The following is a 72,089-nucleotide window of genomic DNA, read 5'->3' as shown; positions in this document are numbered from 1 at the left end:
GCTTACTACAGTCGCTTTGTACGCCGCTTATCCGCCTCACGAAGGCGTCTGTCCCATTCCAATGGTCTAGTGAAGAACATCTTGCATTTGACCATCTAAAACGACTCCTGCAGGCTTCGCTTGTCCGAGGCCATTTTGATCAGTACGCCGCGACAGAGGTACACACTGATGCTACTAACACGGGCCTCGGAGCCGTCTTGATCCAGCATCAGAACGGCATCGAACGTTTCATCGCATACGCCAGTCGTGTTTTGCCGAAGGCGGAAACCAATTACTCGACCACTGAAAAAGAATGCCTCGCAGTAATTTGGGCGATTACAAAGTTCAGGCCCTATCTGTATAGACGCCCATTCAAGGTGGTAACAGACCACCACTCCCTGTGCTGGCTGACCAATCTAAGGGACCCTGCAGGCCGACTTGCGCGGTGGGCTCTCCGGCTGTACGAATACGACTGTACGATCATCTATAACTCTGGTCGCAGACACACTGATGCTGACTGCCTTTCCTGCGCTCCGGTTGAATCCGCGCCTGCTGATACGGACGACGACTTTGACATTCTCTTAGGAGCTCCAAGTGGCGACGATATGGCGGCGCGGCAGCGACTCGACCCCGACCTTCGTGACGTGATCTCACATTTGTAAGGTCAAGGAGGCGTAGTTCCTCGTCCTTTTGTACGCGTAGTACGTAATTTATGCCTTCGAGACAACGTACTTTAGAAGAACTTTGCCCTGAGCCCGAGGTCATGGCTTTTAGTTTTTCCCACTGATCTACGCCATGCAATTATAGAAGGATCTCATGATGACCCCTCCTCGGGACATTTGGGGTTCAGTCGAACGCTCGCGCGAGTACGTTCCAAGTACTATTGGCCACAACTTGACAAGACCGTCCGCCATTACACCAGGACCTGTCGCGAGGGTCAACGGCGCAAGACTCCACCCGTGAAGCCTGCGGGACACCTTCAACCATCTTTCTCCCGCTCAGTCCGTTCCAGAAGATCGGTATGGACCTACTCGGACCTTTTCAAAAGTCGCAATCGGGCAACCGATGGATCGTTGTTGCGACGGACTACCTCATGCGGTAAACCGAATCACGCGCTCTGCCCTCATCAACGGCTTGGGATGTGGCAAAGTTTTTCGTCCAGTCCGTCGTTCTTCGACACGGTGTCCACGAGGTCCTCATCACTGATCATGATGCCGCATTTATGTCAGAACGTATCTCACAGATACTGAGTTTAAGCCACACCACCCACCGCAAAACTACCGCATACCACCCGCAGACAAACGGGGTGACCGAGCGCCTTAACAAGGCCTTGGCTGACATGCTCTCAATGTATGTCGACATCGAGCATTGAACCTGGAACGAAGTGTTACCGTACGTAACTTTTGCGTACAACACTGCAGTTCAAGAAACCACCGGATATTCGCCATTTCGCCTGGTGCATGGCCGGCAAGTCGTTACCATGCTCGACACTATGCTGCCCCACCAGCCAGACGTCTACGCTTACGCCGATGCTCAACTCGTCGCTCAACTTGCGGAAAAAGCCCGACAGTTGACCCGCCTTCGCATTCAAGCCCACCAGCAAGTCAATGCTCGCCGATACAATCAAGGCCACCGTGATATTAAGTTCAATCCTGGTGATCGCGTGTGGGTGTGGACTCCGATTCGACGCCGTGGTCTTAACGAGAAGCTTCTGAAACGATACTTTGGCCCGTACGAAGTGATTCGCCGTATAGGCGAGTTAAATTATGAAGTGCTACCGATCGTAACGCTGGCGTCCCGCCGCCCGCCTGCCTCCCTCCGAAGTTGTCCACGTAGCTCTCCTGAAAGCGTACTGTGACCGCTCGGAGCACGTGGCCTAACTCTTAGCGCTCTACACATATTTTTCAACCTCAATTTTCCCTCTCTGCGCATTGGGACGATGCGCCTTTCGGGAGGGGAGCAGTGTCGTGTGTGGTATAATTATTCCCTCATTTTTCACTTAACGCGAATAGGTAGAAAATCGGCAGAACTCGCTCGTGAGCCGGCCGCGACCGCTTGGCCTGTCTCTGGCGCCTGCTACTGTGGTCCTGGTCCCCCATCGAGCCTTCGACCCGCGTCGTCGAACGACCCGTGACAACATGAGATATTGTTGCTCAAAATCATGTTTATTTACTGTAACGAGACTCTTAACATACACTGCTAGTTCTTGTAACTTTGCTGTATGGTTAACAAGGTATACCTGGAAAAAGGATCGGATGTGCGTTTAGAGAAGGGTAGGTTTGCTATGGCATGAACGGCTCGCCTCTGCAAAGTGAAAATTTTTTTTCAGGTTTGTGGTGGTCGTTGTACCCCATAGAAGTAAACCATAGTACATGTACGAATGAAAAAGGGAATAATAATTTTGTAATTTGACATTCTCTTTAAACACGTTTTTAAGTTTGTTTAGTACGCCTACAGATTGGGTTATCATTGGGCGAATATATTCCATGCCAATTGCCCAAAGAAGTAACTCTTCAAACATGACACCTAAGAATTTTATTATTGTTTCTTAAGTAAGACGACTGTCTTCAATTGTGACGAAGTTGCTATCTACTTTCATGTTTTTTGCTCTAAATAGGATGTACTTTGTTTTAGCCACGTTTAACGTTAGATCGTTTGATTTTAGCCAGAAAGACAGTTCATTTAAACAAGCGTTCGCCGTTCCCTTTATGACCAGCAAGTTCTGCCCAGCAAAGAATATATCAGTGTCGTCTGCATAAATTATGATGTTTTTAGTATGAGGTAAGATAACTAAATCATTTATGTAGATCAGGAACAGAACTGGTCCCAGAATAGATCCTTAGGGTGCACCAGTGGCTACAAGGCCCATGCACGATCTTGCATTGTTGACTTTATTGAAGTGACGCTGGTCGCTTAGGTAGCCTTGGAAAGTTCTAGTGCAATTCCTCTTATCCCGTAGCAATTCAATTTCCTAAGTAAGATATTGTGATCGACAGAGTCGAAGGCTTTACGCAGATCTAGAAATATTCCTAGTGTTATAAGCTTATTTTCAAAGTTCTCAATTATTCTTTCTTTTTTTTCCAATAGTGTAGACTCTGTTATTCGCTTTTTCTGGAAACCATATTTTTGTTTTACAATTATTTCATTTCTACTGAGGTAATCAAGCAAACGGCTATTTATTATATTTTCAGCCACTTTTAAGAATACTGTGATGATGGAAATCGGTCTGTAGTTGGTGAGTTCATTAACATCACTCCCTTTATGCACAGCGGTAACACGAGAAATTTTCATTTTGTCAGGGAAACAGCCTGTAGTAAACATTCAGTTACATATATGAGCTAATGGTTTAGCTATAATGCCATCTATCGATTTAATTGGTATTGTTAGGACATTGCCTATGCAAGGGGCACTACCATAAGGCAGAGAGGGGATTATGTTAATTACCTCGCTCTCGCTACAAGGGGAAAAAAAATGGAATCTGCGAATGCGCTGCCTATGTAGGTGGTCAGGTCCCTGTGATTATCTCCTGTATGTGAAGGTTTACCAGAAGCAACAAAGTAGTTACTAAATTTAATTGCTAAATCTATGCGGCTATATACATTGTTTCCAATGTGAAGTTGAGGCGGCACGTTGTTTTTCTTACGCTCAAGTAAATTATTTATGAAATGCCACGTATCTTTTGAGCTGTAACACTCAGTAAACATGTTTATGTAGTACTGCGCAAGCGTCTTTTTGATATCAGAACCAAGTTTAATTCTAACTTTCTTAACTTCACGGAATAGCTCAGCAAACTTTTGTCTTTACAAAGACCGCAAACATCCTATTTTTTGTTTCTTTGATTCTCTTATGCAAGGCACTTCTAATCCATGGTTTTCTACTTCTTTTGCTTTTCCAGAAAGAGCGTTCAGGAAACGCTTGTATATAGAGTCTGTTTATAACATCCATAAATACGTAAACGATTTATTCGTGTCTGCCTCTTTCATTATGTCATCCCAATACGTACTGATGGCATGATAGCGGAAGTGGGCTAAATTTTAATCATCAATTCTCCTGTACGTGATCGGTCCATCTTCAGAATAAGGCCGCTTATTGTTTTGGCGGAATCACGTAAAAATTGGCATGTGGTCACTTAATCCAAGTATCAATTCAAGTGTTAATTCCAAGTGTGAATGGTAATTCATGGCGCATACTGCATCATATACTGCCAATATGTATAAACATATGTTGTCAACAGCCGCCGCGGTGGCTGAGTGGTTATGGCGCTCGGCTGCTGGTCCGACAGGCGCGGGTTCGATCCCGGCCGCGGTGGTCGAAGTTCGATGGAGTTGAATTTCTAGGCTCCTGTGTACTGTGCGATGCCAGTGCACGTTAAAGAACCCCAGTTGGTCGAAATTGGCGGAGCCCTTCACTACAGCTTCCCTCATAGCCTGTGTCGCTTTGGGAAGCTAAACCCCCATAAACTAAACCAAACCATATGTTGTCAACACTGACGCTGTACGGCTTTCCCTTTATGTTGAAATAGAAGACTTTGAATAGTGCCACATATTATCATGACTCACTAAGAGCTGTCGTGAATGTCATCTCCCCAAAATGCACATTGAATGCTCCTTACAAGCCGACCGCGGCGGCTGCGTTTTTATGGAGGAAAAACGCTAAGGCGCCCGTGTGCTGTGCGATGTCAGTGCACGTTAAAGATCCCCAGGTGGTCGAAATTATTCCGGAGCCCTCCACTACGGCACCTTTTCTTCCTTTCTTCTTTCACTCCCTCCTTTATCCCTTCCCTTACGGCGCGGTTCAGGTGTCCAACGATATATGAGACAGACACTGCGCCATTTCCTTTCCCTAAAAAACCAATTATGCTCCTTACACAGAGATCACAGCAGAAGAACATTTCCGCATTTCTTAATGTACCCGCTATTAAAAAAGCGCTTCAAAATACTCTGCTTGAAGGCCGGTACGTACGCCGATACTCACACGGGCACGAGCCATGCGAAACCTAGCAGGCAGACGCGAACCAGGTCAGCATAGATATTAGCCCCTATCTTGAAGCACAAATAGGGAATAGCATTGTCATGTTCTGTGCGCACTCTTAGAAACAAGTGGATTGCACCACTTCCGTGCCGAATGCATTATTCTGAAAAACCCGAGCAGCCCTTAGTGACTGCAGCTGCGCCGTTCCAAAAGCAGGCCTGAGGTTGAAACAACAGACGCATTACTGTCAATACCGTCTGAAAGTCACTTAATTTTTCCGTCAAGTGCATTCTGAACAGCGCAGTAAAGAGGTGGTTCTTACATGCACGTACCCTGACCTAGGCTGCTAGAAATTTTAGACACCAACGAACGTACTCCGAATAAGAGCTATTTCAATGAAACAGTTAACGACTTCAACCAGAGGCGCAGCCATAGCACAGCGCGCGCTGTACTGCATTCGTTTGCGCAAATAAGCTCAGTTACATTGGCGGTTCGTGATGAAGCAGTCTGAGAACAGAAACGCATACTGTGCCTGTCGTGGAGATGCTGTTAGAGAAATATGTCCACGCTTAAGCGGGGTTCACGAACTAGCCTCTCGGAACGAAATGTAAGCCATCTCTCGTCAATTGCGACTTTTACTCAGCTTTCAAAATGAAAGTGCAGGCCAGTGGCGGAGGACAGCGGCTTGGATAACAGGGATGGACAAACTTATGCGTATCAACGTAAGGGGAGACAAGATGCAGTTTGCAGATTTTTCGCGGTGTTTGTACTGTCGGCCGCAACAGTTAGCGGGATCTGCGATGCGTGGCGGAGCGAAGCAATACTAGGGTGCCTCGATGCGCGCGCCCTCTCCGCCGCTCCGTGCAGGGTGGAGCCATCCTTTGACAGGGTCAGTGCCGCCGCCGCGGAAGAGGGCAGCCATATTTGAGCCCACTCCTCGCTTCCCCACGGGCCGGTTGCACGTGCGTGGTCGCGCGTCCGCCCGGTCGCAGTTTTCTTCGGTTTCAAAACTCGCAAGATGCCTGGCTGTTGCGTGCCACTGTGCTCAAACCACTCCAGAAATGGCTGGAGAATGTTTTCATTCCCAAGAGACCCTAAAAGAAGGCTCCTCTGGACGGTGAAGATAAAGCGGGACAAATGGCAGCCTGCAAACTCTTCGCGCATATGCAATGTAAGTACAGTGATTATTTGGACGGTTGCGATTTTTTGTAGTTATGTCTGTCGCTGCAGGTTTACATTTAATATGTGCGCTGGAAGTTGCGTTAGTGTTCCTGGAAAGGCTGTAACTACGCACGCTACGTGACTACATCTTTTATGAAACATATATAAGGAGGAATTATACAGCAGATGAGTGGCGGAAAATCATTTTCATAACTCGCAGGTGTGGACATGGATTTTGTATTTCTGTGCACAGGCTAATAAACACAACTAACGGTAATATTAGTTATATACAGTGAAGCGTTGCAGAAGCACTCGGCATTTATGCAATAACAGACTGCTTGCTTGTAGTCGGTTAGCTTAGAGCCGACAGGTTCTTGATTAATTTTTCAAATGGCCCTAAAAGCAAACGCATCAAGAGACATGCGTCAGAAGCGTCAGAAACTTTGACAATAGTTTTGTAGAGTTTTTATTTGTTCCAAGGCTGTTTGACGAAGCCAGGAATTAGTTACTTTTGGTAAAACTCCCGTGAATGTGAGCTTTCGTATATAGTAGCTTCGCTAAGAACTTGTTGCTTCTATCTGGCATTTCTAACGTTGGCGCAGTTATTGTGCAGTGCCGGCTATTTCCCTTGTGCGCAGCCATTATTAGTCTGACTTTTAGGATTTGATAAATGCAGCTGCCGAGTGTGCGCGACTCCTTAACATCGCTGGAGCAGTGCCAGAACTTGTGTATCTTTCAAAAGGGGCATTTCTTTCTGTTTGTACTACATACTGGACGCCTGAATTAATTTTCTTATGCAGGCCCATTTCGAAGACAACTGCTACGAGAATCTCCGCGCGGATGGAAGGAAGCTGCTAAAGTCAAACGCTGTTCCAACCATTTTTTCGTTCAGACGTAAGTTGCACTATATTTTATTATTGATGGCAAATATGATGTGCATCACTGTTGTGACTCATGAGTTAGAATAATAGCGCTTAAAATCTGGCCTTCTAAATGCAGTACCAATTGCATTACCAATTGCAATTTTAAAACTTTGTCATTGAAATTGTGCCTGTTGCCAAATGTTTGGGAGTGCTCTTTGAACAGCACACGTCTTGGGATCTGCAAGTAGATACAATCATTAGGAAAATATCCAGAGTATCCGGAGTACTTTCTAAATTGAGACATTGCCTCCCTACATGTGTAAAACGCTTTATATATAACTCTTTTTATGTCAATAATAAACTACTGTTATTTAGTCTGGGGGACAACCACTTTATCAAACATTAATCAGTTACATATAATACAAAAGAAGGCTGTTCGAGCGATCATGAATGTCCCATACCTTGGTCATTCCGAACCACTATTCAGGGAGTTAAAATTAGTGCCGCTTCCTGAACTTTATCACCATACTCTCAGAAAGCGTTATCAAACAGGTATCAGAAAGAAAAACAAAACTCTTGAAATTATACCGAGTCTTACACTAAACAGAAATGTTCGGGACACTCGCTATCACGAGACTTGGGAGGTTCCGTGTAACCGCACAAAATATGGTGACCAGATGCTGCGATTTCAACTGCCGAAATTACTTAACTGATTACGCACACATATATATATATATATATATTTTTTTTCAAGTTACAACGCGTTCGCCTCTGTGTTTTTTGCACTTATTTATTGACTGTTTGTTCAGATGTGTGGTGATATTGTTACTTTCCTATCATTATTTTTTGTATGCAAAGTGTTACCTGCCTAGTTTTTTTGCACAAGTTCTTTTCATTGATTTCATGTCTTGCTCATATCTAATGTATATTTGCACTGCTGTGTCGCTGTCAAGAAGACGGTCAGTGGGCGCTGCCAAGCCCTATTTTTGTGGCTTTTTGCCCACTGTCCGTGACATCAGTGTCTGTGGGTATTGATGTTGAAATAAATTGGAATTGGAATTGAATTGGAATTGGAACTTTTCAAGCTTAAAATTTTCGCTTTTAGGTTATGGTTCGCGCAGCTATGAAATAACTGCCGACACTGAGCAATTCTGACGAACTTCACTCATTTCTGCTCTTGCATTTCCTTTTGTTTGTGCAGCTATGGTCCACCACCAAAGAAAGGCTCCTAAGGAGAGAGGCACACCCGCTCTACCAACTACATCAAACTCAACAGTGCAGGAACAAGGACCTGGCGTTTTTGCGGATTGCGATGAGCCTGGGGGAACGAACTTAAGTGAAGAGGTTGTCTATCAGCCTAGCGATGGACAAACAGAGCAAAATGAAGGCTGCGATGCACATTCATCCAGTAGTTGTTGCGCTCAACTGAGAAAACAACTGGAAGATGTGAGAAAGAACCACAGACAACTTCAAGAAGTGCATAAAAAAGCCAACTTGACTATTACCTCTCTTAGAAAGAAGGTGCGAAAGCTAAAAAGCGCCGTAGAGCACTTTAAAAAAAGGATAAAATTTTTAAATAAAGATCAAGTTCGTGCACTTTCCCGAAAAAGCAACAAGGGAAGCATCTGGTCGCCGCAGACTATTAAACAGGGGCTTCAACTGAAGTTTTCTTGTGGGAAATCTGGTTACAGAACTCTCAGACAGCTCGGCTATCCACTTCCGGCAGAAAGAACTCTATCTCGTCGCCTCCACTGGCTCAAGTTCTCACCAGGAATTCTTACAGACGGTGTAGAACTTCTCCAAGCGAAGGCACAAGGCATGGAAGATGTAGAAAAAGACTGCGTCCTCTTTATCGATGAGATGGAGATTGCCAGAGGGTTTCAGCTTGACCGCGCTGAAGACATTGTGTATGGGGGAGTGACATTGCCACAAAAGCCAGATGAGCCTGCTAATCACGCTCTGGTGTTTATGGTTGGAGGTCTCAACCAGCGATGGAAGCAGGTGATAGCTTATCATTTCACTGGAAGCCATGTAGATGGCCGCACGCTCAAGGACATTGTTCTGCAAGTTGTCCAACTCTGCGCCGATATTTCCCTCAGAGTTCGGGTTGTAACGTCCGACATGGGCGCCTCAAATCGAGCGATGTGGCGTGAGCTGGGATTTTCTAGCCACCGAAATTCGAAGACAACCTGCTCAATACCACACCCTTCGCTCAATGATATGGAGTTGTTCTTCAACGCAGACGCTGCTCATGTTTTGAAGAATATTAAAGGTCAGTTGATAACATCTCATGCATTTACATTAAGTGAAGCAACAGCCAGCCAGTGCGATCTTCCCTCACGTGAAGTGAAACTGGATCATGTGCATGCTGTGCTGGAGTTTGACAAGGAAAGGGAGCTAAAGCTCGCACCGAAGCTCTCTGAAGCCCATGTCTCATCTGGACATTTTACGAAAATGAAAGTCGGACTTGCCGTGCAATTTTTCAGAGAAGCTCCCAGTGCAATCCGATACCTCATCAAGGAAAAAGTGCTGGACATAGAGGCAGAAACAACAGCTTGGTTTTTAGAGCTGGTATCAAGATGGTACGCATTAATGTCGTCGCGTCATCCATCTGTTGCCCTAAGTCTGCACGATGTGGCGAAGCATCATAGAGCTCTGGAAACTCTAAACCTGGCTCTAAACACCTTTCAAGGGATGAGCATGGGCAGCACGTCTCAGTGGAAGCCATCGCAGGCGGGCCTCCTGATCTCCACAACGGTCGTGCTTCGCCTGCAAGACATTCTTTTGAACTCGGAGGGCTACAGCTTCTTACTCACCAGCAGGCTGCTACAAGATTGCCTTGAGAATCTTTTCTCTGTGGTTCGTCTCAGGAAGCCTGTCCCAGACGCCTATGATATGAAATGCGCACTGAAACTTGTGTGCATAAGCCAATTTTTGCACACGCCGTCTACCACCAGCTACAGTGTTGACGATTCTGAGTACCTGGTTGACCTTCTGTCAAACGGGAAACGTGAACTCGCTGAAGCCGAGGTAAAGGAAATCGATGATTCGGAGGTTCTTTTCATTGAAGCGCTAACATCGACTGAATGCAGCATTCTGTTCCATATTGCCGGATTCCTCGTTAAAGGTATTCTGAAAGCCATAAATAATTGCGAGCAGTGCAAAGCTACTCTGCTCGGTTCTAGTGACGCTGAAAATGCATATCTCACAAGGCTGAAGGAGTACCTCGAAAATGGCGACAACCTGCATTACCCCAGTCCTGAAGTGATGAAAGTGCTGAAGTCGTGCGAGGAGCATTTTAAGGGCATCACAGAATGGGCGGAAAGCCTTCTAACTATGAAATCTCCAGTGCAGGCTGTGATAACATACCTAAGACAAATGGTTCCGTTTAATGTTGAAACATGCCAGGTTCACAACGAAATCATTCAGAAGTTGTTATACTCGACCTACGCTCGAACGAGGCTGCGAATTCACCTGCGACAACTGGAAGAAAAAAAAGTCAATGGACATGCAAGCAAAACGTGTGCTGGCGTCAGCTTGCCGTGAAGAGATTTGTAAATATTGTGTATAAATGTCAAATTCACCATAGTTCGCTTGTCTCCTATTTTTTGACAGTAGCTTTAATAATTTACAACATAAATAAACTGCATTATTACAACTCCTAAGTAAGTGAAATTTATGCACTTACGTTTCTCATTAACTCTTCACACTATATAAGAAAAACTTCCTCAGTCGATGAGACACGCGCATTTTCCCAATGTAGGCTCTGTTGATAGATGTTATTTTTTTGCCTTTTCATGAGAGTATTTTTCACAGTCAAGTTTGCGTTCACTTAATGTTTTCGGTGAAGGTATGAAGGCGCCGAAATTATCCCATGCTTTGTTAAAGTGGTTACTTTACATGAAAAAAAGCTGCACGAATTATGCAGCTGCATTGTATATTACAGCTACAGTGCAAACTCCTGTACCACAGCATTGTTTCTTTTTTTTACCTGCACAAATTAACAAACAAAAACAAGCGATGCCAAGGATCAAACGACTACGAATGTCCAAGGGCCTACAGATTGCGTCCATTTGATTCTGAGGGGGTAAAATGTTTCATTAATAAGCCTTATCATTCTCAGCATTTAATATTGACTAATACGTTGCGGCGAACGAGATAAACTCTGTTTTTGCGAGTCAGCGCACTGAGTCCCAGACAATTTACAAAACTCCGTAAGTCAGCTTTTCTGCATAAAAAAAAAACACCTTTACGATTGCGACGCGAACTGTCCGAGGGAGAAGAGTTGGGTGCAGCGCAAACGACTTTTATTCCTTTATGTTATGGTGTGCACGGCCAGGCGAGCACCTTGGCACAGCTGCGTTTCAAATTTCCTTCAGGAATGCAGCCCGGGGAGGGTGCATTGTAACCGCAGCAATGGCTTGGGAGAGCGGCCCCTAATCTCTTTATTGTGAAAGCAACACAGGGCAGAAGCCTGTAGGAAAGGGTTCGGCAACAATAGATGTCCCCAGCGATGCACCCTATTTCTGCCTCCAAAACCTGTTTCGCCGCGATGGTGAAGGGGCCTTCGCTGCGCAGAGAAGCTTACCTCCAGTGTTCTGAAACGAGTGGGCTCAAATATGGCGGACACTGCAGCAGACGACGCGGTTGTCCCCACCCTGCACGGAGCGGCGGAGAGGGCGCGCGCATCGAGGCACCCTAAAGCAATACTGCATTGCTGCGCCATCTGCCGTCACAGAGCGCGGTTTCGAGGCTCAGGGCACTCCTGTTGCGGCAGTACTGTCAGTGAGCCTCGACACCATGCTGTCTGACGGCAGATGGCGCAGAATTGCTGTTTTTGCTTAAAGCCTCTTGATATTAAAGTAGCGAAACTCTCATCCACTCCCGCGTTTTTCTCCTCGATTATCCTTCCCGCCTGCTGCGCGCTGCGCATGGCATGCTCGCCTGCCCGACGTGTTCGCTGGCACAGGTGAGCGCGCCTAAACTCGTGCTTTTTTCACGTTCTATTATTATACACAACCACTATAAAGTAATGTGACATGCATGATCTACCACGACTCACATTTATCATCTTCAAACAAAGGAAACTTCGTCTCCCTCAACGTGGCAGCGTTTTTGTAATCCTAAGGATTTGCGTTACTGTTGTATATTCTTCAATATTTTTGGCACACTGACGCTCCCTGAATGTAGATTTGACCTAGCGGTGTATTTTCACGGAAATACTGTTTGTGACGATTTTCTTTTGCATTAGAACGAGGTAAAAATTGCGGTGATTTAGGTAAACCCGTCGTTTCCCGACTGAAGATTCTAAAGGACGCGAAAGACGGAGGAACTGCTCGGATATTTTCTTTAATGTGTATTATGCAATTTTTTAGCAAATTTCACACCGAAAGTTTTGAGCTCGGCTCCTCGGAGTGGTGCACACGCCGCGGCTTTATTGCGACCGGTCATAACAAATTTTAAGGCTGCTTGATAGAGAAGTTTATTTTCTGTTTTTTTTTCGTTAATTTCATTGGCTACTGGAGAAGCGAGCCTGGCCAAGGGTTTGGCTTAAGATTTTGGGCTGATTGCTGGTGCCAACAAAAGACTTGATTCAGTGCCGGAAAGATGATATTCTCTGGGTGACTCATCTGCGCTAATCCTTTGAATGCATTTAGGGAGTGCTTCAGATGCCCGTGCTGAATCAATTTTCAGCACTGTATATCGCGATAAGATAGGATGTATTCATTTTGTCACTGGATGAGCCTCACAGAAACTATTCGTACTGTTTTACAAACCAAGGAATTAAAGAATCTTATGTTATTTTGAAAACGTATTCAATGGAGTATATCATAACAATTTCACCTGCGGCACGACAGAGCTCGCTCTTACAGGCACTTTTGATTGACTCACTCTTCAGGTTGCATTAGATATCGAAATTGCGGTAAAGTTGCGCACACTCGCGATGGTTGAACGAACGCCTCAATCGCTCTAAAGATTAACATAACCTGTCATCCCCCGTGAAAAGTATACAGCCAAAGGGGGTTTGCTTCTGAGGCCCTCAGCGTGCCTTGGCTATACATACATAGTGACCGCAATCTCTTGAATGACCAAATGACTTCCTGAATCAACTCCCCAGTCCTCCTAAGGGCTGAATTGCTAGATGATTTATGGAACCCCGCTAAGCAGCTTGGAAGTGAACCCCTTGGGATCTGTACTTTTGGCAGGCACTGTACATTGTCATTGCGGTCTGTAGTCCTTTCAGCAGGAAGGCCTTTCTTAGCAACTGCACCATTAACGCGAAATGTAAGTAATAAAGCAAATTAGAAAGAAGAGCTAGAAATGTGTTAGCAAGCAGAGTGAAATGGTGTGCAAATGCTTGCATACAACAAATGTAGCAGTGGCCTATGCGCAATATCTACAGCACCTAGATGTGCAGTGTGTTACACACTGAAATCGTGTAACAGGAGGTCTCCCTTTATGAAGTGACCTGTTTCGCCCACTATTTGGTTTTACACATCAGGCAAAACATGCATATGCGGCGCAGCAGTGAAGCGCCTACTTTACTAAGTTTTATTTCAATAACTACTGCCATCAAAACAAAAAGAAAAATCAATAAGCTGTATCAAGTAGATAATCTACAAACAGTGTGTATTCACACTATGGCCCTCTGTTGAAAATTGAAAACAGCTTGAAAGGCTCTTTGTTTATAATTTTGCTTTACCTATGAAAGGTTTACTCAAAAACACGTCTCTCGAATGTGCCTCAACACATCGAGACATCTGTTGGCGAAGATGCGTCTGCAAGCACGAGCGAACATACTTCTCCAAAAGCAACTCTTCAACTTTTTATTTGTGAGAACTACACATTCCTTCACGAGTAACCTCCACGTTTCAGGCAAGAACCTTGATATGGTTCTAAACGGAGGCTTCATGTCCAAGAAGGTATCAGCCGTGACAAATGCTTTGAAATATTCCTTAAAGTAAGCCAGGACACCGATCACAACATTTTGGGCTTGATTAGGTTGTCAGCCCCCTTTAGAGTCTCCTTTAAATTGATTAGTGTGTTGTAGCTTTCATTTTCTCCGCGTAATACTGGCGTGCATGACTCACAATTCCTGTTGCTTTCAATAAAGCCCTCAGAATGAACCCTTCAAACCAAGCGAGAAAGTCGCGTTCGGATGAAGACACTTCCTCAGTAACAAGGTCGTCTACGAGCTCCTCGTCATCCTCAAACTCCACAATCTGCTTATGAAGAGTTGAACCAAGAAGGTCGGCGAGATTCAGGCGGTCATCAATCTCGAAACTTGGCTTTGGTGTGTGCAGAAACTGCCCTACACAAACGAATTTTAAAGCACATTCGACACCGTATGTAGTTGATGTGAGATTTTTCATCCGCACATATTGAGATGTTTTACAGCCAGCCTTGGCTTAATCGACTGGTCAGGACACACAGGTACCCACGGCGGCATAGAACTTCTGCGAAGCTAAGTACAAATGATGTGGAGATCAGAAGGCCTACCTCAAAAGGCTTCCAGTGCGCCGTTCCCATCTTCACATGCCGCAGCGTATGTTGCGCGAGGTGAAGCGTTGCCGTCACCTCTTCATACTTGGCAACATCAACCTTGTTTACAACAATCACAGGACGACGGGATGACATTAAATTATACCATCTCCAAAGTAGCTCAAAAAACCAAGCCGTGGCCTCGGCGTCTGCTGGCAGCTTTTTTTTCTGAATTAGGTAGCGAATTCCAGCGGGGTACTTCATAAAAGAGCTCTACAGCAATGCTTGTAAAATTTACAGCGCTCAAGTGTAGAGCAGACTAGCCGTTTGCTATCTTAAGGTCATTATCAGAGTTGTGCTTGTGTACTTCCTACACATTCTTGATGTCGACCTTGTTGTCAGGAAGACTGTGCTGGTTCACTGTCTCAGTGCTGATTTACAATTAGCTTACCCGGAGAAGCTGAACCCCAAAGTTTTTATAACATGCGCTGGGTCTGCCTTAAAATGCCTCACTCTCACCGTCACGGTGAGGGACACAGCTAATTGTTGAAGAGCTTCGGTGGATAGAAAAGCCTAGCAACCGCCAAACAGCCCTGATAGCTGACACCATATCACTGGTTACGATAAGAACGCTTAGCGATATTCCATGAAGCATTTCGATGAGACTGAAAACGATGTCTTTCCGCAGTCGTCTATCAACAGATCTGCCAGTAAAAAGGTGTGCAATCACTTGTTTATAGCGTTTGTTTTGGCGTGGTTTGCCACACTGTCTCGCATGTCGGGCACGGTCGTGCTGCCAGAAATGTAGTCCAGTGAGGGGTCATGCCCCTCAGCAAATTCCATCTCATCCATGAATAGTACACAATCAATTTCAGTATCATTCATTGCTTCCACTCAAGATTTCAGTGCATCGAAGACTTTATGAAGGACGCCCGGAAGGATGTGGATGTTTTGTAACCTCCTGATCAGGGTTCTGTTTGAGGGCAGGGGATACGATAATGATCGCAGCAGTTCATAACCACTTGCACCGCATGCATGCTTGATTGGCAGCGATGTTTGATTTCATTCGACCTTTATTCAACATGCAGGTGATATTGGGTGCACAGGCAAAAACCCAGAAAGGCTTGACTAGGTAAGTGCACCCATTCTTTTACAGCAAGGGTGGCAATTATTACGCTGCATAACATAAATACATACATCGATAAAAATACAGAGAGGGCAATGGAAGATTACACAGCATATATAAGCCACAATATTTACAATAAAAAACACTTACCGTCGTATTTCCAAAAAAGATACAGAACAAGCATGACTAGTGAATAAAATTATTACAAGTGGGAAACACATGAGTTATCTAAGTAAAGATATCGCGCAACTTTTTCATGGACAATATCGTAATACCTATGTCATTCTTTAGTAGATGATTTATGGTAGTTGGTAAAGTTAACTTAAGCAGCTGTTTTCTATTATTCGTAGGACATTTTTTCTACATTCCAGAATTCAGGATGATGTATGGGGTATAAAAATATGTTTATATTTATTTTGGCTAAATCAGCCAGGGTTCGGATATTGTTTATGACGTTTGACTTGGAACATTTGCATAACCTAAAGCCATACATAGAGTCCACGCGAGTAACGTTTAGTTTTTTAATAGGTCAGCTGTAGGATATTGGTATGGCACTTTACTTATAATTCCAATGGCACGTGTTTGCAGGACTACCAACTTGTGCATGTTTTCTGTAGTTGTAATAGCCCACACTAGGATGCCATAGTTAATCAAACATATATAGAGCGATTTAAAAAGGACGGTATTCAAGGATGTGGGGAAAGTCGGGCAGTAGCGACGTATAAGGCCGATAGTGCTAGATAATTTACCGGACAAATGTTCAATGTGTATATCTCTTGGCATGTTTTCAGTGAATTAAACTCCTAAAGTTTTATAACAGGGTGCAACTTCCAATACATTTTCGTTGAGCAGTAGGCGAGGCAGTACAATATTCGTGTTTCGTGTATGAAATATAACTGCTTTATTCTAAGTGGTATATAACTTTAAATAGTTGTTACATGCCCAGTTCTGAGGGGTTGCTACATGCATGTTCTGATTGTTTTTCATGGCCCAGCCTTCAGTATGCCTGCATGTCCCTGGCATAATCCAGAAATCTGTGATGCCGCTTAGCAGACTGAAGCAACTTGCTCTTGCCTACACTTTGTCAGAATACCGAAACTGTGTGCACGTATACACGGATGGATCTGCGTCACCAAAGGCATCAACAGCAGCTTTTGCAATCCCCGCTCAGCAGACGACCCGCAGGTTCAGTTTAGGACACAAGTCTACTTCAACCGCTGCAAAGCTTTTGGACCTTCGGGAAGCGATCCGTCACATCTGTGAAGAACCGCCTCAGCAGTTGTGCATTTTAACTGACTGTAAGCCTGCGCTACAAATTTTGGGATGCTTCCTACACCACACCACCTACCAAGCTCTGGCTCTTGATATCATTAGTCTCCTTTCATTTGCTCAGGAAAAAGGCCACCGTATACTGTTTCAGCGGATCCCTTGACACTGCAGCCTCGATGGAAATGAGACAGCCGACGCTGAAGCAAGGAGCGCCTTCAGCAGTGGCCTGCGTACAGCTGGGCCGTTCTCTGCATTGGACGCCCCTTGTCTCCTTTCGGAATCAATGAGTGCGACGGCTAGGTATTGGGCCCAACCAGGCAGTCGACACGTGCGCCTTAAACGAATAGATCCGGCGATGACTTTTCTGTTCCTCGCGGAATACCACGCCCTATTGCATGTGTAATCGATAGATGACGTTTAAACGTCGCCTTCAAGCGCAAATATTTGCACTTAATAGGACAAACGGACTCCCCGGACTTTACCACACGTGGCGTGCAAGAGACCAGAACAATTTTTAGTGGTGTGTCCAACATATACACGTGAAAAACTTCTGCTTGCATCTATTTTGAGGTCTATGGACACAAGTCCCCTTTCGGAGGATTTGATCCTCGGCGCTTGGCCAGATTGTTTGAAAACTTTACAGGCAACGCGAGCACTCTCACGCTTTTTAAGTGACACGGACATTGCCTCGCGTTTGTGATGTTAAAAAGAGTGCATTTTTTGTGTATTTTTTCATCTAGCTCCGCCCATCATCATCACTCCCCCCCCCCCCCCCCCATCGTTACCCTCTTTTTATCCTCTTCCCGTTCCTCAGTGCAGATTAGCAGGCCAGATGTCTTTCAGGTCAACCTATATGCATTTCAAGTCAATAAACCCTCTCTCTGATTGTTTTTCAGACGAAACGCGTTCTTTGCTTGTTTTTCAGGTCATTACTTTTTTCGGTCTTGATTTAGGAATTTCATCCACGACAGGGAGTGAAGTTTTTGGCGCAAAGACTTGACTTGTCGTTCGAGACTTCGAATGGAGGCCTTCTCCTGGTTGTGCAACGATTGTAGCCTCTTTTACTTCCATGTTAGGTCACTGTACTTTTTTAAAGCACTGCAGTGCTACTGAATGTAGAATAAGGCTTGTTGCTGTCGTTTCCAGAGAACGTGATTAAGACCGGATTGGAAGTTTCGTGATTACCACAGTGCTCGGCTACTTCTTCTGGCGGCAGTTCCGACACCATTGTGCCAATGGGCTTTGAATCGATCTCTGTCAGCTGTGGTGAAGAGAGCATGATCAGAGAAATGTTACCACTGAGGTTACTGAAAGTGTTGCTAGTGGCTCTGTGGATACAGGCGAAAGGAATAAGGTACTCTACTTATTTCCGTTGTCGAGACTACTAGCAACAGAAATTTCTAAAATGATTGCACTGGAAGCATAAATGGCGCTTTACTGAAACACGCTACATGTAGCAGCAGTCCTTTTTGAAGGCATGTCGTCCTCATCGATGTTCACAGTGCAGCAGAAAACTAAACACCTGGGTAGGCGAGTGTTTGCCTCATACGGTAACAAAGTTGGTGAACGCTAATCTGTAAACCATTGCAGAGCTAATTGTTCTAGAGCTGCCTGGAGTATGACACATTGTCAAGATGTGTTCCCGCGGTGAGTGGGTAGCAATACTTTCACAATTCTCGGAAAGCTAATCTTCGTCATCTATAGTTGCCATCACGTCAAGGCGCAGGCTGTATGGTACGCTACCAGGGCGGCTTAAAGATTCATCATTAGCTGTCTGTCGTCCAATTGGCAACGTGTCAGCAGAGGCTGCTTCTTGGAAGAGACGATTTCTTGGCTTGCGGCGTTTTGCACAGCTGGAAAAAAAAATTGATCGCAAGTAAGAATTTTAACTTGTGAGTTTACTGGCATGGGAAGATTACCGGGGGCACTTAAAGAACTCATCCGCGAATAACGCTACGGCGTTTCAAATCTATACCAGTTCCGTTCCCAATCCATTATCCCTCTGATCAAATTAAATTTTATTTCTGTCCCCTTTCTGTTCTAATGGTGTCCTATTTCTTCCCAACTGATGCCGTTGTAGCCAATATTACTGATCATCACTGGCTAACAGTTATCGCATTCCCACTGTTCGAAAACATCACATAATGTAAATTAGTTGCGAGCTCTGAAACAGCAATTCCTGGTCCCGCCAGGGATTCGTGCCAGTGAGGTAACTAATGATCTGGGATTACTATACATTATTCTTTTTATTTTTAGACGGGTGGCTTCGGTTATTTTTTCTTATGTGTGAGTAAGTGTGTTGTTTTTCCAAGCGTGTGCAAGGAGGCCTCAGTGAAAGCATATCTCTGTTCTAAAAATAATTACAATAGACTGAAACACAAGGCAACTGGGATAAGCTGCGAACCTCCATTATACAAGACATGCGACGAAAGCTCAGTTATGCTTTCTGCTAAGCCACTTGCTTCTTTGTGATGTTCGAACGCATATAGAGGGATAGAAAAGATGGCGGACAGCAGAGGAAAGAAAGAAATGCCAGAAAACGAAAACAACAGGAACCGTCATTCATGAAGTCACAAGATTACTATTTCCTACGCTCGTCGTGCGCTCCGGTTTTAGATAGGCGCCGTTTTAACGAATCTCGTAGTAGGAGCTCAGTACAGGTTTCAGAAAGTCGAAAGAAGCTGGAAAATTACATGCTCCCGCTTTCTCGCGCAAAAAAATAACTGAAATATAGTAATTAAGAAGCTAATCGCAAAAACATGACAGTTACCTAGAGAGTATTAAAAAACTTGATTTGCAACTGAGTATTCGCCTTCGCATCGAACACAGGCACGAAGGAGTAGCCTGTAAGCATTCAACTCTTTTTAAAAACTTTATAAACAGCGTTTACGTTGTAGCACAAGGCAAACATTTTTAAAAAGAAAGTCTACTCACCACGGCAGAATAATGTGAAGGGCAGGTAGGAACAAAACAAAAACCTGCCTATGAACCAGCGTATTGAATGCTTAGGGGCTTCTATTATTTATTTCATTGTCACTGTAGCAAAACAGGGAGTAAAACAGATACTTCATTAATTACGTTAGTCCGAAAGCAGTACATGCATTGCTGCAGCCTTTATCGCGCTGCCTTATAAAAGCGGGGAAAATCACTATTGTGCACGCAGAAATCCGTTCTGATTAGTCGGGTGCTGATTTATAACATTTCCAGCTGCAATATATGTAATGCCATGGCGCGTGTGGGTCCAGGGTCTAGGAACAATTTGCGACGTATACTGATGATGAGGTATGTTCTTCTGAATAGAAAGAGCGTGCATTGGCGCTTCCTAGACCTCTGAAGTTAGCGCTTCAATATGGAAAGGCAGACATCACGCGAGGTCATAAACAAGATGGCGGTTGTAATATGAACCTGATTAGTGACGTTTAAAAATCCAGCAAATGCTAGAGCTGAAAGCGTAGGAAAGAAGAGAACCGAGAGCATTGACATCACGTGTAATTCATAATACTAGGCTAATGCTGGAACCACAAGCTGTAAAGGGATTCAAGATAACATTTCTATTTCGTCTGTGACTTGCAAAATACACCTGAACTGTGTTTAAGTAAAGAGGGCATACGTTACCCTTCACGACGCTTTCAGTCCAACCGTGCAAAGACCGAACGGATTTCCACGCAGTAATTACATAAGACGAACTGCGAATGAGAAAATGATGACAACACGTACCATTGCGCACAGAACGGTTGCATAATTTTTTTTTGCAGCCTATCATCATTGCTGCAAAGTACAGGTCTTGAAAAACAACCACCTCATGCATCACTATGGCCAACAATTCTTTTATCTTTCATGGTATGACGGCAGTGATATTTTGAGATGAGTGCTCACTAAAACGCTAAGTAAAACATGAACTGCTGCCTGTAACACTGGTTGCACTGTGTATTTCTCGACGGGTAGGACAAGCGCATAGCTCCAGAGACAATTGCTACGCACATACGCCTATTTGACACATCCGAACATTGCAGAATAGCAGTGCGAGCAGCAAGAGTCCTGCTGCGAGCTGCATTCAGAAGAGCGCGTGACAGCCACTGCTGTGGCTCATTGTTTAGAGCGCTTGGCTGTTGGGCCAAAAGATGCGCGCTCGATCCCTGTAGCGGCAGTCAAATTTGGATGGAGGCGAAATTCTATAGGCTCGTGTATTGCGCGATATCAGTGGACGTTAAAGAACCCCAGCTGGTCAAAATTTCCGGATCCCTTCACTACGGCGTTCCGGATAGCCTGAGTCGCTTTGAGAAGTTAAGCTCCCTTAACCAGAGCGCGTAACAGAAAGCAGTCCCCTTCTACCAGCAGGCCGTCGCGTTCATGACCGAGCGCAAGGTTAAAAATTGGCAGCGAAAATATTTCTTTTGCAGCGACTTTTCATTTGCAGCTGGTACACGAAATGTGTGGTGGTATTCTATAGCATAACTAAAAAGCTCCAGTTCTTTACCACTACAGATAATAAACATTGGTGCTTAAAAGACGACCCTGCAGAGCCGTATGGGTGGTAATATAGGTGCCATATTTGTGAAAACTCCACGTTAGCTTGTGCGAGCAGCGTTTTCACACAAATATTTTCTGTAGCGATAGTAACATTTCGCTAGCATTTCGAGCCTTCAGCGTGGCACCCCTTGAGCACCGTGGCGGCGCCGTGGCTGGTTTTGCCAGAGCTGAACCACAGCCAATTTTTTGGGGGTATTTTATTTGCCCTACCATTTGGTGCGGGAGATCCAGGGTTGGCATCTCTGGTTGTTTCAGAAGCCAAGTCTTTTGCTGTACAGCAGTACCTAATTTCTTCCGCTGCGAGGCGAGCAGTTCTGCCAGGCGGCGGTAACTAGATCGGCATAAGTGACGCTATTCCGCCTTTTTCGCTCATCTCTGCAGTCTTCCGAAATTAGAGTGAAACACAATGCGCCTTCTGTAAAGAGGGGAAAAATTCGAATATGCTTCCACAGTTTCGCGCTTTGGAAGAGATTTCAAAGTGTCACAGTACGAACTTTCGCAGTTGTCATCATGTTATAAAGAAAGGAAGAACTAATGCACCGTTCGTCCAGAGAGGAATCCTAAGCGACGTAGCGACTTCAGGAAAGGAGTCTCGCTCAGTTGTGTATTGCGGGCAATTTTCCCTCTATTGAATTTTATTAGAGAGTATAAAATGATGTTTCCTTGATTTGGGAACATGAGCTATAATTTGCCACGGCACGTTGCGCACACCTTCTTTTCCGGTTTTTCTCTTGTTGCTATAAATCTTTTGGTTGGATTGTGCCGGAGAATCTTTTGATCTTTGCACTTAGTAGCTTGGTTGCAGTATGAGATTACAAGCTGCCCGTTAGTAAGAGGCGCATAGGTTTTTAAAAATAAAAAACAGGTCTTCGGCACGCGTTGAGCAGCGCCAACGAGTACACGTCACTCCAAAGGGTACATATGAAGCCACCTCCTTTCTCCGGTCGGGGTTAAAACCGTGGCCAGTTGCGGGCACTGTAGCGCAGAGTGCATACAGTAGTTCAAACCGCATGTTCAGTAGGAAGTGAAGTGTATCTGTGATAAAGTTGAATGGCGCAAATTAAAAAAAAAACACAGGAAGACACAGAGACAGAAAGAGCGCCTAAAGATGCGCTCTTTCTGTCTCTGTGCTTCCTGTGTTTGTTCCTTTGCGCCATTCAAGTTTATGATGAACTAACTCACCCAACAGCAAGTACTTCTCTATCTGTGGGAACAAGTTCTAAAAACTAAACAAGCGCCAAAAATGTTGGCTTTTCTAAAGGTTCGAGCGGTGGTGAAGAATTGTTGAGCCAAACCCCCGAGGATAATCGCTTCTGAAATCAGAAAAAAACAACATGCCTATCATTAACGGAGAGATAAATATCTGTAATAGGGTCAGTACAACGCGTAATTATTTAGCGACCAAATTATTTACGACTCTACTGACTAACAGGTAACATCTGTTTTCTGATCTTCGTCAACTCTCGTATATCTGTCCCTATTAAAGATAGCTTTGCACACCATTTCAAATTTTTAGCATGAACGCACGAGCGTTGACCGCGCGGCGCTGCTACGCCGGAAAGAGAGGAGATTGCGTGCGAGGCAAGGGCATGCCCACACTTCGTGCTGCTGGAGTAAGCGTCGTCTGCTAGGCTGTTCTCAATAGTGCGAAGCAACCACTGCCCATCATTGGCTGTTATGCATCGGAGCCCCAAGAATCTGCGAGCAATTGTTTTCGTCTCGTGCATATAGCATGGGTTGTTCTTAAAAGAACGTACTATCAGCGTCAAATAAAATGCGAACAGCGGAGCGCATAGCCAAAGGTCCATTTTACGCCGGCTGCCTGTCCTCATCAGAGATATGCGTTCTCACACGGTTTGCGATATCTTTGGTTTTGTTTTCTTTGACATCCGTTTTCCCGCGTTGCCACTGGGCGCACTCCGTACATTCTTTCCACCGACCTCAAGTTTCGCAGCGCAGTATCGCTGGCCGCCACAGCCGTGGGCCGCTTGCGTGAAGAGAGTGCTCTTAGCTCCTTGTAGTGCAGGGTTTTGGTTTAGCTCCAATCCTAGGCGTGTTATCAATGTCTGGTTGCGCTGTGAATAGATAAAGTCGACTGGTTGCGTGAATTATGAAAACAACAAAGGCCGCTTGTGTTCAATATGATGGTTAGAGCAATCTTACTTCGAATATGGCACGTCGAAATGCACATACGGAGGAAAGGCACACCTGGTGTCGGCTGTCCAGATTCGCTGACGCTGGCCCCAGTGAGCTGAGATCGTTGACTCGTTACAGAACGTCACGCAGTGCCACTCCTTCGTAGTCTATGACACATGGTCTCGTGAAAACGCAAGCCTTGCTTTTCTATTTACTTTGCTGCTGAGACAGCTGCGTTGTGCGACGGTACAAGGTTTCACTGAACAGCCTCGTGCACAGGACTGCAAATGGTTGACCTGCTGGCACACAGGTGAAAAATATCCTTTAATTAGCGAGCCGTAATGATGGGTTGTCGGTTGCAGCGGCCGCAATTATTGGCTCTTATTCCTTGCCGGTAACACGCTGCCTGTGACGGCGGGACAAGGGTCAGGCCTTCCTTCACCACAGAATGCCTGAAAAATTCTACCAAATGTAGACGGTGGACGACCTGTTCCCGTTGCAATGACGCGGTGCCGTAGCGCTGCTACACACCCTGACGGCAACGAGAAACGATTCGCGCTCCTTTGAGGCTTCACGCTGGCGCTTGCATGTTCGATTCAAGGGCATTTGAGCGTTCCTAGTGGCGATAAACTTCTGCTCACTACTGAAAGCAAGTGATTCGGGAACGGTCTCGTTAGTCACCGACCGCAACCCGATAGGCCTTTTGCTGTGCTCGCATCGCAACCGGACGCTGATAACATGATGATGGTGGAAGCGAAGTCAAAGCGCTGCAGGCCAGGAAATTAAGACCACTCTCTTTCACTACGTGGGCAACAGCGGGTGGTGCCAGCCAACCCGCCCTGACCAAATTGTGCCCGCCTTAACCGAATTGCGATAAGTGGAAAGCTTGAATGTGGCGCTCCAGTGGCAAAGCGAGTAATGAACGTCAAAGAAAACAGAAGCAGAACTACTGCAAAACCGGAAGAGCGCGCCTGTCGCTTATGGCGACAGGCAGGCATTTTAAAGTGGACCTCTCGTCCCGCGCTCCGCTGTTCGCAATTGATTTGACGCTGATTGTACACTGATAGTACATCGGGGAATAAATAGCCTAGCGTGCCCAAGAAACCAGTTGCAATTGTTTCTTACAAAAAACTGATTAAAGAGCACGCTCGATGTTGCAGCGTTAAATTCGCTAAATCAAATGATCTCCTGACGCTACCTGCAAATGAAACCAGGGCCTAGAGTCGTGGTTGGAACGCTACGCGTTTGCACCAGTCCAGAGCAACATACACGCAGCCGATAGTACTCGAAACGAACGCTGTAAGAACTCGCCCATAAATTTTCTTCGCAGGAGTTGCTTCGCGCGAAGCGGGACAGCCACGAACACCCTGCTAGCTTCAGTGGCATGAGCGGCGCGCATGCTCGTTCTATCTCCCGATTTCTCCTGAGCTTCGCCTCGTAACCGCTGCACCGGGCAGTCGACGCTCGCGCATTCATCATAAAATCGGGAAGGCTGTACATCAAAAAGACTGGTTTGGTTAATGTGGGTTTTACGTCCCAAAGCGACTGAGGCTTTGAGGAACGGCGTAGTGAAGGGCTCTAGAAATTTCGACCACCTGGGGTTCTTTAACGTGCATTTACATCGCACAGCACACGGGCGTCTAGAATTTCGCCTGGATCGAAATTTCAACCATCTCAAAAACTATACGGAACTCTTTCACTATTTCACAACAATTTCAGAAAAATTTGAAAAAGAAATTTAGAAAATTAGTGCCTGGCTTTCTAGAACACCCGATCGTCAAATTACATTGTACATTTCGCGGGAAGATCACTGCATCGCATTGTGTTTTGTTATACCGCAATTCTAGCTCATCACAAGAGCAAAACAGGCGCGTTAGTGACATATTATTGCTGCAAAAGCGCGAATGACGTTGTCGAAAACGATACAAGCAACGCTCAATCATGTTGCAACCCAATTCGTGCTCATCTTTCGCTCTGCGGCCGCCGCGTTGGCGGCTCAGAAGTCATGGCGCCCAGCTGCTGACCCCAAAGACGCAAGTTCGGCAATGGCCACGGCGGTCGCTTTTCGATGGAGGCGAATTGGTAGAGCCCCGAGTACTGTGCGACGTCAGTCCACGTTAAAGAATTCAAGGTGGTATCAATTATCGCAGCCCTCAACTACTGCGTCCCTCACAGCATGAGCAACTTTGGGACGGTAAACACGCAAGCGATGGAACTATCTGCTTTCATATTTTCGCCATGCAGTTATTATATCTTGGCATTCTTCAATTCCTGCATGTGTGCGATGGATTCTTGGATCCTCCTTCCCCTGCCCTAAACATGTGCCCTTCGAATACACCGACTTGTCCCCTTAACGAAGTGTCAACTGTCCTTCAGCGGCTTCAGGCGCACTTCGCTGCACATATGAACCATTCTACAAACACGTGCGTATTCCTCGTCCATCTTCTTAAAAACCAAGCGCTGCTTATGAATTATCCTACCCGCATTCTCGGGATATATTGCTTCACTGACATCGCCAGCGTTTCAGTGAGCCTGGGACACGCAGGCAATGGGAGCACCTTACGGCTCGCATCTTTTGGCCATGCAGGTAACCAATTGTCATCGTGTTTATGCTAAACATTCTTTTTATAAAGCATTTTTTGTGCTGCCGTCTAGGCGAAGCACGTACTACATTGTTTGTAACTGTGCTTGTTTGTTGCCAATGTTACTACCGGTAGCCGGTGACATTGAATGGAATCCTGGTCCAGTTGTGACCTCTATGAACTATTTGATACCCTAAAAAAGTTAAAGGCTGACTGTCTGAAATCCTTGGGCAGACAAAATTCATCCAGTCCACCTTAGTGGACCGTGTAAAATGTTACGTTGACATTAAAACTAGGCTGCATAAGATTTAACAGGACTGCCCACCTTTACCAGCAGTGATGCCCAGATTGAGTCCATTGAATCTACCGCAAAGGATTGCGTGGCCGAATTGTGGACGCTGAATTTGTCCGTCCGCTGACTATCCGGTTCAAAGACTCTCACAGCGAAGTATGGAGTGGGTTTGAACAAGTAATCATCTGCCTCTTTAAAAAAATTAAAATAGCTATACAACCACCAGTCTTTGAGCCGGCACACAGGCTAGGCACTATTGGATTTCACAAGAGGCGTCCAGCCATACAAAGATTCAATTATTTCAAAGACAAAGATCAGATTCTACCTTTAGCCGGGAAGTTGAAAACCATCAGTTACGTTGTTTCGGAGCACTTTTCGCCCAGTGGTTGTGCAGCAGGTTTGTATTTCATGGAAATTGGAGAGGGTCGGGAGCTGACGTTCAAAGTTCGCTTTAACAAACTTATGTCCGGCAAGAAAACATACGTGTTATACCCATCCTAACACCGTAAAAGGATGAATATTTTAGCAATCAATTTTGACACCTTCAAAGCACTTCTTGGACATGTTCTTCAACTCGGTTTGCTAACATACGAAGTGTTATTTCAAGGAAATATTCTTTGCGTAATCTCACGTATTCGAGTTCGGGAAATATGCTTCGGTTATCTCAATCATGGCTCGAAAAATCTTTTATGAATTCTTAGGTCTTGATGTAGTTAACTAACTTCGCCATCTTTCGTAAAGATACCATTGATAACTCCCACGAAGCTGGCGTGCTTATCGCTCTCAATCGACTTCTGCATTTTGCTCTAGTTAACCTATCATCACTATTTAAAATAATACGGATTTTATGTTATAGGTCAAAACCGCACACTCTCGTTGGAGTTATCACCCGCCGAACACCGCCGCATCAATTTTACATCATTTTCACGACGCGCTAAACACGCTTGCAAGAACATATCAAAACACTCCAGTCCTTCTCTTCAAGAATTTCTACCTGCCCTCCATTGGCTGGCCCGACTTTGCGTGCACGTTATCGAAAAAAAGCATTGCTAGCCAATTTTCAAACGTCTGTCTCACTTTTGGATTAACATATCTTGTGACTAAGACAACGCACAGCACCGATTATACTGCAAATATTCTTGACCTTATCTTAACTTTACCAGCAGAAAGATTCTCCTTTGTTACATATGTGCAAGGCCTCAGTTATCCCGTTTTGATTCATACTACATTCGCCTGTATCTTGCTGAAAGGTAAGAGTCAAAAAGAATTTTACGGTTCATTAGCGGGGTGATTACTCTAGCGCAACTGCTGAATTTCCAAGTTTCTTTTATAGTTTCGCATCGAGTTATCAGTCGCGCTCAACGTATTCGAACTGGATCCGCTTTAAAGCCTAGATGCAACGGTTAATTAGTTTTTATTCAAGTTATCAAAATAACCGAGAGCCTGAAATCATCGTGGTTCGAAGCGAACTTGAAACGGCTAAATTATAAGATACAGCGCGTTTTCCGCTTTGCCACAAACAGCTCTGAACTGGCTTGAGACAAATACTACTGTGCTGTTAGCCACAACGATGCATCAGTATTCAAAGGAAAGCGAAATTTTTACACTACTAGATTACCTTCGATGTTGCATAACACCCCAAGGCCTTTCGGAAAAACATTCGCCCCAATGAATCCAACGTTATACCTCTCTGTGATCCTTAATGCCCATGGCATTCCATGACACTTCCAACGAGGATCTTATTTCCACTGCTTGCAGCGTATTTAGAATGCCACTCCAAGAGATATCCAAGGCTGGCCCTGCGATTCACGATGCCAATTTCTGTCAAAAGTTTGCAGTTTTAGTTTTTGCGATTGTTTCATTATTTGTATTGCGCTAGTCTCTTTATTGTCCCTGCTTCACAACGAAGTTTGGTATAGCTATGCTTTACGATGTGAAGAATATATGCAGATGTTGAGACGACGAGAAGCAACGGTGCGCGACTTTTCACTGCGCTTTAAATAACACCCTGCCAACGCCGAAAGGACGGCCGCGCGGTATACTTTATGACGATGTGCGCCGAACAAAGTGAGCACAGTGCATCCATGCACGCGCATAACAGTGGGATATGTGCCGCTGTGTCTTTCTTTATTCCTTTTAATGCGCTCTCAATGTTTGTGTTGCTTAACACAATTGACGCAAAGAACATGTTTCTCAAGACGAGTTTGAGACGCTGAGCTGAGACGCACACTTCCCGCAGTGCGACCAACTGCAGTCTTGATAGAAATCATGTTTTCAAAAGCGTGAAAGGAACAATGTGATCTTCAATCAGAAGGCTGAAGCTGTCGTAAGGAAGCGCCAGGCCATAACCTCCTGTACTTTCCACGCCTTGTCATCGGCGCCAAGGTCAATGCATACCGACCGTCACACTTTTGGTAAGGGCAGCGATTGTCATTTCTCAGTGATCGGCAATAGCAGGCGTGCAGCAATAAATGAGATGCTCGCCACGAAGAGGCGCTCACTTCGGAGAATTCCTCAAAACGCGTTAATAACCTGGATCATCACGGCGCGCGTAGTTTTGCCACTGGGCGTTGTATGGCGCTCGCATCGCAGACAACCCCACTCGCGGTAGAAAGATTGGAGTGCGTGAACCAGCAGCAGTAATACTCAGCTGCTTCGTGGTCGTTAATCGATGAAACTGCAGGGAATGCAGCTGCAATGACCACGTGTATGGTATTCGACGCGCCTAAGGCAATCAGCTTTTGAGTTGAGTTGAGTTGAGTGGTTGTAAACTACCGGTGGGATTAGCCTTGCAGTTGCTGCCGGCAATTGCTCCACCGTAGCGACACTTACATAGAAATCACAGAAACACTGTACGCAAAAACCCAAATAGACACTCCTGAGGTCACCATGTGGAGGCCAAATCCGTGTCCTGCAGGTAATGTACGAGAAGGCGAGAAGCATCCCTTCTACTCGACTGGCTCCAGCGCGGGAAAACAATGTCCTGAAGAGAACTGTGAGGAACTGCTGCCTTCTTGAGGGATCCGAATAACACAGCCCGTTCCGCGTTGTACAAAGCTTTTTAGTTGAAGCGCATTGCTGTAGCCCCAGAGCTACCTTGACACTCTTCCTTATAATCAGTTCTAACTCTTACGGTCGGAGACGGCGCGTTTGATACGGGGGAAAAAGACGCTGCTTGGCGTCTCTAACGTTGAGTCATTCCGCACAAGATAGGCGGGGCTTTCCCCCTGTGCCGCGAATCGGTAGCGTTTTCCCGACTTTCCTAAGGGGAACCCTATCGCGTGCAGGTTCGAACAAGGCAAGAGAACAAAAAGATCAAACAAAACAAAACGATGCCGTTGTTTTAATTTAAAGGAAAAGAGCCGATACGAAACGAAAACAAGAAAACACACACTCAAAACACGTACAACACTAGAGAAAAAAAATGGCTTAAGGCTTAGCTTGGTTAAGCCTGGAAGATTGCGAAGGCAATACCCTTGGCTGCGCCTTGGTTCGGCTGATGGTGTGGACATGATTGCCCATTGTTAAACTTATGGCTATACATTGTTTTGCTTGGTTTCTGCTATTGATATCCTTGGTACAGTTATGACTTATCTATGTTATGCATGGCTATACATGGATTCACACTGGACACAATATGGTATTACTGTGACGTTGCTTTATTTAATCCTATGAATACGCTTTTGTGATCCGTGAAGTAATGGCTTTTGGTCTGTACATTGGTGATGACATAAGCGTCGGAATGCCTATACATGACTAGATCTAAACTGCTACTCCATTGGGTGGTGCTCTTTGGCTGCATGGGGCATACCTCAAGACAGTACTTCTCGTCAAGTGCTTGGATGAATCGATGGTCTCTTGTAGGATCCTTATTGTAGTCTCCCGAGTCGATAACCATCTGTTTATCACTTCGCTTCGGCAGCCAGTTGGACAGTATGGCAAGAGCGGCGTCGTCTCCTGTTTGGGGAGAGATATAGACACCATATACAACTAGGTCCAATGCGTGTAGCTGTACACACAGTGATTCTCCTCGTTCTGTCGGTACCGGCGAGGTTACTACAGAAGCTTGTAGTGGCTGTCGCACATATATGGCTACTCCAGCGTTTCTCATTTGGCCGTCTCTCCTGGCCCCACCAACACAGTTAAACCCATGCACAGGAGGCAGATTACTCTCACAGCACACGGTTTCAGTAAAGATTAACACATGGGCAGACATTAGCAGTGTGCTCATGGCTATAGCCTGTATGTGTGTAGCTAGTGATCTCATATTTAACCTGACCACTGTAATCTCACTTTTCAGCACAAGTTGTTCACAACGATTGAACGCCATGTCCAACCGGTGTTTAGCTGGTAGCTCTACTCAGGGCCACATACACAAGTTTCTGTGGATGGTTGGATGCATACTCATAGACGACTGCATCAAATGTTCCCCTTTGAGATTTATGTATAGTCATAGCACTTGCAGGTATAAGGGGAAACTGAGTACGCTTGACAGACATGTGCTTGACCAATTTGCTTCTCAACTGAAACTACATAGACACCAAATCTATAGGTATCCATTGGTTAATATGGCGGCTATACCCACGCTGGACTAGTTTTGCCTTAGCTATCAGGCCAACACCTCGCGGGCAACTCAGCCAAACTCTACACGGCTCTTCTTGGGCACCGTATTCAATGAGTCTCAATGTACCCACCATGCCATTCACTAATCCGTCCGTAATGTCCAAGTTTTTATAAGAGTCAACTTCGCTGTTACTGTAGTATAGTCGAACTGCGTCGGAACACTGCGCTGCGATTTCATCTCGATCCATAAGTCTTGACTCCAGAAGTGCAACCTCAATGTCATCCAAGACTTCACCATCGCCAACCTTGGTTAAGAGAGTCGAGAAGACCGCGTCGCTCTGGCGGACAACTTGAGTCACAGGAAAGTATTGCAGGTGATGCCAAGGTAAAACGCCAGTGTTATACACAGCCCCGGCTGATTTTGGCCGCTTGTATACTTCTGATGCCCTCACTGGTGGCAGTTGCCTTATATCCCCCCATAAATGACGTCAAAGCCACCGAACGGGTCTCTCATCCTGTCAAGCCTGATTTCACGCAGGCGCCTATCCACTTGTCGAAGAAGATCAGAAGACAGCAAGCTGACCTCATCGATAATGATGCATCGCAGTCCTCTTAACAGGATTCGAAACGTGTTGATATCAGAGGCAGACAATCCCTTCTCATCACGACCTGACGTCATGACTATCTTAAATGCAGAGTGCACAGTTACACCGTTAAGTGCAACAGCCGCCTTGCCAGCGGTAGCACACGCTATGTACAGATTTACTCCCGACACCTCACCGTCGCCATATCCGATCTTTCGACATTTACAGTACCGGTTATACACATCCATCAGTAGGCGAAGTATAAAGGTTTTGCGACATCCTGCAGGACCGGTAAAGAAGATCTGAAGAGGTTTGGAGTCCGCGTTTGTGACGCACTGAATCACTTCTTTGATCAACATTCTTTGCCGGTGGTTTGTCATCTCGAGTCTTGCATATAATTTCTCCAAAGGCATGCAATCTTCGCGTTTCTTGACAGCTGGGCATGACGCAGCCTCCACGACGCTAGTCACTGTGCTTTCTGGTACGATATATGTGTTATCATTCTCTTCGACCAAAGTGGCACAACCGGTCCGTCTCTAGCCATCATCTTCTTGTATAGCATCGGCAGTAGCATCAGTCAACGGCACTATGTCTTGCCTGGTGTTAATGTCACGTATGTACTGAAGTAGTTCAGCCTTGGTAACACCACTATTGTACTTGGCTTTTGCCCGCATAATTCTCTCCTTGTTCTCATCGAAGATCTGGTCAAAGCCATTTCCATCTAGAAAGTCATTTTCCTTCCTAAAGGGCAAGTAAAGCATGCCGTGCTCCCTCTTGCAGTTGACGACATCGTTGATGTCATAGTCTCGGCATCTGAGGATTGCAGTCTTTCCTCGCTTTGTTCCTCTGCTAACACTGTCATCCGTCATAAACTCTGCAAAGGTCAAATGATGTATGTAAGGCGATCGCTCTTCGTACTTCTCCACAGCAGTCTTATGCCACATGTCAATATTATTGAGCTCCAATTGTTCGGCATCCATTTGCCTAGCAGTCTTTCTACTCCGCACTCTCTCTTCTGGCCACACTGTGTTCACAAAGATGACATCCGTACTGGTCTGGCTCATTTAAAAGTTAAGTAACATTCACGCTGCCTCTTGTGCAGATATTTCAATTGCATTTATCATCTGCACACCAACTTTTCTTAAAATCTGCTCATACCTAAGTTGGACGTCCGGATTCTCGGCAATGACATTCTCAATGGAACGGCTCAAACACGAGACACCTCGGTTGGCTTTGTTGACATACTCCACAACGTAGGCTGCACAGGCATACACGTCTAAGATGATCTGTAAGTCCATGTTGGAATTTAGGACATCGGCTATCCATGGGTTAAATGATTTAATGTTGCACTGGTCCAAGTCACGTTTAAACATCATAGTCGGACGTGTAAGACCAGTGCGGATGACACTAATGTACTCCTCATAGTCCTCAATGTCATGCTGCTCCCACATTGATTCGTATGTCTCATACACCGTCGTGTTCAAGGCTTCATGTAGCGAATCTTTTTTTATCATCCATGCCTGGAATCTCTTGACACCCTCCCCATCTTCCTCTTCATCCGGGGCAACCAACGGTGTCAACACTGTGGTAGCGGGTATAGGCCAAAGCGGGTAATTGAAGGGGCAAATCTTTCTGTTACCTTTATAGCAGGTATGTGTACGTTCGTGGCGTTGGCTTCTTGGCCTCGTCAGAGCATCGTGGTTGAGTGAAAGCAGTCGATCTGCGAGTTCTATTGTTTGAAATTTTTTCCTTGTGTGCATCGTGCAGACAAAGAAGAAGGTGGGCATGGGCGCGGCCGCTATGTTGAAATTCAATTCGTTTAAAATATTGACCACATGGTTTGGTCTAAACCGGCTAATTTTCTTGTTGCACAATATCTGCATTATCACGCGTACCATGTGTTCAAAGTACACGGCACATGCCACAGGATCTTCATTGACAAGCACAGCTGCATAGTAACTGTTCATTTCCTCTTCGTCAATGTGCATTTCAGAAGGTGATGCTTTTAAGCGTTTAAGTAGATCGAGAAGGTGAAGCCAATGGACTTAAGATGCCGATAATGTGAGAAACACAGTCGGTTCGCCCAATTGCCGAATCATGGCAAAGAGTTCGGCTTTACGATTATGCCAATACTGGATGGTATTCGGCACACCTTTCATAAATCCCATGTCTCTCTCAATTAAGTTTACGACTTTCTCGGGATTTTCCACATCTGCCCTGGTTAATCCTCCAATTTCAGCCTTATTACGGAACATGACGTTCAAATTGTCGCACACACGGTGACGAATGATCTTCATGGCCATGTAGAATACATGCATTGGTAAGGCTCCTCGTCTGTCACTTCTAATTTCAGAGGCAGCCATAGTAAAGACCGTAGGTTTAGCTTCTGGTTTGATGTTTCTAGCATGTCCCAAGTATATCTGCGGAAACGACAGTTCTTCAGCATGGGTATCATAGAGGATACTTATTGGCTTCTTCCCCTCGCCTGGTGCAATCGTTAACGTAAAGTCTTCGTCAAAGACCATTGTATGCTGATCCATAGTTAATGCAACTGCTTCTGCCATGGGATCACCAGTTTTTCTCTCATCGCATTCCTCCAACTCGAACTTATTGTCTTGCATTTCATGAATCACTGTGTTGAACTTGGCTATGTTAATTTTGACATCACAATGCTTATACAGTGCACAATCTTTAAGTACTTCTACCCACGGCCGTAGCTGTTCACGGGAAACCTCATTGGCCAGATAGACGGTCTTAGCAAAGAGTCGCCTCTTAATGTTCACAAAGATTAACTGCTAATCATCCACTTCTCTCGGAAGGTGTTGCAGCATTTCATCGGTGTTTACTGGAATATTAACTATCGGCCGCTTGATGCCAAACTGACCATTCTTCCAGTCGTCACCTACCCATGAGATCAGCAAGCTGCCCTGCCACTTAAATGACACTTGTGATGCCGCATGCCCGCAAGACAGGCACATTTTCATCGCCGTCCCTCCATCGCATGAAAGATCCAGATCAACAGCGACATCATTTGCTACCTATATGGTACCTATATGCTACCTATATGCTACCTATATGCTACCTGGTGTGCTCATCACGGACAGATGAATAGCATTCACGGCGGAACTAACGCAAGCCATCCTGCGTTACAGCCAAACCAACCACCAGAGGACAACTGCATACCATCTGCAGACAAACGGACCGACCAAACGCCTCTACGCACCAATCGCGGATATGCTCACCATGTCTGTCGAATGCCGTACATAAGACCTCGGACGTCATCCTGCGTTAAGTCGTCTTCGCCTACAACGCCGCAGTGCAGGAGAGCACCAAGATTACGCATTTTAGGCTTGTTCATAGCAGGGAGGCCACGACCACGATAGACGCCATGCTGCCCAACGTTACAGAAGAGAACGTCGACGTTGCCGCCTACCTTTAACGCGCAGAAGAAGCTTGAAGGCTTCCCTGATTACGGATCAAAGACCAGCAGCGGGCCGACGCAAGACGCTACAACCTAGGCAGACGCCACGCGGAATACAATCCATGAGACAAAGTCTGAATTATGACACCCATTCGCCGCCGTGAATTGAGTGAAAAGCTTGTGCGCCGCTATTTCGGCCCGTACAATGTTCTTCGTCGGCTAAGTGAACTGGATTATTAAGTCATCCCTGACGCAATGACTGCATTGCAGCGTACCCGTACGACCAGAAGTTGTCCTTGTCGTCCGTCTGAAGCCCTATTATGCACGCTAAAGGACACTGTGTTTCCACACTCTGTGTTTATTTTTACACGATCCGTTTTATTTGTTGCAAGTCGCCTTACTTTTTTTCGTGCATCGAGTCGATGCTTCTATGAGAGGGGAGTAATGCCGCGAATCTTTGCAGTGCTTGTTTGTTCATTCTTCAATCTTGCCGCCACGCCGCTTTATCGCTTTGTTTGCTATGCAAGACACAACCAGATTTATCTCTATTGACCACATCCAGGCAGAGTGGATTCTACATTGTGCCAGAATGTTCTAGTAACTTTGCACGCTTTATTTGGAAAGTTCGCTATCAGCTTTAAATTGAGCTCGGCCGACAGCTGCGGGCATTCAGTTCAACGACTGCCGAGCACGCTTGTTGCTACGCCACCGCCGAGTGATTAAGGTCATTGTGGGCGCAAGTCATCCCAAATAAATAGGTTTGTTTAGACACCATTTTTGCAGCCTTTCTGCTCTCCGGACTACAGTCACCCCTTCCAGACAATATTAAACTTATGGATCGGTTAACTTGAGCATTTTTATTTTTTCGCCTGCCTTTAGCAGTCCTTTTCAGCAAAAACATGTGTGGGCCGACCATTTTAAGTGTTTTATTATGCATGCCCTTTACACTACTTAAGAGCCTTTCTGTAGCCATTCTTCCACCGCATCTTGCGAGTCTTTCTAGCTACAGGTGGTTTTATCATCAGTGGTGATGGCGTATTTATTGCCCTTTATACATTTAATATCTCTGCCTGCTACACAGTTGCCTAGACAGAATGTTATCGTAGAAATTCCAGCTAATCAGGAGGCACTGTCTGCTTTGGCGAATTTTCGTTTGTGAAATGTGCGAAACTAAAACAATGCTGCTGGCATTTTTGTTAAAAGCATGTGTGAGGTGCATTCTCTGCTTTTGTCTGGGATACTGCCAATATTTCACAAATGTAACTAATGAGTTCTGACTGATATATGCCCATGGACCGTAATTTTTGTGAGGAATAAAGTTCATCCATTATACTTAAAAATGCGTAATACGATTACATTTCGTTTTATTTATATAGGTTGTTTAATCGAAATTAAAATTTCAACCTTGAACAACAACTATTGCATGTAGATTGGCTGGTTGCTTTTTGAATGAAACTCAAATTGTCTCATTTTCTGTATCTTTCCATAAGCGCACAACGACAAAGAATGTTGTTTCAAATTTTCCAACGACTCCACCGCCTTACAAACATGCATGGGGGAGATGAACTGACGTGAACTCAAATCTGCTTTTTGGCACTATGCTAGAGTAGCAAAAGGTCCGTCGACCATAACAGGTCTCATGTCCTTCAGTTTAAGTGCTATCCAGATTGCGATAACTAAAGTTTAGTTTGCCCTCGAAACTGATGGTATCAGAAAGCATTTGATGAGAGTAAATTCAAGACAGTTCTTTCCTTTTCTTCGGAGGGTTTCAGCTATTTGCAAACTTGCTTATTTCGCGGTGATGGAGGAGACATTCGGTGACAGGGGTGATGTAAAGAAGAAATATATTTAGAAGAATGTACCAGCGCAAACTGATTTACCGAAGCAGTCACACAGACAGTTTAACTAACTGTAAATTAGTGAAAAATTGTGAAGCAGAAAAAACACTCTGAAGACTTTACTTATCAACCAGAAGTTAAAGCCCAGGTACTTGTACAAACACCTGCCAAGCACGGAGCCCTAGCTAGAATAGACAACACTGATGTATGAATATAATCCAAGGTTCGACGGAACACCGTCTGGTCAGGGCGAAGCATGATTTATTCACAAATGAAAATTGGGTCACTGACCAAGTCGAAAGATGAAAAATGACGTTTCGGGTCCCATACGGGGCCCTTGTTCACAATGAGGCTGTCACAGAAGAAGGAATGGTTATACACGCTTCAGAATCTTCTGCAATCTTTTCACGTAGATAGGATGTAGCGTGCCCTGATTCTTGTTTAGCGTGTTGGCCGTTGTCTGGATGATTAGGTATTCTAGATGAAGTCTTGCAGATAGGTTTCTTTCCGTCGCCAAGATTTCCACCTCATCCCAGACAATCTCGTGGCCAGTGGACAGCACGTGCTCTGCAACTGCATTTTTTGCTGCGCGCTTGTTTCTGACGTCGCCCTGGTGCTCCTTCATGCGCCGCTGGAAGTTCCCGATTTCCCCAATGTAGACGGAGGGGCAGTCGCTGCAAGGGGTCCTATAAACAACGCCAGGGAACTTGGCACGTGGTAGCGGGTCCTTCACGTTGACCACATCGGCTCGCAGCTTGCTAGTTGGCACGTGTGCAATGTGCACTTCGTGTTTACGGAAAATCCTAGAAAGGGCCTCGCTGATCTGACGCACGTAGGGAATCGCAGCACGTTTTATATTTTTTGTCAGCTGTTGTGCTCCTCGTGTGTAGGTGGCTTTCTTGGTGACTTTGCTGGTAAAATTTCTAGGGTAGCCGTTTCGCTCAAGATCGTGCTGTATAAGCTTCATCTCGTTGCCAAGGCTGACCGGGTCGGAACAGATGTTTGTAGCACGGTTTTTAGCACGGTTTTAGCCTCTCTGCACGCCTAGCAGCCTTCAGCACCCACTTGCGCTTCAGCCTGGAGTGCAAATCGAACAACGTGATCCGAAGATCACTGAAGCTTCGTCGACCTGTGAACGCCGCCTTTGGACGCCACGTCGTGACGAAGGCAGTGCGACAGCTTGTACAAGCCCGCATCGATGAATGTAAGTGCACCTTGAAGCGCCTACAACAGGAGGCTTTCTTTGCGAAGCGGCAACTAGAGTTCCGCATGCCAGAAATCTACGCGGAGGTACAACTAGCTGCCAACCAAGAAGCGAGGCGCACAACAGAAAAGCACGAAGTTTCGCAAAGAAGCAAACTATGCACTTTCCTGGGGGAAAAAAGGAACGAGTCTAGAGGACCAGTCTTCAAGGTTAAAAACTTGTCGTCGTACACCATGAGTGCCACCGAAGAAATGGTGCTAAGCCGAGGCTTGAATTTCAATCAGGGGAAGCCGCCGGATACGCGGAAGATGATTTGCGCTGTGGAAAGAGCCATTAGTCTTCTTGATAAAGACGTACAAGAAGATGTCAGAATGAATGCGATCGGTGTTCTTAAAGGAATGCGGAAACAGCACCATGAGCACGTTCTTTCCGAAGGTGAACGGAAGGCCCTCGAGTCGCTGAGAAAGAAGGAAGATATTGCAATTCTGCCCGCAGACAAAGGAAATGTGACTGTTGTGCTTGACCGGTCTGCGTACCACTCAAAAATGTCAGAGATGCTCGAGGACGCGACAACCTACTGCAAACTCAGTAAGGACCCTACGTCCAAAATACAGTCCCGCTTGCAAGTGATCCTGTCTGACATATTCAGTGGTCTTCCGCCTTCTCAAAGAAAACTGTACTACAGGCTTCTTTGCACTAACGGATCCGCTCCGGCAATATATGGCTTGCCGAAAATTCACAAAAGTGGTACTCCGCTAAGGCCAATCGTGGATGTCACCAGATCGCCTCTTTTCCGTCTTTTCCGGCTCGTAAGTTGAGGCAACCGGCTGCTTGAAGGACTGGAGACATGAAATGTGCGGAGAACAATTTGTCGGATGGTTCTTTTGTCTGCCAGGCGCTATGGAACAATAACGCGTATGTAAGGCAGGCGACACGCAAGTCATATCTTATTTGTGTTTTATAAAGCGTAGAGCAGGGCTTCACTTCCCGTCTCTTCCGGCCTGCGCAAGTGCTACCGGCACGTTGGACAAAATTACCGGCTGCTGTGAGTGTTTTACAGGGGTGTAAGACAAATTGTCCTTGGAGGAAATGTCCCCAAAAGAAAGTTACCCATAGAATAATTTCTTCCGCACCCACGTGACTAAAAACTATAATCTTTATTGAAATCTTCCTTGAATTTGAGTATAGTTGCAAGTATGAAAGTATTTTGCAGTACCATGCCATGCCACGGTACGGATGTCTTCATTCTGAAAATAAATGCCACAGCGTTTAATCAATTTTTCGAAAAGTGTCCAACTTTTAGCGCTCTGCATACCGTTAGACAACATGTGCTAACCCGAACACTCCCTTTGCATGCGCTGGTGCCAGCGCGACGCTCCTTTCTGCAAGTGAATTGTGTATGCGCTGAGCTACCAGCCCTGAAATATTCTTCCGGCTCATCTTATAGCTAGATTATACTGTAGTTTTCATCCGCAGTGCTCGTTCCACGATATGATTTACGCCTCAATAGATGCCCAGCATTAAACCTATTTAGCTTGTATCTGGCCTCTGTATCAAGATATCCTTGTTATCTAAACTCCGGTTGGTGATCATCCAAGCCTCAAGCGATAAACCACTGCCACAATTGCGTTGCGCTAATAATACCGTTGCATTTACGGGTCAGTGATTTGTTCCACTATTAAATTACTTAGCTGCCCCTAATGCAGTAAGAGCCCACTAGTGCCATCACCCACTAGCTAGCTGGATGCTCAGAATGTTGCGGGTTACGAGACGTTTCATGGCACCCGCTTTGGGACGTATTTTCTGCTTCGCAAAAGGGGTCATTTTTTCTGGAACCCTTTTTAATCGAATTCATGCTTCACAAGGCACCATTGTTGTGTTCCCCAGTTGTTCTCTTATTATTGAGATCCCGACTGTGAGAAAAAGAAACCAAACTTACCGCGCAAACGCGAAGTGATAAAAAATTCGAGACATTTGATTGCAAGTGCAGGTTTCCAGATAATAGAGACCGACCCATTAATTGGAATTCCCAGCTCTATACCTGGTACACCCTGAGCCGATGTAGCTATGGTGGTAAGCTGAATTTCCGAAATATTTAACAACCATATTTCACTGCACCAAGGTGCTCCCGATTCACTTGGAGTCGAGCAATCTCAAAGAACACAACTCTTGGAACAAAAAAAAATGCAAAAAAGTACTGACCATCTACGCACAAGAAATCGGACGTAAAAACTTAAAGAAGCCCTTAGACGACATAACCTCAGCGCGCGTTGACGTCGCCTCACAGAACGTGCTCTATGATGTCTTTGTATACAGTTTTGCATTACAACGCTGTAGTGCTCTGTACAATCACGCAGACTCTGTTAGAGCTCGTCTAGAGTAAATATTTCTCGAACGTGCTGCCCTCTACACTGCCGAACAGAGCAGTAGAAGGCAACAGGTGCGACGTCACTCCATTCCCAGAATCCATTAGAAGCGCGACTTTGCTGGACTTCCAGCTGCCGCGGTGGCCCGGTGGTTATGTTGCGCGGCTACTGGCCCGAAAGACGCAGGTTCGATCCCAGCCGAGACGGCGGCACTTCGATCGAAATGTTAGAGACCCATGTGCTGTAAGATATCATTGAACGTAAAGAGCCCCAGTTGGTCGAAATTATCCGCTGAACTCATAATGGCGCCCCCCCCCCTCCCCCATAGCCTAGCTTGGGCGTTTGGGACGTTAAACCACATAAAACCAAACCAATGTGCGCAGTTCTACTGCCGCTGATCATGTGTAAACTGATAATCTTCATGACTTCAAGAGAGATGCTTGAAATGACGGCAAAATGTTATGGCTTTTCCTTTAGGTTCAGTGAGGAAAGGCACATAAAGAATATTTCAAGGACGACAACGAAAATGATACAGCGTCATAAACAGCTATGCGATAAACTGGATTTCATTTTAAAGCACAGGAGCATTAGAGAAACCTGCCGCTTTCTGCAGCGACGAAGAAGGCATTATTTGAGAATCACAAAGAAGCAAGGGAGGCCGCATTGCTTAGCGGAGGCTTCGAAAATTTCTGTACAGACCCATAAATGGCAAACAATTGTTGTCTACGTTCAGCGTGCCACGCAAAATTGCGTTGATTTTCAAGCGTACCTAATTAAAGCCTTCACTTCATCTCAATATATCTACCTTCTAAGCGCTACATTTATAGTCAACAACCAGCTTCACTGTCAAAGAGAGAAGGCGCTAATTGTTATCAAAATAAGATATACCGCCACCGCCTACTCATTAGACCTGCCTCGTTCCTGGGCAGATTCGACGGCGGCACACAGGAGGATTGCGCCAACAGTTTTCATGCTTGCAGTGATACGCGAGCTGTGCTCGGCAAGAAGAAAAATTTAACCAAGTATAAAGAGACCTTTGTTTTATTATGGAAAAAAAAGTAATCACGGTAGGCAGGCGTTTTTTATATTGTCGCCCCGACTTTTTCTGAGGTAAGAGCTTTTTAAATATTTTCCTCCACTTCCCTACTTAGTTTTGTGCGAACTTTGCCAAAGTCTGGGCGTGCGTGAAATAGCCGAGTGCGATTTAAGTATTTTCGAAGAATTTCCTTCAATATTATTTTGTGATTACTCGTTTAACTCCCGTATATTTTCGTGTATCTCTTGAGCAGCGGAAGCCAGCAGCCATTGCTTGCGGTTCTGTCGTTATTTGACCCGTATCGGTTATGTCGCATCCAAAATCAAACCAAACTTCCTCCCACGATGGTCGACATTTATTATAATTTTTCTGCCGCATCGTTTCGTTTCCTCACAGAACCCGCGCACGCTGATCACTTGCGGGATGGATAGCCGCGCAGTGTCAGCGGAAGACAATCCCTAACCGTCCCAAGCACAACGTGAGTTAGGGGCGTCAGCTTTGTACACTTCCACCGACAGGGGCTCAAGTAGGGCCACTGCGAGCAAGCTACAACGGCGATAAGGATTACTATCCTCTCATCAATCACGCGTGTTTCCTTGAAGCATCGCTTAAAAGGAGCACACTCTGTGCTTTTTTTGCGAGCAGCGTTCCCATAAGAGCTGTGCAAGCCATAAAATCTGAGGCAAGTACATTCATGAGCACTATGACATATGAGAGGAAGCAACGTTTCAGCAATTGTTGAATAATTCTTCCATAGGACTTCCGCTAGGTGGCGCCGCCCTGTTTAGCTGGCTGCCTATCGAGCTCCGCTTTCACCTGCCCCTGGCCTAATCCAGGGCTTCGCCCGCCCCTGGATTTCCTCTCCATCGTTTCCGGAAGGCTTCCGAAGCACGTGGATACCATTGGCATCACGGCCCGCTGCCGGGCTGGCCCTTCAAGCGCCTCCAAAAGTCTGAAGCGGCGCGGCGCCTCGCTAACCCTAACGCGCCGCGCCTGCACCTCTGCAATGCAGCGTCTCACGAAGCCCCTGCAGCCCAGACCCACTGATGCCGCCACCGCGGGGCCTACTCCAACCGCCCACGCCACCGCGCAAAATCCTGTCGCAACCAACACTGTGAGCGACGCTGGGAGCTCCGGATCGACGGCCGCGGCGCAGCCGGCAGCGTTCGTCGTCGCCGCAGCGTCCACTGCTCGCCAACTCCACGCTCTAAGAGACGTCAACACTTTTGGGCCCATAGACGCGTCGCAGCCGCCTGCGTTCGTCGACGCCGCCGGTGCCGCCGCGCCTACACCAGCCACATTACCCGCTGACACCAAGACCTGCAGCCCGGCACCAGCGTCGCAGATTGCGCCCCAGGCTGACGATTCGTCGGCAGACATGGACTTCATGGCGTCCCCGGTAGACGACAATCCATCCCCGGAAATCGGCTGGAGCACCATCGGTGCCAGCCGTAAGCCTGCTTCCGCCACCCGACCCCGCTCCGAGCTCATCACTGTTGGCATACAACTCCCTCCTGGTACCCTCAATCCCAAGCTGCCTCTCTACGACGTGCTCGCCGCAGTCACCTCCGCTGCACAACTTTCCTCCAAGACCAGTGCAGACATCACCCTTCAGGCCAAGCCAGCCCAAAGCCTTGTGTTTTTAAAAACTCATTCTCCTCTCACCGCCCACCTCCTACTTTCTATCACGCACCTTCACCTTCACGGTAAGCCTGTCAGCATCAAAACTTATTCCCCCCATCCTCCCATCTCATGCCTCGACGTCATCCATAACGCCGGTGGCCACTTCACTCCTGATGAGCTCATGCATGAACTAGAATCTTTCAAAACAGGTATTCTCGCTGCTCGCATGATGGGATCCACTCAATCAGTGCTCATAACGTTCGCTGGTACCGTCATCCCCCACTTTGTATATTTCAAACGCGTTGCCTTCCGGTGCCGTCCTCATAAACCTAAGCCTCCCACCTGCACCCGTTGTCTCACTCTAGGCCACCGCGCCCACCAATGCCCCCAGCACAGCGTTCCGGCAAAGTGCCGTCGCTGTGCTGCTCCTCTACCCGCTGACCCTTCCGCTCATGTGTGTGCCCAGCCCTGGTGCGTTCATTGCCAGGTGAATACCCACCCCTCCCTCGACCCCACTTGTCCCTTCCTCCTTGCTAAACAACGCGAGTGTGCTAAAGCTGCATACCTCCGACGCCTAGCTTTGCGCCGGGCCACTCAACCCACCACCCCCCTCCTCCTCCTCCTCGTCCTCCTCCTCTAATCATGAATATCCATCAGCTCCGATCACGTCACCACCAGGCTCCTTCGCCGCCATAGTTAAAGGATCCTCGGTGCCAGCGTCCCTCTCTTCCACTACACCACCCTCTCCATCCTTGACTGACGCGAGCCGCTCCTTCGACCTCCGGCTCGCAATGCTGGAACGCCAGCAGCGAGAGCAGCAGCGCATTTCCCACGATCTACAACAGCAGATACATGCCTTGACTCAAACCCTCCAGACAACCACCTCCTCTCTTACCTCCCAGCTTAGCAAGCTAAATGAGCACCTTGCCACGTTCCCCACTCCCTCCTCCAGCGCCCAGGTCGCCCCTTTGGCTGACCTTGTCGAAACCACCACACAGGCACATCACACTCGCTTGGTTCAGCTGGAAACATCGGTTCTCCAGATTCTTACCACCCTCCACGCACAATCAAAGCAATTGGAATCTTTCACATCTATGCTCCAATCCGTCCATGAGTCACTGCCCCCGGCAAAAAAGAAGGAACGCGTACCATCGCGTTCCTCTCCACTCTCATAATGGCGTTTGGCGAGGACCTCGAAATTGTGCAGTGGAACTGCCGAAATTTTTGCCACAATAAGACCCCCCTCCACCAGTACCTACTCACCCGCCCCTCTCTGCCTCATTTTCTCCTTCTCCAGGAGACCCGGACGGCCCGCAATGTCCCAGGCTACCGCGCCTACCATGCCACTACGGCCACGCCACTTGCGTCTATTTATGTACGCAGTGACGTGCTCGTAGAGCAAATTGACATCCCCTCCACCCTCCTTAATTATTTAGTTTGTGTGGTTTATTACCACCCTTCTTCCCGCATCTCACTCGTCCTTTTGTCTTTTTACAACCCCCCTGTCACTTCCTCTTTATTCTCTGCTCTGGGCAAATTCCTTCACTCTCTTCCTTCTACCTCCCATCTCCTCTTTGGTGGTGACTTTAATGCCCCTCACACACTCTGGGGCTACCCACAAACCCTCAAACCCGGCCGCCTCCTGCATTGTCTGGCCCAGGAACGCCACCTCACCCTTCTTAATACTCCTGGCTCTCCTACTCGAGCGGGCATTGCCTCACAACGCCCCACGACACCCGACCTCACTTTCTCTCGGGGTTCACTTTCCTTTCACTGGCAGGTGACAGCCGAAACTCTTCTAAGTGACCACTTTCTCATCCATATCACCACCTCTCTTTCCCACATCCCTCGCTGTCATCCGGTTATTCACACTGACTGGCATGCTTTTCGCACTAATCTCGCCTCCGCCTCCTTTCAATCCTACGACGACTGGACGTCGCGCATCTCTGCAGCACTCACGTCCAGTAGCCGTCGCGTTCGCTCTCGTTACCCAATCCAGGACCCAGATCCACACCTTATCCGTTTATGGCGTCGCCGTAAACGTCTTCAACGCTCCTTTCGCTCCCAACCACACAATGCCCAACTTTCCTCCCGGATCACTGCTCGGCGGGCTGAGATCGTCGCCCACTGCGCCTCCCTCGAGCATTCTCGTTGGAGTGCTCTTTGTGATGGCCTTGATTCTGCATTGCACTCGCGATCCGCATGGTCTCTCTTTAAATCCCTCCTTGGCAATAAGCCTGCCCTTGCTCCCACTCTAGCTAAAGCCCTCACTCAGGGGACTCCCTCCGAAGTTTTTGATCAACTCGCCTCTCTCTACCTCCCGCCTCCTCTGGCACCCTCCTACCCGGTGTACTCAGGTGGACCTAACCCCGATCTGGACCAATGCTTCACTCTCCGGGAGCTCGAATCTGCTCTGGCTGCTAATTCTACACGCTCGGCTCGCGGTGAGGATGCCATTACATACACCACACTTCGTAACCTTCCTGACTGCGCCTAAGAATTCCTCCTTCAAACCTACAATGAGGCCTGGGAGAGCGGCTGCTTGCCGAGCTCCTGGACATCCTCCCTTATTTCTATGATTCCAAAGCCGGGCAAACCTCCCTCTCTCTCTAACCTCCGCCCAATCTCCCTGACGTCGTGCGTTGGTAAGACCCTTGAGCGAATGGCTCTGACTCGCCTCTCTGATTTTCTTGAGGCACGGGAGTTCTTCCCCCATTCTCTCATTGGCTTCCGACGCCGCGTCTGTGCACAGGACATGTTTCTGATTCTCCAGCAAACGTTCCTGTCCCCTACACCCACCCAAATTTACGCACTTGTGACTGTCGATGTTCGCAAGGCCTTTGACGGTGTTTGCCACGATCACATCCTTTCTCAACTCGCCTCTTTGGATTGTGGCTCCCGCATGTACTCCTATATCCACTCATTCCTCTCTAAACGTGTGGCTCGCTTTCGAGTAGATACCCACTTGTCTAACCCACACCACCTCACCCGTGGCACTCCTCAAGGTGCTGTTCTCTCTCCTACCCTTTTCAATCTCGCTATGGCCCCTCTCGCCTCCCAGCTAGCTGAAATTCCCGACCTGCATCATATATTTTACGCCGATGACATCACTCTCTGGTGTTCATCTGGCTCTCCCGGTCACGTACAGGACACCCTGCAACGTGGCCTAGATCTCATCGACTCCTTTCTCACCACCGCTGGCCTCTCTCCTGCTCCTGAGAAATCCGAGCTTCTCCTTCTCAACCATTCCTCCTACCAGCGCTCACACAACCACTTCGTCTCTCTCCACCTTTCTGGCTCTCCCATTCCTGTCGTCACACAGTGCAAAGTTCTTGGCTTCCCTTTGCATGCGGCTAAGAATGTGCAAGCCCTCCACCGCGCTGTCACCACCCGCCACTCTGTAACTCACCTCCTGCGGCGCGTGGTCACTCGACGCTCAGGTCTCCACGAGGCTCACGCATGCCGCGTTGCCCACGCGCTGGCCCTCAACAAAGTCTTGTACTTTGCACCCTACGCTTCCTTCAATCAGACTCAACTTAACGCTCTCGAGACTGCCCTTGTGGGCCTCTACAAGGCAGCTCTCAACCTCCCTATCACTACCTCTACCACTAAGCTCTTTGCCACAGGCCTCTTCCATCCTCTTCGTTCTCTTCTCAGTCTCCATCGTGACTCGCAACTTGCCCGGCTTTCCCTTACCCGTCAGGGTCAGTGGTTATTGACTCAAGCGGGTATCTCGCCCATTCCAATCTCCCCGTTTACCTCTCCTATTCCCACCCCCGCTCCCAATCTTCGTATCCTTCCCCTCCCGACCAACATGTCCCCCGTCCTGCACGCCGGACGTCGTCATGCGGCCGCACAGCACCATTCCCCTCTCTTTGATACCCAGGGTGTAGCTTACACGGATGCCTCCTTCGTGGCTCCTCGAGGTTCCTGCGGCTACGCCCTGTACCATCCACACCTCCCTTCTCCTGAAACACACACTAGCGGCCCGTATCTACACCCTCCAGACGCATTGTCCCTCGAGGTCCTCGCCATTGCGCATGCCCTCCAGTCATTTGCCCTCCTTCCCTCTCTCCAAGAGTACACAGTCTATTCAGACTCACAAGCCGCTATACACCACATACAGAAACGCACCCTGACCCCTTCTCTCCAACAGGAGGTCGAACGAGCGGTCTCCGCACTGCAGCCTTCCATCGTTTTCCTCCGCTGGGTCCCTGGGCATTCAGGGATTGACGGCAATGAGCTGGCCCATCAGCTCGCCCGCGACACACTTTTCCGGGCACCGTTGATCCCCTGGCCCAAGCCCTCGGAGGACGGTGGGAGGCTCACCCTTCGCCGCACCATAAAAGAGGTCTACCTTGAGCTCCGCCTCGACAAACGCCTTTACCCTCCTCCTCATCCATCACTCACGGTGCCGGAGTCTCGCCTTCTTCGGCACATTCAGATGAATGCAGTTATCACCCCGTCCCGCCTCTTCCTCTATCGCTATCGATCGGACCCTTCCTGTCCCAACTGCCCCTGCATCTATGCGGACCTGGCCCATTGCCTCTTCTATTGCCCGGCTGCTCAGCAGTCGGGTTCCTTCCCCCCACCCTTTCTATCCATCACCACCTGGCTCGACTGGCTTGGCGCTGAAGGGGAAGAAGAACAGCGGCTTCTGGTCGCCCAGGCGGTCGACATGCTCGGCCTATAAATTATGGTCGAATAAAAGTCTTTACTACTACTACTTCCGTAACTATCAGTGATGTGCGCAGTTTTTTTTTCACTCGTTTTTCTCTTGGCGTATAAACACCTAGAGTTATTGTCAAATTTAGTGAAGCGAACGAAAAAATTGCAATTTTGTGTGAAAAGTTATCCTTCTCAATTTGCACTTGACTGTACCTAATGAGGTAGGCTGCGTTTTTTAGAAATAACGTCAGCTGGGCTAGGTCAAGGCGACCAATTTCAAAATTCTCACTTCTCTCTGGTTGCAACACTAGGAACCACAAATTTTACCAGTTGCACTGAAATGGCGGACTTTTACGATGCTTGCAAGCATTTTGAACGTTAATGGAGGCTACAAACAGGCATGGGAAGGACAAGGCCACAGAATTTGTTAATTCCTTTCCTCAACATTCTTTTTTTCTACAAATATTCCTCCGGCAGGATATAACCGCCCAGGGCCAATGCTGACCATAACAGGTCTTGCAGCCGGCCATCAGTACACGCGATGGTTTTGAGCCATATCGCAATCGGTGCGGTGTCTACTGGGAATTTTCCTGGACTCCTAAAATGCCTTTTTTTTTGTCTCAGCAGAGTATAATGCCGACACCATGCTGCCAGGTCGCTTTATAGCAACGAGGTGATGTTCTTGCAGTTATCTCGCTGGACCTGCGGAAGCACGTGTAGAAGCCGTTACATGCGTCCGGCTCTGAGGCCTATCGGCGATAACAGTGAAGGCGACATGTGCGCCCCGCCAATTATTTCTGTTCGGGAAGGTAGGAGATCGTAATAACGGGAGGCTTTCGAATGTGTACTGTGGCTTTACGCGACACCACGTTATTCTCTCCGACTGCACCGCCTTATGTAATGCTTCTTTACGTTTTGCGTCGTTAGCAGTGCGTCGTTTTGAAAAGAGAAACATTGATAATGGCTGCGGGTAATTGTTGTATGAAATTCTTGAACCCATCATTCGTCCTATCTCTTGCAATTCATCGCTGATATAGACATAGCTCAACACGCCGAACCGCACAAAGTGATCAAGAAAGTTCTCTCGGGTAATTTGTGGTACTGCTTGGTTGCAGCGTAGCTATAAGTCTAGAATTAGAAAAGGGTTAAAGCGTTGAGGGTTTAAGTGAATTTAACTTGCTTAAACAATTTTGTAAGAAAATCACGTTATATGCCAACGGCCACATCGAGAACTTCCCAATATAGGAGTAGCGAGAGATTAAGAACTTCTTGGTATTATAAACATTCATTTATTCAGCCATTTGCGGTCTCATGCCCTCTTCTTTCAGTCTTTTCATCCTTCGGCCGTGAAGGAATACAAAAAAAAGACACGACAGAAAGTGAGAGCGCATACACAGGACGATGATTGTGAACGACACAGGTGCTGTGTCGTTCAGCATTCGCCACCACGCCACATATTGTGCAAAAGGCGAATTTGAGAAATTCAGTGGTCGTTCTAAATGACTGTCGTGAACTTTGGGCAGGCTAATGTGAAATGTGTATAATCGACTCCCTACAATCAATCTCTTCGGTGATGTGTGCGGGGTATTGTCGGACGTCGCAATTTCATGTATGCTCGCCGGTGTCAAACTATCCGCTAATGACGTATTTTTCTAAGCGAAAGAAGTACTTGAGCAGCAATCCATAAAAACGCGGTATTTGTTAGAAGCATCTCACGTACGTGCAGGAATAAAATAAAGATTGGCGCGACATGGTTTCGAGCCTGCGGTGGCGTGAACAGATCAACTTCGCTGGCCACTGGCACTATCCTGTCGCAGCAACCGACCACTTCTCATGTTGCTGTTTTTTTCTTCACTGACATGGCACATACCTCATGCTAAGCTATCACAATCACGCGCTGTTCTTTACAGATCGTCGTATTCGTCATGATGCATCCATGCGCAAAACGCACTATTAGCCTTCTACCCCACAGAACCCGTAGCTCGACGTGAAGCCTTTGAAACAGTCACTAAAGGAAAGAAAACGCGCATAACTGGCGCACTGGGCCCACAGACACATCGTTCAGACTTCCAGCTACGTAGCGGTAGTGGCGGAGAGATGTGAACTGTATATGTTGGCTTAAACGCGGCACTGGACCAAAACGCGTCGGTGTTAACAGTGTTGCCGAAAAGTGGCACTTGAGAATAGCCAGCCGGCGTACATTGATGAAATTTTCAACTCCGATTTTGGCTTTATTCCCGATTGGCGTTGACAAAGTTCAGACTGATTATTTCAAGGTAAGTAAAGGCACATAACTGCCTCCCTGTGTACGTGGACCACTTAATTGTGCTTTGAGGTACATGACGATGGCCTCCACATTAAAAAAAACCGCCTTTCGGACAATAATTCCTTCTTGGCAAAGCTAATGTGCCGGTCAAACTTTTTTTTATTTTTTCGCTAGCCACCGCAACACTGTCGCACCTGCAACACTTTATACTGGTGGTGCATACCAATATAAAGGAAATCAGACCAGGAATGAGTGGTCCCGGCGCTGTAAAGCGGAAGTTTTGCCCCGCTATATAACCATGTGCTGCGCTGTTCAAGGTACAATAAAGGGGAATGCCAAGCAGCGCAAGACGGATAGATTATTCCTCGGGAACACTATCGACTTTAAATGCGAAGGCACACCTCCAGGTGTACACATCAAAATGCTTGAAAAGATGGCGTGCCAGCGAAAACACAACGACGCATACAGAATAAAAACTTGCTAGACACTTAGAAAAGGATGTAGTCCCTGTCCACCGCTTTTTCTGTGTATGCGTCCTTGTCTTATCGCTGGAACGCCGTCTTTTCAAGTTCAACAGGTACTGTAGCGATCAATGACGGCCGCGCCTATGCTGCATAGGCAGATCACTGCTGGAGGGCCGATGAAGATAAGGCGCCGATGAAAGATGAAGTGTCGCCGCACTGCAAGAGATCGCTTGCTTTTGTACTGGCTGTCGGTGCTGCCCGCCGTCCTGCTTGCCGTTTTGTGTCGCCCGCCGTGAACTCTGTCCTCTAATCTATTTGTGCACAGACCCCCTTTCACTTGGTGGAGGTGCGGATCTGCTGACATCCTGCAGCTTTGAAGCCGTACGCTTCTGGTCATCACCATGCCCAAAGATTCCAGCCCAACTTCTGCCGCCCTGCCGCCGACCGTCGTCTGCGCTGCAGCTTTCCGCCAGCGAGATCCTGCTGTATTCAGTGGTACCGGAGATCATGACGTCGAGGATTATATAGCCTAGTATGAGCGGGTCAGCACCGACAACAAATGGGACGATACCCTCAAACTGAACTTCATCTTCTATCTCATGGACATTGCGAATCTGTGGTACCGCAACCACGAGGCTGACATAACATCGTGGTCCGCCTTCAAGCAGAATTTCGCCGACGTCTTCGGCCGGCCTGCGGTGCGCAAGTTGCGCGCCGAGCAACGCCTACGTGCTCGGGCTCAGATGCCTGATGAAAATTTCACCAGCTAGATTGACGATGTAGTGGACCTGTGTAAGCGTGCGGATTCTTGGATGCCGGAGCGCGCCAAGATCGATCACATCCTGAAGGGCATTGACGATGACGCGTTTCAGGTGCTCCTGGAAAAAAATCTAGCAACCGTCGTCGACGTCCTTGGCCGATGCCAGAGCTCCAACGAACTATGCAAGCGCCGTCTTCTCACTCGCTCTCCACTCTCGCACCCGGAGCCTCTGGGGGCTTTGACGTCTGACTCCAACCACTCGTCACTGTTACCCCAGATAAAGCAGTTTGTTCGCGAAGAAGTTGGTCGTATTCTCTCTCTCGTCCACCCGAGCCCTGATGCTCTCTCTCCTCTTGTGCCTTCGCTTTCAGCGCGTCATCCGAGAAGAATTCGCCGAGGCTCTTACTACCCTGCCTGAAGTTCCTTCCGGCCACCTTTGTCGTACGCTGAAGCTGCGGCACATTATAGTCCCTCCACTCCTGTGGCAGCGCCCTTGAGGTACGCCGCTGTGGCTGCGCGGCCTCGGCCTGTAGCATTTTCACCCAGTCCGCCTGTCCTGCGTCCGGCACCGGTCCCACCAGCGGCCTCGCTTCATCCTTCCTCTTCGCCACATTACAACCCTTGGCGCACACCGAACAATCGTCCTATCTGCTTTTCGCGCGGTTTCCGCGGCCACGTGGCTCGCATCTGTCGTCGCCGCATGATCGCCCCTACAGCGTTTGTGCATTCTGTCGGGTCACCTCAGCTGCTTCGGGCTGCTACACCTCCGGAAGCGTACGCCACCGACCAGCGTTTGTATTCGACCCGTCGATCCCCGTCCCCACGTCGCCGTTCACTGTCGCCTATGCGCCGTCCCCCTACGTCCGCTGACGAGGGAAACTAAGTTCCGCAGTTCCAGAGGCAAGAACTGCGTGCTCTTCGAACCGTTCAAGGCCTCATCGTTCTCCCACGAACATTATAGTGGTTTCTGTCGACACGGGTGCTCCTGTGTCATTGATTGATGATAGACTGTGCCGTCGCTTACGGAAAGAGACGACGTCATTTTCTGGTTTGTCGCTTCGCACTGCAACCGCAGAGAGGATCGCACCTTTGCCCACATGCACAGCGCGGGTTGTCATTGCTGACATTTTGTACAGTGTCGAATTCTTGGTCTTGCCGTCTTGTTCCCACGACGTGATTCTCGGGTCGGACTTCCGCTAAAAAAATAACGCCGTGATCGATTGCGCTCGCGCTGAGGTAGAATTTTCTGCATTGTGTGACGAACTGGCCGACGAGCTCTATTTCGTTGTCCTCAGAAGATCGCCGTCACTGAAGACGTCCATGTCGCTCCAGAGGCTTCAGAGCTTGCATCGCTTTTGTGTCCTGCCACGCCAGCCGTCGCCGTTTTATTTACGCCGTCTTCTTGTTTTGTCCACGCAAAAACTGCTGCTGCCGTCTGCTGTTCTCGATGTTCACGGAGGTCTCACAAAGATGCTCATCATCAATCTATCTCCTCATCCGCTTACCCTGCAAAGTGGCGAATCTCCTGGTTCAATTCAACCTGCCCACCTTATCTTTGACCTGGATGCCCCCGTGACCTCCCACCGTTCCACAATCAACGCTCTCCATTCCGATTCGGCACCTGATCCATTGCCCGACGCCGTTTTCCAAGCCGCTATCGACGATCTCTTCCTTCCGCCCACAGGACGCAGCTCTCAGCCCTTCTGCACATGTTTCGCCCCGCTTTCGACGTTGCCCACACTTCTCTAGGCCGGACTTCCACCGTTGCTCATCGCATCGAGACCGGTTCTCACCCGCCTTTTCGACAGCGGCCATATCGTGTGTCGGCAGCAGAGTGCCGCGTGATTAGTGAAAAAGTTGAGGACATGCTACACCATGGTGTCATTCGTCCGTGTCACAGCCCTTGGTCTTCGCCGGTGGTACTTGTGAAGAAGAAAGATGGTTCAATCCGATTTTGTGTCGACTACCGCCGCCTCAACAAAATTACCCACAAGGACAATTACCCTCTTCCCCACATCGACGAAGCTCTTGATTGCCTCCAAGGCGCTGAGTACTTTTCTTCTCTTTATTTACGTTCCGGCTAGTGGCAGGTACCGATGGCGGCTCCAGACAGAGAAAAGACAGCATTTGTTACACCCGACGCCCTCTACGAGTTCAATGTGATGCCGTTCGGTCTGTACAACGCGCCCGCCACATTCGAATAGATGATGGATAACATCTTGCGGACGTTCAAGTGGCAGACATGCCTCTGCTACTTGGACGACATTGTGTTCTTTTCCGGCGATTTCACCACGCACCTCGCACGCTTACGACATGTTTTGACTTGCCTGACTGACGCCGGCCTGCAGCTGAATCTCAAGAAGTGCCACTTCGCAGCTCGGAAGTTGACCATCTTCAGGCACATCATCTCCAAGGAAGGCGTTCTCCCTGACCCGGCCAAGTTTAGTGCTGTGGCGCAATTTCCTAAACCTATGTCACTTAAGCAACTTCGAAGCTTCATAGGCTTGTGTTCTTATTTCCGGCGCTTCGTACGCTATGTCGCGTGTATCACTGCGCCACTGACGAAGCTACTTTACGGAAAAAATGACATGCCTGGCTGGACGGCCGAGTGCGACGAAGCGTTCACTACACTACGTCATCTTTTGACTTCCTCACCAATACTACGGCACTATGACCCAACAGCACCTACCGAGGTCCATACGGATGTGAGTGGCATTGGCCTTTGAGCTGTCTTGGCTCAGCGAAAAGATGGGTTTGATGAATACGTAGTAGCGTATGCGAGTCGCGTGCTCACCAATGCTGTATCCAACTATTCCGTCACGGAGAAGGAATGTTTAGCTATTGTATGGGCACTAACGAAATTCCGGCCCTATCTGTACGGTCGCCGGTTTGACGTCGTCAGGGACCACCATGCGCTCTGCTGGTTATTGTCTATCAAAGATCCATCCGGTCGCCTTGCTCGATGGGCTCTTCGCCTTCAAGAGTTTGACATCCGCGTCTTCTACCGTTCCGGCCGTAAACACATGGACGCCGATGCTTTGTCTCTGTCTCCCCTTCCCAGCGACGATGCCTGCTCCTCGGCGACAGATCCCGTGCTTTCTTCTCTTACCATCGCTGATAGGCCTACGGAGCAGCAGAGAGACCCGTAGCTTGCTTCCCTAATAGACGCCGTGTCTTCGTCACAAAACGTGGCGCCTTCAAGAACATTACGGCGTCAAGCTCCACACTTTGCCCTCCGGGACGGCCTTCTATACCGCCGCAACTACATACCTGTGGTTGGCGCTGGCTTCTCGCAATTCCCGCCATTTACAATCTCAAATTTGCGCCTCTTACTACACCGACCCTCATTGTGCGCACGCTGGTGTGCTGAAAACATTGAAAAGACTTTCTCAGCGTTACTATTGGCGCGGCATGTACGCCTATGTTCGGAAATACGTCCGATCTAGCATCGCCTGTCAGCGGCGGAAGACATTCGCTCCTCGTGTGACTGGCCCATTGCAACCACTCCCTTGCCCGGCACGACCTTTAGATTGCGTTGGCGCTGACCTTAACGGCCCGCTTCCCTGTACGGTCTCTGGGAACCGCTGGATTATCGTTGGCGGCGACCACCTCACCCGGTATGCCGAGACAGCCGCCCTTCCTGCTGCTACTGCCCGCGACGTTGCGATGTTTCTGCTGCATCATGTTCTTCGCCACGGCGCTCCGCATGCAGTCCTAAGTGACAGAGGCCGCGTCTTCCTTTCCCACGTCACTGAAGCTTTGCTTACCGAATGTCGCATCGTACATCGGACCACCACTGCCTACCATCCCCAAACTAACGGGCTGACCAAGCGATTCAATCGTACTCTCGGAGACATGCTCACGATGTACGTCGCAGCGGATCAGAACAACTGGGACGCTATCCTTCCTTTCGTGAGGTACCCGTTCAACACCGCTACGAAGTCAACCATCGGTTTTACCCCTTTCTTCCTGCTGTATGGGCGTGCGCCGTCGTTCACGATGGATACTATCCTACAATATACTCCTGACGCCCCCGAGTGGACGCCCCTCTTTGAAGTCGCAAAGCATGCAGAGGAATGCCACTAGTTGGCGCGCTCTTTTACCTCGGCATCCCAAGGCCGCCAAAAACATCTTCACGATAACGATAACAGGCAACATGTTTTTCCGATGGGATCCCAAGTTTGGCTCTGGGTTCCAGGCACACCACCACGATTGTCGTCAAAATTCCGCACACAATACCACGACCCTTATCGCGTCGTCCAGCAAGCGTCGCCTGTGAATTGCATCGTGGAGCCGCTCAATCACTCTTCGGACTTGCGCCATCGCGGCCGAGAAACCGTCCACGTCAGCCGCCTAAAGACCTACTACGACCCGCTCCTCTTGCCCTCGCCATAGGTCGCCAGGGTGGCTCCTCTTCGTTTCCGGGGCAGTTGTAGCGAACCATGACGGTCGCGCCTGATGCTGCATAGGCAGATCACTGCCGGAGCGCCAATGAAGACGAGGCGCCGATGAAAGACGAAGTGTCGCAGCGCTGCACGAGATGGCTTGCTTTTCGACTGGCGGTCGGCGCTGCCCGCCGTCCTGCTCGCCGTTTTGTGTCGCCCGCAGTGAACTCTGCCCCTTATCTATTTGTGCACAAACCCCATTTCATTACCAACTGGCCCTTGAGCTAACGCTGTTGTATATCCAGAGCACCTTGTCATCCTGTCTTTCGCTCCAACCTAACCTGAGCTTAATGTACCTTAATACTCAGGTTACCTGGGTTAAGTTCGACGGAGCGTCCCGCAAACTGTAGCCAATGAGACGCAGGTGGAACGAGGCAGTTAAATGATGACTGGTCACGAGAGGTTTCTCGGAACGAGTAACATGGGTCGCATAATCCCTACCGGTAGCTGTAGGGTGCCTCGATGTCAGCCCTGGGTGGACACAACTTAAGCGACGCCTCCATATTGAATCACAACTGGTCTCTCCCACGTACCGCGAAATGCTCGACTGGTAGCTCAGTGTAACTCTCGCTGCAAAAGGCCGTTCAAGTTAAAGCCCTTTGAAGCGCCGAGGGCATGAACGGCGCCGTTACAAACGCTAGCGCCGCTGATCCCGTGTGATTCAATATGGCGCTGTCGTTTAAGTTGTCTTCACCCGGGGCTAGCATCGAGGCACCCTAGGTAGCTGTGATAGGAAGAGCCACCTGCCACTTGAGTGGCGCATCGCTTAACCACTATGCCACTGCACTGGTAGCGCTATGAGGACTCTCCGCGATATATTAATGTTCTATAGAGAATAACCAGTCCTGCATATATGGTCACTCTCTATAGAACCCACTGAAGCTGTCGCGTCATACCCTTAAGGCGCAGCGCAGCTTAAGACTCCCCTGCAATCGAAGAATGAACACGTGTTTTGACATGTCTACTCGGTGCAAATACGTTAAACACCTACCGCTTTTTTGGAGTGGAAAGTTGTCAGAGTTCAGAGAAAACCGCAAATATTCTGAAACACTGCCACGTTCCAGCTGCCTGAGAAAATGAGCGCTGTTACGTCATTTCTATTATGCATATGCAATAGAGCTTTGCTACCAATTTGAGACTCCGGAGATGCAGGCTGGCGTAGGCGTCCCACCCCCTTTACCTACTATACGTTAAGAGTGCAAAATTTCGTAATATTTTGAATGACCAGATATAAATCCCCTTTTTCCAGTTATTTAATTTTCAAAAATTAAAAAGATGAAAAACACGACAGATTTTTTTTTATTCAACGATCAGAAGGAAGGTCAATACTATAAATCAGTAGCCCTGATAAATATCCAAATATAAATTTCATATTTGTGGAAAACACTTGTTTTATTGCACTGAGAAAGAATACCGACCAATAAGTCACTCCATGTCGGACTAAGAGTCACTGCCAGGATGTGTCCCTCCCAGCAGCATTGATAGAAGTTGTGTCCACAGCTATAGGTTCAATTGTACATCTAATACTTTCGAACGAGTTCGCCTACCAGCCTGTTGCGAAGCTTGTTTTTGTATGAATGTTTTTGAAAACGTTACCAGTTTCGTTCGCAGCTGGCCGATGATGGTGGTACCTAGAGCAGTCGGCATACCAGAGGTATGAGCGGCTGATTGATGCAAAGGCGTCGCCCATTGCCACTAAGTAGACCCTGAAACGTGGATTTCGGACTCTCAAATCACTGTCCTGTACCAACATCCCTACGACGTTCTCTCCTCTGCTACATTGAAAATCAGTTTACCGTCGTTCAATGCAGGCTGCACTGCTTCCTGAGATTTCCATTCTATGCTCTCTGCAGTCTGAGCATCTCCCAAATTTTTTCCTCTCTACCTTGCATGCAGCGAGTTATCAGCAATACGGACTGATCTTTAAAAAAGCGTTTTGCGCCTACTGACGATTGCTCTTGCTCGAATCTGTTCTTCGCTTGCCAGCGTGCAAGTCACCAGGTTGGCAGCTGTTTGGCTTTTAAAGGACTGGATAGCCTCCGAAACGCCTGACAGTAAAGCCTCATCCGCCTCCAGAGAGGTTATAGATGACGAAATAAGTGTGACTAGCTGCAGGCATCTTGCACCGGTTTCGAGAAACAGGTCTCTTGCAAAACAGCCTCTTGCACAGACTACTTACTGTGAAGTCACTTAATATAACAGTGGTTTGAAGGGATTCCACGTTTCTCAGCAAACTTTGAAGTGACAGAGTCATGCCGCCCTAACTTTTGTTCGGAAGCGTGTTTTGTTGCACTGAGCTTTAATAGCAAACTATCATGCGCTACACGCAAGGTTTAATATGTTTCTTTCATGCAGGAAGTTAAAAAGTTATTAAAATGCTACAACCGCTTTCGAAGCTTTGCATCTTTTCGGAAGAATACAATGCAGGAAATTCAACAGAATGAATTTCCTCTTAAGAGTAATCTACGATGTAATGGTACCTCTAAATGAAAACAATTGCTGCGAAATGTTTTTCTGCAGGTTCTCGGGCTCTCTATATGAGCAGAAATTGTGTGTCTTGGTGGTCTATTCTCCGCATAAGTCACATGTAGGTCTTCCTTGCTTTGCAAGAATAAAACTGTCTGTGGCCAGTATGGACGCGACATAAAAAGATTAAACTAAATGTCTATTGCTTAACCGTGACTTTCATTCTTCGATGATGGGTTTTTTCTAGCTGAAGCCTTATTTACTTCAATATTCCATTGAGACTGCCGCTTATCTCTCAGCTTACATTGTACCAACTTCACTCTATCTCTGCAGAGAGTGATTACTTTCTTGATTTCTTTGGAACGGGATTGTTCAACACGTTCATCTGTTTTCTCATTTCCATCGATTCCGACGTGGCTCGGAACCGAAAATGATTGTATTTCTATTCCCTTTAATGCGGCTTGTGTTATGTCGTGTACAGTATCGCCGATATTGGCCATAACTGCATTTATAGAGTGAAGTGCAGTAAGTATGCCAAAAACTTTAGTGTAATGTATCCTGTTCACATTGTTCTAGTTTATTATTTTTTCTACAGCTTCAATGCATGCATAACACTCGGCCATGAGAATGGATGCACAATTACGCAACTTTCCTGACTTCACCGATATGTCTTGTATTATAGCACTTCCGAGGCAAGGGATGCTTATGAGCCGCTTGTATAAAATGTCGTGTATTCCTTGCACTTTTCTTCAGTGCTATGTATTCTTGTATTATGTGTTCATATGGTGTTTCTTTGCAAATTGTGTTAAAGTGAAGTTGCATACACGGAGTGGACAACACCAATGTGGCAGTGGTTCATGTCCTTGGGCGATATTAGGCACTCTTTCTATTACATCTAATTCCTGGAATTACTTTTCAAATCGAGGAACGAGTGGTCTAACAGCCTGCGGGCTGCTATTATACACTGGGATATATGGGCACTTTGGAGCTATGCGTTAAGACATGTTCTGGCAGCGAACGGATTTTGAGAATGTATGAGCATGTGAGCAAGGTTCTTCGGTCTCCTAGTGGCGGTTCGTTGGTTTCTTCGTAGCGACTGGAAAGACGAAAAATAAATGCTAGGACGCCAACCTAAATTTTATAGTAGATACAGTCGTCCAAGGGACGACACTCTCTCTGACCTATAAATTATACATACCTAAGCTCAGGTAGAGCATACTACAGAGCGATAAATTTTTCGAAGCCATCCATCAGATTCAAACTTTTTCCATGGGAGTAGTTCATGGATAGGGCAGCTTTCTTTTTGAGAGCAATGAAGTGAGTTATAAGTGTGAACCTTTTATCAAAAGTAACGCCTGGTATTGTTATTTCATTTTTATAGACGATTTGGTTTTGTTTATATTTAACGTGGGGTCGGATTGCAGGCCTCGTTTTAAGGAAAACAGAACACCCAGCGCTTTCTCTCTGGAGATCTGGAATCTATTTTTGTCTGGCCACATCGCTAGTTAGTTTAAAGTGAAATGTATTTGTCTCTTGCATGTTGCTACTTTGGAGGACATACAGGCTATTTGAAGAGCGTCTACATAGACTGTGCATATAATAGAATACTACAATATTTCGCTAGTGGAATTCATTCATACAACAAAGATTGTTGTGCTTGAAGTACACTTGTAAGGAACCCTATTCTCTTGAATGAAGTTCTTCGAAATTGTTGAAAACAGGCACGCATGAAGTGAGTGGTTCAACAGGAAATCATTTAGGCAGCTTGAAATCCTGCCACGGATGCCGAGCTCTGCCAGGGCGCCGAGTCGCAAACCTCCACGCTGTGTCGTAAGCGTTCTCCATGTCTAAAAACGCAGCTGGGCTTTCGTGTTCGTTCATAAAAGCTCTACGGACAGCAATTATAAGGCGAAGTAGAAGGTGAATTGTTCAGGTTGCTTTTTACAACCACATTAAGGGATGTAAAGGAGTTCCTGTGATTGAAGGAAAAAATTCAATCTTATAATCCCAACGTTTTGAAAGGATTTGTTGAGGCAACTTTTAAAGGCTACAGGCTATAACTGTTAGTCGACAACAGCATAGTGTACTTTAACAGGCCCCGGGACAGTGTCTTTTTCCGCAGAAAGCTCTGCATTCATTTCTGGGAGAGTAGTTAAAATGTAGTATTGTTTATTTTCGCTGCCCCTATTGTGGAACATTTGTTTCTCGGCTATGATTCTAGTATTTTAAAAATCCTTTGTGCAGTGCGAAGAACTGGCAAGTGCAGCAAAATGCTCCCCCTATTTGTCTGCCTCTTCCGCTATACCCCATTGTGTATCCGGTGTTGTGAAAACAGAAACTGTGAATGGTGAGAAGCTGCCATTTAATTTTCTAACCAGCTCCCACTTTTATTTGATGTTATTTGGATGTTTACAGATGAGACGTAACTCCCACGATGTTTCTCGCTACTGCAATTGATGTACGTAGCTTTCGCTAATGCTTATCAAAATCAAACAGGTTGTTCTTTTTGAGCCCCTTCCAAAAATAAGCAAAGCTTTATTTTGTCGTTTTCGTGCTTCCTTGCAGTATTGTGTCCACCGCTCATTGTATTTTTGTCGCACCACTCCTTAAGACCGAGGAATAGCCAAGTATACGACAACTATGACGCAATTCGTGAACTTTTCATTTATCATCTAGATGTTGAGCATATCTAAAGGTGTGTTTTTAAAGTGGATTCTGCTCTTAAAATTTGCCCGTCTGCTAAATCAAACTTCCAATGCCTCGGTGGAGTTGGGATGACTTCCGATGCAGATGCTAAACTGTTTAGTACAGGGAGGTGATCGATGTCATTTTGGCTGCCGATGATATCTCATTTAAAATTGCTTACAGCAGCCTGTTACTGAGAGACACACCTAAAAATCTCATTTTCCGTGAGCTCGAGGAACAGTAGGTAGCTTTACAAGGGTACAACAAACAAATATTACTGCTCAGAATACAATCGTCTATAATTTGAACTCCCTATCTGTTTTTTCACTAGCCCTAAAAGACTTCTTTGGAATCGCCATCTAGGATACAAGGCACCGGTAGTTGCTCTAAAAGGTTTTATAACTGATCGTGAATTAATTTAATGTGTGGCCGGAGGTACAAGGAGCACACTATGATAGTTTAATATACACGGTGCTTCACGTAAAACTTTACACATTCTTAAGAAATAGAATTTCTTATTTAGAAGAGCGCTTTTTTCGCCATAGCATTGTCATCGGGGAAATACATCAGAATACAGCTAAGGCATGCTAACAACCAGGTTTGCTAACTAATATTGAAGAATTAACTTCTTAAATAGTACTGTTCGGCGACCTGATTATTGGAAGGCGCGTAGGTCACCGTCAGTAATATCTATATCAGTTTTTAGAATTTCTACAACTTGGTTACCTTCGGCGCTGTTGCCCAACGAATTTCCCTACACCGCGCTAAAATACACGCGCTTTCGAGAAACTTGGAGGCAAAGGAACCGCTCCAGTTCATGTAACTCATCGAGATTGCCAAAGTTTGTTGTGCGACAGCGCCGAGGGTAATTGCAATACCAAAATTCTAAAACCTGATCTAAATATTATTTACGGTGGTCTACATGCCTCTCATAACTAAGGAGCGTATCAGTAATAGTTAAAAGTTCACTATTCAATATCAGTTAACTAGCCTGCTAGTTAGCATGCAAAGGCTGTATTCTGATTTATTTCACCGCCCTCATTGCTATGCCGAAAGTGGTGCCCTTCTATGCCAAAAACCTTACATTTAAAATTTATACAGATTGTTAGGTTAAACACCCCGTATAAGCGAAGTGGCTGCTACATGCTCTAATCAAGTTTCAAGTTGTAATCCTGCAAGTTGCAAGTTTCAGTTTGCGGGCTGCTATACCACTTTGCACAATGATGGCTCCCCTCCCGAGATCCTGGATGCGTTCTTTCGGTCATGTGGAATACGTTATTCTTTTTTAGTACATTTTTATGCTGGAGATCTAGGTTAGTTTTCTGTAGGCAGAAACAAACAGCGGAGAATGAATTTTAGAATCCCTTTATATCACTCAACCTAATTAAAAGCCTCCTGAAATTCCAACGTATTATAATGCAATCATTTTTTTCTATGCGAGGTTAAGGAGCAAGATTTGGCTTGGCCCCGTGATTCGACACTTATCTAATAAAGCGCGTTAGCTAAACTAGTCGCGTTTGGATCATCCGAGTAATGATGATTCCACGTACAGAATCCAAGATTGCGGCCTACCAATGGTTGGCATAGTAACCGAGGTGTTAACATAATCAAACAAAATAACAGCAGGTGGTAGCCTGATGCCAAAGCACCACAACCAGTAACTGAACTATGTCGACACGGCATATATATTTCTGTCTGGCTGGCGTCAAAGCCGGGCCACATTGTCTCGACTTTCGTATGAAATTTGTTGGCCGATGGTGTCACACGATTAAGCGTTTCAAACAGCAGAAACTCACTAGTAAAGTTGTAGTCTAGCTCCTGGCAGGAATTTGAACCGGCGGCCTTATGTGTGTCAACACTCGAAGTTCGACTACTCCGTCAGCGTCGACTTATTTTATTTTTTATGTTATCTTTGCAATCTTGAAGAACTGCCATGAGCCACCTTTGTTTCTCCGCCGCGCTGGCTTCTTCCCTCGTTATTTTAAACTGGGTTACTAATATTAAATTGAAACGGCGAAATATGAGCACATGCACTGGAATTTCGACGCACGTGAAAAGTACAGCGAGCGGTCGGAGAGCATTTGGTGCCGTGCCCTGACTGCAGTGTGCCTAACAGCGCAAAGCTGCGTTTGAGTTTAATAATACGCCAGCGAATTTTTTTTTCTTTCCGAACGCTCAAGCACATATGAAAATGGAACGGGGCAAGGCGCTTCCGTGCGAGCGCCTGTCCATTTTTAGCGGTTTCACCTGACCATGATAAGTTGGTGATTCATCTTGATATTCACTTCCACGTTTTAGTTTGAGGACCACTTTCTAGATGCGCAACGATCATGGAGCACATTCCAGATAATTACCCCAAGCAATTAACTGTAACCGATCAATACTGTGCGCTACATAAAATTGTACCAAAAATGTCATTATTTATGCACTGAAATACTAACTGTTGGCGTTTGGGAATCCTTCTAGAGCGTTAGCTCTACTGGGCGCGTTTCGAGTCTCCGAATTATATGCTGATGCCACGGATAGAATCCAAAATGACGGCCTCCAAGTACTGGCCATCGTAAGCGAGGTGGTTACATAAAAAAAAAACAGGCGTCAGCATGGTGCCCGAGCAGCAAAACTATGTCCATTCGGTATACGTATCCTCCCTGGCAGTCGTTAAACGCAGCCCACATTGTCCGAACATTCGTGTAAAATTTGTGAGCCAACCGTTTGTCGCGCAATGTTCTGGATGGTGTCATACAATTAAGTGTTTTGGGCAGCATAAACTTACTAGTTAAGTTAGAGCGTATCTTGCGGGAGAGATTAAAGCCGGCGACCTATGTACCCCCCATTCCACGTCTTTAACAATCTTCTCATGATGAACAATATGGCTCTGGGTGTTCTGGGTGCTAACATACGTTTTCGCGTTTCGTTCAGCATAAACTGCCTTGTTAAGTTAGAATCTACCTCTCGGCAGGGATTCGAACCAGCGACCTATGTTAGGTGTATTGTTTCCAGATATTCGATTGATGTCTCAGCGCCGGTAATTTTTTTTTTGTTCCAGGGAGCTCGCCGCCTCTACAACGAGGACGGCAGAGTGGCTCCCTGCCATCGACGTTGATCTAGGATGTGGATCTTGGTTACAGACCTCGCCTCGTGCGCAGAGGCCTTGAGGCCCGCCGAGACGAGGGGTAGCGTGGCCTGCTTTGGAGGTGGTGGAGTAGCGCTAGCTAATTCCACATGAGCGAGGATGCCATTCTACAGCCTGAGATTGCGTGGTCTGGACAGGTTCCAGAGGCCAGTGTGACGCGTCGCCTTGTCGCACCGTATGGGAGAAGTTTGCGGGTGTAATGGTAGAATGTTAGAAATGTTGTTTGCCATTCTGATGCGAGCTGTCCCCTGTTTGCAAGAAAGGATTTATTTCGTTTGCACCGCTATTATTTCTTTTTCTGTCTTCCACGATGGGCAAGACCTGAAGTAGGCAGTGTGCTCACCTTCACTGTTAGCGCAGACGAATGCTGTTTCGCACTTTTCTGAGGCATGCTCCTTTCGCGCAGGGTTTGCGACCGGGGCAGCTCTAGCAGCCTTGGCCATACCTTTGGCAGTTGAAAGAACGCCTCGGGTTTGGGATGTACGGAGGCACTGCAATCTTTGTGTATCTCACTTCAAGGGATTCGGGAAGTGTGCAACAAGTGAAAGTCAATACAAGGTGCTTCGTAGGGATTTCTTTCTTTTATTTTCTTAATTTTATTCTTTTGGGTTTAGAGATAGCCTCATCTCCACGGTGAGGTACACTAGTAGTAAGTGGTTTTTATTAAAATAATAATGAAAATGAAGGAAAGATTTTTGCTAGCCCGGCATCTTCCGTCGATACTGAAGCACCTGAGCTGGGGCAGCGGAAATAAAGAATAGCAGGCAGAATGTAGAAATTAAATGAAAGAGGCGAGGGGACAAGGAGAGAGGATAGGGGGAGAGGTAATATACCTAAATTATTTACACAATAAGAAATGTGCACAGGTTGTGCGCGTGATTAGTTCATGATGGAGCAAGAAAAACACGCGCACAGCGCTATATCGACAACAAAAGGAGTGAAGCGTCCAGTTCTTAATCGATCAAGGTAGAACTCGCGGAGCGTTCGGTCACTGCGTGTAACTACCTCGCGGGGAAAGGCGGGACGTCAAGCCCGTCTGTTCGAGGAACGAACCTAGGCTCACCAAGGTTCGCTCACGGGTGCGCGCACTGCACTGCGGCCACAATAGCTTGTTGAGGGAGTCGGGTAGTATGTTGGGAAGTTTTGGTACTTGACCTTTGCCCTAGATACCTAGAAGCAATTCACTCCTAACTTGTTTGGTCACCTTGCATCCGGGACTCATGGCTTTTTAAAGATATTTGACAAATATGAAAGGGGATATTTTTCTTCCTGGCTTTTTTTTAATTCTCGACATTGGACCACGTATTATTTCGGGAAAACTATTTTTGTTTTCTGGATGAACAGTTTGGCTACACCGGTTCGTTTTCTCTTAACAGGGAGATCGTTTGTTAAAAAAAGAGAATATGTATGTGTTTCGGCTACAGTGCCAGCCACCCACGATGGAGCCCAACAAGGGCACAGGACAGGCATTTGCAGGTACTGAACACGTAGGCTGTACACCTGAAGCACATCCCAATATGACGTGACGAAGGGTAGTTCGCCACACACGGTTAACCCTATAGCCTCCAGAATAAAAAGGAAAAACTCTGAACAATGGAGGAGCCAAGAAAGTTGTGAGAGAGATGATAGGAAAGTGAAAGGTGTAGAGGAAGGATAGGAAAAGGCGACTGCCGATTTCCCCCTGTCGGTACAGGCCCGACGAGTCGTCTACAGGAAGCTACCGTCTTCAGCAAAATGATGCGTTGCCTACGCCGAGAGTCCTTATATATCCGAACACTAGGCATCGGCTTAACCTCTAGGATCCTCTTTTCGCCGGGCATGGCTGAGCCACGCACGGCTAAGCTCGTGTGCTCGGGTCCGTGGTGGGGCACTGCTCACCAGCATCCCCCTGCGAGGAAGCCTCTGCGGAGGCTCTGAAAACTTTGGTGTCGTAACTCACCATCACCGGCTTGTTGCAGATGCCCCTGCGGGGTTTGGTCGGAAGCTTTTAGAATCTGTGAGCTTCCGTTTCTGTCTTTTCCTTGTTTATCCTGGAATGTTGCAGCAATTATGTGGGACCACTTCCCATACTTTATATCTTGTCTTGATGTCTGATGGCCATTCTCTAATGTTTTAGCTCCGTCAGATATTCAGATTGGTTTGGTTTGGTTTATGGGGGTTTAACGGCCAAAAGCTACTCAGGATATGAGAGACGGCCTAGTGATGGGGTCCGGAAATTTCGACCACATGGGGCTCTTTAACGTGCACTGACATCGCACAGTACACTGGCTTCTAGAATTTTGCCTCCATCGAAATTCGACCGCCGCGGCCGGGATCGAGCCCCCGTCTTTCTGGCCAGCAGCCAAGCGCCATAAAGCCTCAGCCACCGCGGCGGCAGATATTCAGATGCAAGCTAAGGCCATGAACCCCACTTTCAGTGCATGTGATATGCTAAAATTTGCTGGTAACAATATTAAAGGCTGATTGCATGCTGCTGGCGCTGTCCGTTACTAGCGCCAAATTTTTAGCACTTACCACCGATTCAGTCACCTCGCTAGCAACATACACAGCAGAGTAACAACTGTTGCCTGTTTCCACAGATAAGTCGAACAACATTTTTGGCGCAGCCACGACGGAATTCATGAATGCCTCGCCAAGAATGCATGTCCATCCGTCCGTCAAAAGTATCAGACAGGAAGTATTCCTCAAGGACTCCTCCATGAGATTCGTCACTCGCATGTACTTCGAGTGCAATAAAGGTCGGCTCAAAAGGCACCGTGAAGACAGAGAATGCGATGGGCAAATCATGTTGAAAGCTGGTTTTCAATGCTCTAATCTCAGAGAGAGAAAGAGTTGAACTACCTGAGCAAATGGCTTGAGCTAAGCGACCGTCAATTTGGCTTTGCAGGGCGCCACGAAGGTTTGTACTCGGAGAAAGCCTGTTGCATGCGCAGAACCTTCGTTGTTTTGTGCCGTGTGAGTCAAGCGGCAGCATGCTCAGCCACATCGCTGTACTTAAGGCCTGAGTTCAGAAGAGAAATTTGTATTGTAACGTTCAGCCGGGCGCATCCATGTGCAATTCACATCCACTAAGCCCGAACGCCTGAAAAATAAAAATGTATGATTTTATTGAAGTGAAACGGAGAAGTACTTGCGAAAGGTTTTGAGCCCAGATCGAAGTTCATGGAGACGACTACATGCAATGAACATCGCGAGAGTGTGTTGTAGTTTGAATCGTCGCGTGATCGGCTCTGGCGATTGCATAGATTCTCGTGTACTAGGCAGCGACGCTGATCTGTTCGCGCTGCCGTGCTTTCGAAACCTAGTGGCAGCAATACTTATTTTGTTGCTTCAGGTTTGCCAAGGGCATTCTCAAGGTCAAGAATAAAAAAAAGACTAGCCCATATAACTAAGACAAAAACAAAGTAGAAGACAGTACGAGCGCTAAAATAGGATTAGCGCTCGTCCTGTCTTCTTCTATGTCTGTGTCCTAGTTATATGCGCAAGTCTTTTAAATAATGATGACACACCAACTAACCCAAATTTCCGCCTTAATCACAAGGTCAAGGTGGTCACAATTTTCTTGGCTCGTATGAAGTAATGCTTTCACAGTAAATCCTTATATAAAACAGGCGATAACGATTACTCTTCAATCGTTCTTTGATGTACACTGGAGTTCTCAAAAAAAAAAATTATGAGGAACAACTCTAAGCAAGAACTCGATCGTGGAACTTTGAAATCAGTTTCGAAGATTTTCGACATTATAGCGCCTTTTTCGGCGCTCAAAAAATATTCTTTTTTTCAAAATTTCTGTGTTTTTTCGCGCCTTTCACTTCTCCACTCCACAAAAATAGCATATGCTCTTTAATGCGTCAATCGTGGGTGCGTCTTGTTGCAACGCATGTCTGCTTTAGAGGTAGAGTCCGTTGGTGGCGACGAAAATACGTGAAGTGATCAAGGACGGACACGAACCTCAAAACAAACTCCAGATCTCCGTACGGCACGTATACATCGACTACTGCGAGGCAATCGTGTTGCCTGCGGTGTACTCTGGGCCGTTGTGAAGTGTGAATGTAAGATGCGAGGGATCTTCTAAGGCATGCGCGCAGCTACCTTTCCTAATGCATCTCGTCTGAGCGAGAAACTGCACAAGCATTGCTCATCAAACGGCGCTCTGTACGGTCGATTATCCTTCGTTTGTTCACTGTAGGTATAATTGCAAACGACACTTCAGATGGACTCAGCCGTCGTCGTTGTGATTTATGTGTTTTATGAATTGTTTCTTGTCAGTTGTAAGAGAAAGTGTAGGCGGCACACAGCAGACTCCGCTTGAGCGCATTCTGCTATGTGCCGCCTGCACTCTAAACTGGAAGTAGTTTAAAGGGTGTGAACTTTACTGTATCGCATTTTCTCTTATGAAGGTGTGTGCGCTATAAGGCTATAGAATATAGCCGTATTCGGGTTCAGAATGTACAGCTCTCGTCAGGGAGTGCATGCATAAACTTCAAGACACGTCAGCCGGCTGATCGTTGTTCTCGCGGAAGCGTGTGGAGCGTTGATACCAGTTTATCTGCATAGCGAATTTGTATGATATAAATTCTCCGTAGATAACGGGCACTCGAACGAAGTGAGCTAAAATCATTTGGTGCATAAAACAAAGCCAGTTGCATTGAGCCCGCTATCTCAATATGAGCCTCCAGACCGGCGCTTTCAGCTCCTTTTTTTTTTCCACTGCAATTATTAATCATGAAAGCACACGCCGGCTTTGAACTCTCTTTAACATGCAGTCCTCCCACTCGGGCTAAGAAAAGCGACAAATCGCAACCCACACCACGGTTGTGCATAGAGCACAAAGCGCATTTACGGCTTGCCCTATGCATTGCTTGGTGACAATATCATGGTCTCGGCGTGCTAAAGGCATGTTTCAGATTTTTTAAATTTAATCCGCTGTATCACGAAGCAGACACTCAGTACCCGTGTGGTAACCTTTATTTATTGCAGGAGAGAGAAGAGAAGAGCTCTGTTTTAACGCCGCCTGAATTGCACACGTGTCTCTGCGACGTAGAAGAAGGAAATCGACGGCTCCACCGGCTCCAATCCTGGTCATTGCGCACTCACTGATTTGCTGAGGCGGCAGTATCCGTGGCAATGATGAGCTCCACTGTCGCAGTGACATGGGGGCCTGCAGGGGCCAATGCAGCAAAACTACAAGAACAATGTTGTTATTGTGAATATGTGTCAGGAGTATCTGTTTCAAAGCGGAGTACGGCAATGAACGGAAATTTTTACGTGGAAAAAAAAACTTAGCTGGAATGACAGCTGAGCCATCATCTAGGAAGGTGTATTCCCCAGCTGGGTACACCAAAATGAATAAACTGTCAAACCACAAATGGAAGCAACCCTAAATCAATGCACTAACGTGAGTTGCGGCCCTTATTATAGTTATCCACAAAACGTAATAGTGAGTTATCACGTGTTTGATGCAGTTAATTGTGACAAGAAAATGAACTCTGAAATTAGAATGAAATCGAGATGTCTAGGACTCTGAGTTTCTTGCCCAACAAACTAAGAACAGAAAAAAAAAGAAAAAACAATATTATATGAAGCGGTAAATGACTCGCTTTCTGTTTTAAAACCTGATGAGGCACATTTTTCGGCCCGACAGCAACACGGGACTACCTAGCGCAAACCCTTTTGCAAAAGGGTGTACGCAAGAGGACAGTTTACTCCCTTTTTACTCCCTTGTAGGCGTATTGGTATTTCGAATGTAGATCTAAGCCCGTGTATGTGCGATGTCATTTCTCGTTATCCCTTAAAGGTGCAAGCTCCGTTCATGTCTCTCATGCATGAAAAAAGCACAGTTGCACAAGAAATTGGTTTAAGAATTTAAAGACGTTATTTGCAAGTTGTTTCGACCAATGGTTTGGCAGAGAAGTGGGGTGCGAAGTCCTACCTAAGGGCTTCGTATCAGGAGCCCAACTGTGGTATGTATTCTTACTTCAGTGTTGTGAATGTGTTAAGCAGCTTGTATGTTAATTAAATAATACGTACAGAAACATAACAAGTCAGTTGAGTGATGGTAAAATCCTTATATCTAAAGCTCAACAATGTTACAAAGTTTTTCCCAACTAAGGATAGCCTCGTACAACTCTGCACTAGCGCTTCTAAAAACAAAAAAACACCAAGGAGGCTAATTAGCGTAATCAGAAAACAAACTCAATGGCATGCTTGATAGGTCGGTGGTCTTCCCCACGTAAAGATATGATGGGCAGGTACATGGCTTTACGTTTCGCGGCACTTGAAGCAAGTAGGATGCGTGTCCTGCTACTGCACAAAGGATAATGAACTTCGCGTGGCTGAAATCATCCGAAGCCCTCCACTACTACATCCCTCATAGCCTAAGTTGCTTTGGAGCGTAAAGCCCCATAAATTCAAACAATGTTCCAGTGCATGTGTTTATCAGAGAACTTTATTTAAGTGAGCACTATTTGCAACAGAGTGACCGGAAACTTTAAAGCGAGAGCTCTTTTACGGATACTTAAAGCCTTTAGTGGCGTCTTTGAGGGCTGATCAAATGACACCACTTTCGCGGCTCAGTTTCTTTTCCCGCTTACTAGCCTCTGACCGTACATTTCTTTTCGACACACCACGGGTAGGCAACGGACCATTCGACGTTCCCTTCAAGGTGGCGTTGAGAGTCCACAGGCGCGGCGTTCTAGAATCAATTTTCTTGGCGCATACTTTACCACTTATTTTCAGGGGTCACTGATTGTCAGTAGCGAAAAGTGTATGGATCAGCATCATTACGCATTTGAGGAGGCGGCCGTATTTGTTTTGTCATATTTTTGAACGAAAAAATCCTAATACTGAATTCTTGTTGCTCTTCATAATGCCTACCGTCTTACGTTTTATTTTTATGCACATAAACTTTTTGGGGCAAAACTGAAGACTCCTAAATATAAGTTATCGTATCATTTCTAGCCGAAAATCAAGTAGGATCCACGCACTAAATGATTAACTTCTGCAGTACTAATCATATATATGTGAGTCAGGTCAATTATATTTTTGTATGCGTTAGCCTAAAAAGGAGTTGTAAGTTTATTTTGATGTTATAATAGAAGCAAGTTCACGCTGAAAGAGAGTTTATGCTTACATTTTACTCAGGCGGAGAGAATTTTGAATCACTTTCCAGCCTCCGATCAAATGCCTGTTAGCCTTCATTTCTAACTTCACCTTTTGCGAGTCGACAGCTCAGGAGTGAATGCTTCCGTGGCACGCTTATTCTCTCGCGCATCGGTTTGAACAGAGTAATTTATTGTGAACTCTAGTGCAAGTGCCAGCCTCTCCGTTCCGTTCAGTACGGCTTATTATATGTGCAGGCGAGTTCCCAGTGTAAACATAATTTTACTGGGATAACATGGGCATCAAGAAATTAAGTAGCCTTGTTAGCGGTATGAAGACATTATAAAATTCCTTCTTTGTGTTAACTGTCCTATCTATCAATGTAAATATTTCACATAAATTTGACGTGTAGTGGAGGTGATTTCCTAGAAGAAGGTTTTGTGTCAATTTTAACCGGTAAAATACTCCAATCGGATCATAGTTTCTCCAAATTACCAGCAAGAAAATGTCGTGCCACCGTCTATGTGATTTTTTAAAGAGCACTTCATTGGCGGCACTTCATCTGCAGCTGGAATGCCGGCAGACGAGGATTCTAATTTCGATCGGGCAGTCTTGCGTGGAAAAGATTAATTATGCCTCACGACGGGCAGCCGCGCCGGACAAGACTAACGTCTATGCGCAGGTAATATGATTTTAGTACTGAGTTTTCCAATTGAAACATTTTATTTATTACAAGCTATAGACCAATATGCAAACTTACACCGCATACATTCAATGTTTTCCTCGAAGAGACGGCTATTGTTACAGCTGAATCTACGCGTCATGCCGAACAACAGCCGAGCGAAATCTCAAACATCATCTTCCAGGCCTTCATGCACATCTCCTCGGCAGATGAAGTGCTGCTGCGCCAGTTTTCTTCCCAGGTACAATTAAGCAACTCCATATTCCAGATAACGCTTTTCTCCTCACAGGCGCGCCATGTACTTGCACCATGATTCCTCTGCTATTCATGGCCCCAAAACACAAGTACGAGGATCGCATCGTTTGCTTTGAGACCAAGTAGAATTAGGATTTC

General features: G+C 46.7%; 2 protein-coding genes across 2 annotated transcripts; one reads left to right on the top strand and one right to left on the bottom strand.

Moving 5' to 3' along the window:
• Nucleotides 1-9,020: 9,020 nt before the first annotated feature.
• LOC144123140 (uncharacterized) lies at nt 9,021-10,562 on the top strand. The gene has a single exon (XM_077656030.1). It carries the CDS (start codon nt 9,096-9,098, stop codon nt 10,518-10,520), a length of 1,425 nt encoding a protein of 474 aa, XP_077512156.1. The 5' UTR covers nt 9,021-9,095; the 3' UTR covers nt 10,521-10,562.
• Nucleotides 10,563-30,034: 19,472 nt separating this feature from the next.
• LOC144123885 (uncharacterized) lies at nt 30,035-69,091 on the bottom strand. Its single transcript, XM_077656605.1, has 2 exons — nt 69,011-69,091; nt 30,035-30,348 (listed from the first exon to the last, which is right to left on the bottom strand). Exons 1-2 carry the CDS (start codon nt 69,066-69,068, stop codon nt 30,035-30,037), a joined length of 372 nt encoding a protein of 123 aa, XP_077512731.1. The 5' UTR covers nt 69,069-69,091.
• Nucleotides 69,092-72,089: the final 2,998 nt, after the last annotated feature.

The sequence above is a fragment of the Amblyomma americanum genome, chromosome 3 (assembly GCF_052857255.1).
Source record: "Amblyomma americanum isolate KBUSLIRL-KWMA chromosome 3, ASM5285725v1, whole genome shotgun sequence".
Lineage (NCBI taxonomy): Eukaryota > Metazoa > Arthropoda > Arachnida > Ixodida > Ixodidae > Amblyomma > Amblyomma americanum.
The sequence above is the reverse complement of the archived record's forward strand: the minus strand, read 5'-3'. Positions and strand labels throughout refer to the sequence as shown.

Bases quoted from the DNA above. Each gene is read 5' to 3' on its own strand.
- LOC144123140 (XM_077656030.1), top strand. From the start codon at position 9,096: ATGGGCGCCTCAAATCGAGCGATGTGGCGTGAGCTGGGATTTTCTAGC.
- LOC144123885 (XM_077656605.1), bottom strand. From the start codon at position 69,068: ATGTCACTGCGACAGTGGAGCTCATCATTGCCACGGATACTGCCGCCT. The intron at 30,349-69,010 runs GTGAGTGCGCAA...CTCCCCAAACAG, and splicing joins ACTGCCGCCTCAGCAAATCA to GAGACGACGCCGCTCTTGCC.